Below are 70237 nucleotides of genomic sequence, written 5' to 3'. Positions count from 1 at the left end.
TATATTTTTATTCCATCACATCTTATGCACTTTGCTTGGAGCGTCTGTTTATTTTTGTTTTTGTTTTGTTTGAATAAAATGGATCCTAGCATTCATTGTGTGGGAGAGAGACACGCTCCGCTGTTGCATATGGACAAATATGTCCTTAGGCTTTACTCATAATGTTCATGGCAAAGGTTGAATCTTCTTCGTTAAATTGTTATATGGTTGGAATCGGGAAATGCTACATGTAGTAATTGCTAAAATGTCTTGGATAATGTGATACTTGGCAATTGATGTGCTCATATTTAAGCTCTTGCATCATATACTTTGCACCCATTAATGAAGAAATACATAGAGCTTGCTAAAATTTGGTTTGCATAATTGGTCTCTCTAAGGTCTAGATAATTTCTAGTAAAGAGTTTGAACAACAAGGAAGATGGTGTAGAGTCTTATAATGTTTACAATATGTCTTTTATGTGAGTTTTGCTGCACCGGTTCATCCTTGTGTTTGTTTCAAATAGCCTTGCTAGCCTAAAACTTTGTATCGAGAGGGAATACTTCTCATGCATCCAAAATCCTTGAGCCAACCACTATGCCATTTGTGTCCACCATACCTACCTACTACATGGTATTTCTCCGCCATTCCAAAGTAAATTGCTTGAGTGCTACCTTTAAACAATTCAAAATTTATTACCTCTGATTTGTGTCAATGTTTTATAGCTCATGAGGAAGTATGTGGTGTTTATCTTTCAATCTTGTTGGGCAACTTTCACCAATGGACTAGTGGCTTCATCCGCTTATCCAATAATTTTGCAAAAAGAGCTGGCAATGGGATTCCCAGTCCCAAATTAATTAACAAAAATAGACACTCCTCCATGGTATGTGATTGTTGGACGGCACCCGAAGGATTCGGTTAGCCATGGCTTGAGAAAGCAAAGGTGGGGAGGAGTGTCATCATAATAAAACTAAAATAAAAAGGCACTCCTTCATGGTATGAGATTGTTGGCAGGCACTGTCGTGGTATCGTCACGGCATATGCCATAGGGTGGCTAACGAAGGTGGTTCCTAGGGGATCTCACGGTGGTATCCGGATACGGGTATGGGGACGAGCGACACGGCGACGTACCCAGGTTCGAGGCCCTCCGATGGAGGTAACACCTCTACTCCTGCTAGAGTGTATATGATGATCACACAATACAAGGTTGCTCCTTCAGCTGTGTCCGGCTGCTCCTGGGAGGCTAAGGAAGACAAGAGTCTCTCTCACAGGACAGCGCTAGGGGTGGAAGTGAGGTGAGAATGATCGATCCCCCGCACGAGAGGGGGTAGTGCGGCTTATATAGGCACCGGCACTTTACATATAAGACCCTATAGTCTACTGGCCGGCTTGGCCGGCTCCATCTTCCGCTCCTTCCCGAGGTAATGACGTCAGGAGCCGTTGAGGCCTCATGGCCTGTCCCATCCGGCTGCCAAGGTCAGCGGTATGGAGAGGTGTCCCTGTCGCCATCAGCCACTGTAGCCAGTACGGATCAACGTAGACCATGATGGCCTGTCCGACGCGTGGCACTATTGCTCCACAGTGCCCCGCGCTTTACGGAAGATGAAGTCAGCGTGGACTTTGGGAACCCGGATCACCAACCCGGTTCCTTCTAGTGCAAGACTCGCCAGCCTCAAGTCGGTCTGAGGTACAAACCCCCAGTCGGATATGGCTTGTAGAAGCCGGCCTAGCTACAGCATTGGCGGCCGTAGCCAGACCGACTAGGACCTAGAGCCAGCCGGCTTCCGGACCAGCCGGCCACGGCGCCAGCCGGCTGCTCCTCAGCCGACCTTTGCCGCGAGCCGGCCAGTGGCCAGCCGGCTGCTCCGCGTCCATTGCCCTACCCGGGGTCTTCCCCCCGACATTAGCCCCCGAAGCTGGCAAGGTCCTGCGTTTAGAAGGACCTAGGCAGGTTTTCCTGGCCTTTGATTTCCTAAATATATTTGACGGTACTTGGAGGGGCCGACTGAGAATTTCCATTCAGCCGGCTGCGCCCTCATCCGGCTCGTTCCGGCCAGCTGCTCCTAGCCGGCCACTATTTACACTTATGCAGCTTTTGCTTTCTCGCAAGTTTTGGTGATGTCTCCGCCTTGCTGGATAAATTTTGGGCCGAGGTGAACTTAATGTCCGGCTCCGGCTTGCGGCGCGCCGGAGTCTCCGCCGCCTCGGGTCCTGCACCCGACTTGACCGGTCTGACGTCTGGGCTCTGCCGCCGGTTCGTCTGGTCACATCAATGTCTCCTCCGAATCCGGTGCGGTCGTGGGCAACGTGGTGTGGCAGTTTCCGGTAACCGCAGCGATCGTGGGGGGAGTTATTGCGCAGAAGATCCGGCGACGTGGCCACGTACGCCACTTGGAGCCCAACCGTCCGCCCCGGGCGGCTATAAATGCCGCGCGGGGGGGGGGGATCGAGGCGGCACTTCCACGCACACGCGCTCTGCTTCGCTCCTTCTTCTTCCTCGCGCCCGCGCTCTGCTTCGCTCCGCTCGAGCTCTTCGCCGTTCTTCCTCGCACTCTTGTTGCTCCGGCGGAAGCTCCTCACTGGCGAACTCCAGCGAGAACATCTCCGTCAAGCCGCCGCCGCCACTCCGTCGAGCCGGCTCCACGGGGCCCCGCGTTTCAACCGTGCGCCCTTCGCCGCCGCCGCCGCCGTCGCCGCCGGCCTCGCGAGGTTCTTCTTCTCCATTTCACCTCTCGTGGTCCTCTTCTTCCTCTTCTTCGTCAATGGCCTCCGCCAGCGGATCTTGGAGGGGGTCGTACATGAGGGACGACGATATCGAGCGCTTGGTGCGTCTCCGCCGGATCCCGTCGACGGTGGTCACGAGGGCGCCCGGCACGGAGATGGAGCCTAAGCCGGAGCCCGGTGAGCGCGTCGTCTTCGGCGCGCACCTCGACCGTGGGTTGGACCTGCCGGCGTCCGACTTCTTCCGCCGCTTCCTCAACTATTTCGGCTTGCAGCCGCACCACCTGCCGGCCAACGCCTGCGTCCTCCTCAGCTGCTACGTGGCTTTCATGGAGGCGTACGCCGGCTTGTGGCCAGATATAGATTTCTGGAGCCGGCTCTTCTACCTCAAGGCGCAGACCACTGACGGCCACCTGCGGACCTGCGGCGCCGCCTCGATCTACACTCGGCCGGGTACGCCCTTCCCCAAGATTCCAACCGTTGACTCGGTGAAGAATTGGCAGATGTCATTCTTTTACGTGCGCAACGAGGGCGGGCTCGTCGACCGGATCAATCTGCCGGAGTTCGACCCGGCTCCGCCAGTCAGCCGGACCAACTGGGGTTACAACGCCCGCACGACGGACCCGGATGCAGAGGTGAGCCAACTCTGGGATTTCCTGGGGGCGGCCGTCGAGAACGGGCTGACCGCCGAGGATCTCCTCTGCACCATCGCCGAGCGCCGGGTGCTGCCGCTCCAAATGCGCATCCACAAGATCGGGCACATGTCCGGCCGGTTCGACCCGACCCGGACGTCCAGGGCGCCGCTCTCCAAGGCCCAAGTGGCCCGCCGGGTGAATAACATCACCAAGGCGAACATGCCGGACGAGTGGAACTACGGGCTGGCGCCCCACAGCAGGGATCTGCCGCCCGAGCTGGTAAGCTTTACTGTTTAGGCCGACTTCTCTTTCTTTCTGCCGACTTCCGGCTTGCTGTTTGCTCATGTCTTCTGTTTTTCTAGCTCTTCAACCGCCAGAACGTCGAGGACGGCGACCTGGCGACAAGGAGGTGGACGCCGGATCACGCCGATCTGGCTGACCAAGCCGGCGACCAGGCCGGCGACGACGACCTGCTGCAGGCGCCTGATCTAGGCGGCCAGGGGGAGCACAATCCGCCCCCTTCACCGGCAGGAGGACGAGGAGCCAGCGACGTCCGCCACGGGGCCAATCCCCGCCGTGCCTCTGCGCGCGAGGCCGCCAAGCACCACGGCGACTTCGGTGCCCAAGGGGAAGAAACGGGTCGGCGACCCCCGCTCCACCGTCGCCTTGGAGGCGAAGGCGAAGAAGCTCCGCCGGCAGCAACCAAAGAAGGTTCCGGAGCAGGCCGGGTGAGTTCTCTTTTTCTCTTGTTTGATTCCTTTTCTTTCCTTACTCTTTATGCTTATCTTTTTTTTCTTGTTTGTTCGGCTAGGGCCCCCATCAAGTTCGCTCAGGGTGGCGGCTCCCGGCAAGCCCCGCGTGTCGTGTCGCCGCTTCCGCGACAAAGGAGGGAGTCGACGCCACAGCCTCCATCGCGCGCGCCTACGCCGCCGCCGCCTGCGGGTACTCCGCCTCCCGCAGGGGCGCCTTCTTTCGCCGTGCCACTGGCCTCAGCGCCTGGCCGCGGCACGCGGGCCGAGCCGACGTGCCAGCCGACGCTGGACGACATGTTCCCGCGCCGCGCTCGTCTTCTGGACCCGGCCGATGGGGCCGGCCGGGGCATGCCGCCTTCGACCGGAACCGGAGCCGGCAGGGCTGCGCCGCTGCGACCGGGCCGGAGCCGGGCCGAGCGTGGTGGTGTTGGTGGAGAGCCCGGAGGAGCCGGCTGCGCCGACGGGGCCAACTGCTTCGCCCGGAGCGCCGCCGCCGCCGGAGCCGACGAGGGAGGAGCCGGCAAGGGATGAGCCGGCGCGCATGGAGGACGCCGACTCGCGCGCGCTGGTGAGGACGAAAACCCCGTCGGCGCCGTTGGGGAGCCTGCATGTGGCCAAGGGCGTCCGGCTGCTGCACGTGCCGTCCGCCTCCGACTCCAGCCTTGGCTCGGCTGGCACTATGGAGCAAGCGTGGCTCAGCGCTGACTCCTACGAGGTGACCAGCCGGGAGGGGAACCCAGGCCAAGCGTCGGTGGAGATGTTCTTCCCCGGCTTGCAGGCCAACCTCAAGGCCAGGGCTGCCGAGACCGCGGCCAACGTCGCCAAGGTGGAGGAAGCCAGCAAGGTAAGCGCTTCATCTGTTTTTTTTAGTTTGGTTATTATCCTGGTAGCCCTCCGAGGCATGGGCCGGCTGCTCGAAGCCGGTCCGGGTTTCATCTAGTTGACTGATTTTCTTTCTTCTTAGGCTGTGGCGGAGCGGCGCACCGACTTGTACAACCGCGCCGTGACCCACTACCACAAGGCCAAGCTGGATCGGGCCGACTTGGCTCGCGAGCTGGAGGCCGTCAAGGGTAAGATCTTTTTCTTTTCGACCCGATGTCTTCTTCCTTTAGTCCTGGTTGGCTGACGCTTCTTTCTGGCTGTCTTGCAGCTGAAGCCGCCAAGGTCCCGCGGCTGGAGGCGGATCTTCGGGCTGCTCGCGCTCAGTGCGCCGAGAGCGAGGAGGCGGGCCGATCTGCAGCCGCCAAGCTCAAGGTGGCTGAGCTGGAGCTAACGCGGCTGCGCCGGCTTGAGGCGAACCACCTCAATGAGCTTGCCCTCCTCAGGACGGCTGCGAAGGAGAAGGTGGCGGATCTGAGCCGGCGGCTGACCGAGGTGGAGAAGCAGCGGCTTGCGCTTCAGGAGGAGGTCACCACCAAGACCACGGAGCTGTCGGCCACTGCCAAGCGCTGGGTGGACGAGATTGGCGCGCTCGACCGCGGCTTGTCGGGTGAGTGCATTTCTTCTTTGTTCCTTTCCCTATGCCGGCTTTCGGCTGTCGGCTGCCGGCTTAGGTTGGCAGCCGGCGGCAGAAACTCTGATTTTTTCGCTATCTCCATCTTCGGGCTGGGGGCAGTCGGTTCTTGCCGGCTGCCGCCAGGCTTTTCTTTTTATCCTTCGGAATTTCCATCTACGGACCGGGGGCAGTCGGCTCTTGCCGGCTGCCGCCTGGCCTACTTTAGGACTTCGAAAATTTGCATTTTTCAGCTTATTTCGGCTTTGATGATTTCTGACGTGCTTTTTCTTGCAGCGGCCTTCCCGGAAACGCAGGATGCGGCATTAGCAGCCGTTGGCGTTGCGCGCGAGACTAGGAGGCGGGCGACTGGCGAGGGCAGCTCGGAGTACTTCACCATGGAGGATTATATGGCATCCATGGCTGCCCGCGTCGAGCCCATCACCAAGCTTGGCTGGGAGCTCCGGAAGGCGGCTGAGGAGCTGGTCCTGATGTTGTGGCCCGCGGAGGCGGTGCCGCAAGATATCTCCAACCTCATCTCCTTGATGGAGCGGGCGCCGGATCGCTTCCTCGACTGGAAGGAGTCTGCCATGCGCGCTGGAGCCGACATGGCGCTGTCCTTTGTCCTCTCCTGGTACAACGAGGTGGACCTTGGGCAGCTCGAGTACCGGCGAGCCGGCATGGAGGGCAAGCTCCCGGCCGAATACAAGACTGCCCGGCTTGCCCGAGCCAGCGCCATCGCTGACTTCGTCGACAAGAGCCTCTTTGTTGCGGACCCGAACCCTCCGTCTGACGACGAGGATGAGGAGATGCAAGACGAGGAGGCGGAAGATGCGCCTGAGGACGACCCGGCAGCTGGCTCCGCTGATGCTCCTCCGGCTGGTCCTCCTCCAACCGGTGCTTAATTTACCTGTCTTTCAGTTGTTGCTTTTGCCAAGACAATTTGTTAAATCCCCGGGATGCCGGGTGCATATGTATGAATATTATCGTCCCTTTTATTATGTCACACTTTAATGTGTTTGTTAATCACTTGTGTGCCGACTTGCTTTCTTTCGACTTGCTCGCTTTTTCCCATCCGCCCCACTCTTTGGCTTTGCTCTTGTCGGTCGTACGTCCGACTTGCGATCCGTCGCCGGATCAAGAGCGGGCCGCTGGGTGAGGCTGACAGTATTTCAGCCGAACGAGCCGAATTCGGCAATCCGGCACTTTTATGAAAAGTTGCAAGTCAACTCGCTTTTACTCTTTCCCTTAGCCGTCTTTCGCGTGCCGGCTTCCTAGGCCTTACTCCCGCCAGCCGGACAGCCGGGTTGCGGACTGTAGCTGGATCGGAAGCCGGCTGTTGGAAACCGGATTACGTTACTGAGCCGGCCGCGTGAGAGGGTTTAAGCCAATTGGCCGCGTGAGAGGGCCATCCGGATCCCCATTTCCCCGCAATAGCGAGAGAAGATGCCTTGGGAGAAGTTGCTGCCGTTGTCGGTGATGATGCTGTGGGGGTAGCCGAACCTCACGATGATGTCCTTGAGGAATGTGACGGCTGTGGAGCCGTCCAGCTTCTTGATTGGCTTGGCTTCGATCCACTTAGTGAATTTGTCAATCATCACCAAGAGATGTGTCATGCCGCCTCGCGCTGTTCTGAACGGCCCCACCATATCCAAGCCCCATACGGCAAACGGCCATGTGATGGGGATGGTTTTCAAGGCGGAAGCCGGCTGGTGTCTCTTCTTCGCGAAGCGCTGACAGCCGTTGCATTTCTTCACCAACTCTTCTGCGTCTCTGAGCGCAGTCGGCCAGTAAAAACCGTGCCGGAAAACTTTGCCCACTATGGCTCTGGATGAGGCGTGATGTCCGCACTCCCCTTGGTGGATTTCCCGTAGGAGTTCAATCCATTCAGCCGGCTCGACGCACCGCTGGAACACCCCACTTACGCTGCGTTTGTACAGCTGGTGGTTGATGATTGTATAGGCCTTGGCCCTTCTCTCAATCTGCCTGGCCTGGACTCTATCATCAGGCAGCACACCGTCGGTGAGGTAGGAGAGGAATTCTTGTGCCCATGCAGGTACGCATCTTATCTCGACTACGCTGACCAACAGGGCCTCCTGCGTGGGAGCTTCCGGATTTGACTGCATGGTCGCCGGGTTCGGCTTGCTAGCCGGCGGGTTCGGCTTGCTAGCCCCCGAGTTTGGCGATGAAGCCCCCGGGTTGGACTGAGAAGTCCCCGGGTACGGCATGGTAGCCGGCGGGTTCGGCTTGTTAGCCCCCGACTTGGGCGATGAAGCCCCCGGGTTTGGCTGAGCAGCCCCCGGGTCAGCCGGCACGAATATTGAATCCGAGTCCGGTGACGGTATGATGGACGGCTTCTTGAGAACCGTCAAGGCGACACCCGGCGGAATGGCTTGCCGGGTTGAGCCAATCTTGGATAAGGCGTCAGCCGCTTCGTTGTTTGCTCGTGGCACATGGTGGAATTCGCAGCCGTCGAAGAAGCCGGATAGCTGCTGGACGTGGAAGCGGTACGAGGCCATGTTGGCGTCCTTCGCGTCCCAGTCGCCCGATGCTTGTTGTACAACCAAGTCGGAGTCGCCGAAGCAGAGTATGCGGCGCACGCCAATCTCCTTGGCCAGCTTCAGCCCATGAATGAGCGCTTCATACTCCGCCACATTGTTGGATGCGGCGAAGTGGATCTGTAGGACGTAGTCCAGCCGGTCTCCCTTGGGAGAGGTGATGACGATGCCGGCTCCCAAGCCGTTGCGCATCTTCGAACCGTCAAAGTGCATCTTCCAATGTGTGGAATCCGGCACAGGCGGCAGGTACTGCATCTCGGCCCAGTCGACGAAGAAGTCCGCGAGGATCTGCGACTTGATGGCTGTGCGCGGCTCGTAGAGGATGGTGTGGGCGGCTAGCTCCAAAGCCCACTTGGCAACCCGGCCGTTGGCGTCTTTGCTGCCAATGATTTCCGCCAAGGGCGCTGTGGCAACCACCTTGATGGGGTGCTCTTGGAAGTAATGCTTGAGCTTCTTGGCCGCCATGTATACGCCGTAGGTGACCTTCTGGTAGTGGGGGTAGTTTTGCTTCGACTGGGAGAGCACTTCGCTGAGGTAGTAGACTGGGCGCTGGACCAGCTGCTCCCTGCCGGCTTCTTTGCGCTCCACCACCAGGACAACACTAACCACTCGATTGGTGGCTGCGATGTACAACAGCATCGGCTCCATTGAAGCCGGCGTTGCAAGGATTGGCGCGGTTGAGAGCACGCGCTTCAAGTCACGGAAGGCTTCATCCGCCTGTGGTGACCAGACGAACTTGTCCGCCTTCTTCATCAATTGATACAGGGGCAGTGCCTTCTCCCCCAGCCCGGGCGGCGAAGCGGCTCAAGGAGGCCGGGCAGCCGGCGAACTTCGGACGTCCTTGAGGCACGCTGCGGCAGTTCCATCTTCTCCAGGGCACCGATCTTCTCCGGTTGGCTTCGATCCCTCGCTGAGAGACGAGGTAGCCAAGGAGCTGGCCAGACGGCACGCCGAATGTGCACTTGGCCGGGTTGAGCTTCATCCGAAATCTTCTCAGATTGGTGAAGGTTTCTCTCAGGTCATCAAGGAGGGTAGTCGTCTCCTTGGTCTTTACAATGACATCATCCACATATGCGTGAACGTTTCTGCCGATTTGATCCTGCAAACATTTTTGCATGCACCTTTGGTAGGTGGCGCCTGCGTTTTTCAAGCCGAACGGCATAGTCGTGTAGCAATAAGCCCCGTACGGGGTAATGAACGAAGTCTTTATTTGATCATCCGGATTCAAAGGAATCTGGTGGTAGCCTGAATAGGCATCTAGAAAAGACAACAGTTCACAGCCGGCAGTCGAGTCTATGACTTGATCTATGCGCGGCAGGGGGAAGGGGTCCTTCGGGCACGCCTTGTTCAGGCTGGTGTAGTCGATACACATGCGCCAGGAGCCGTTCTTCTTCAAAACCAGGACCGGGTTCGCCAACCAGTCCGGGTGCAGCACTTCCATGATGAAGCCGGCTGCGAGCAGCCGGGCGATTTCTTCACCGATGGCCTTCCTTCTTTCCTCGGCGAAGCGCCTGAGAGGCTGCTTCACCGGCTTGGCTTCAGGCCGGACGTGGAGGTGGTGCTCAGCCAACTCCCTCGGCACACCCGGCATGTCTTTTGGAGTCTATGCGAAGATGTCCCGATTCTCACGGAGGAAGCTGGTGAGCTCGCTTTCCTATTTCCTGCTCAAGCCGGCACCAATGGTGACGTACTTGTCCGGCTGCGCCGGGTCCAGCAGGATCTTCTTGGTGTTGTTGGCCGGCTGGAAGTGAGTCGTCCCAGCCGGGTTGCCTGCAGCCGGCATGTCTGTCTGCGCGGCCTTGGCGAGGGCGACGGCGTCGTGGATGAGCTGCTTCTCGGTGGCGATGACCAACGTCTGGGCCATCTTGGAGCTCTGCGTGGCGCAGTCCATGGAGCGGCAATAGTCGCCGGCTATGGTGATGGCCCCCTTGGGGCCGGGCAGCTTCATCTTCAGGTACCCATAGTGGGGCACCGCCATGAACTTGGTCAGGGCCGGCCTGCCCAGGAGCGCGTGGTAGGGACTGACGAGGTCCACCACCTCGAACTCGATCTTCTCGGTGCGGAAATGATCCGGCTTCCCGAACATCACCTCCAGCGTGATTCGGCCAATCGGCTGGCAGCAGTGGCCCGGCACGATGCCATGGAAGACGGTGGGGGTGGGGCGCAGCTCGGCTTCCTGGATGCCTAGCTTGCGGGCGGTGTCGCGGTAGAGGATGTTGATGCTGCTGCCGCCGTCGATGAGGACGCGCAAAAAACGCACGCTGCGCCGAGTTGTGCCAATGGTGGGGTCGAGGACCATGGCATAGCTGCCCGGCTTCGGCAGGACAGCCGGTGTGTCGCGGCGATCAAAAGTGATGGACTGCTCTGACCAGTTTAGGTACTGGGGGACCGGCGGTATGACCGCGTTGACCTCGAGGGAACGGCTCTGCTGGCTCATCTTGTCCTCGGGCTCGGAAGTGAAGATGATGTAGGCGGCGTCCTGGGCCAAGTATCGGCCGCCATGGTGCACTTGGTTAGCCTCGTGGTGCTCGAGGTTGGCGTTCTCCGCGCCGGCTGCGTCACCCGGCCCGCCGGCTGGAGGCGGCGGGGGTGGAGGCGGGAGAGGTTCACCGCTTGTCAGCCGCTTCATGAAGTGGCAATCGCGGGTGGTGTGGTTGGAGGGGTTCTTGCCGCTGTGATACTTGCACGGCGAGTCGAGCATCTGCTCGAAGGTGTACTTCGGCTTCCACTGCCGGTCTTGCTTCTGGCGGCGGCTGCCGCCTGCCGCGTTGTCTGCTACGGCGGCTACATGGGCGGAGCCGTACCGGCGGTCCGGCTGGTCGCTGTGACGCTTGCCGCGGTAGTTGTCCCGCCGGCTGCCGTGAGAGGCGCCGTCTGCCGGCTTGTGCTCAGCCGACTTGTGGTGGTCCCGCCTGGAGGGAGCCGGCGCTGGGTCAGCCGTCGCCTTGCCGGCTTCTTCAGCCAGAGCGTACTTGTCGGCAATGGCCATGAGGGCGGCCATGGACTTGGGCTCACTACGGCGCAGCTTGTGCCACAACATGGTGTTGGGCCGGCAGCCGCCCATAAAGAAACTGATGGCCTGGATCTCGTGCACACCCTCGCAGGAGTTGCGCATCTCGCACCAGCGCGTCAGGTACGCGCGATCCGTCTCGTCCGGGCCCTGCTTGCACATCTCGAGCTGCTGGGGGCGACCCGGCCGGCGATAGGTGCCGGTGAAGTTGCTGATGAAGGCCTCCTCGAAATCAAGCCAGCCGTTGATGCTGCCGGCTGGCAAGTTGTTGAGCCAGTGCGGGCGGAGCCGACCAGCATCAGGGGGGAGTAGCGCACCGCCCAGCGCTTGTTGCCTCGAGAGATGCCGACTGCGGTGGAGTAGTCCTGCAGCCAGTCCTCCGGCTTGGCGGTGCCGTCGTACTTGGGCGTGTCGCGGGGGAGCTGGAAGCCGTCGAGCACGGGCTCGTTGGCGATGCGGGGCCCGAAGCACTTGGGGCAAGCCGGCGCCTCCTCTTCCGCGATGCGGGATTCGACCAGCCGATCGAGGCGGTCTCTGGCGTCGACGGGCTCGATGCGGGGGCCCAACCGGGAACGTGCCGGCTGGCGGGTGCCGGTTCGCTCTGGAGCCGGCCTGCGCTGGCGCCTTGGCGCCGCCAGCTCGGAGTCGTACTCCTCGTTCCGGTTTGGTGGTGGGCGGCTGCGGCCGCTGTGGCCGCCGTCCAGCCGGCTTGTCCGGCTTGAACCCGCACGGGTGTCACGGGAGTCTCTGTGCCGGCTTGGTGCGGGCGAGGCGGATTGCGCCGTGTCCCTGTGGGGGTCCTTGCTGGTGCCTGCAGCAGCGCGGACGGGAGGAGCTTTCGAAGCACCATACCTGGGGTCCTTGGTCTGCTCAGCTGCCGCCCGGCACAGGTCAGCTACGCGCTGCGTTTGGCGGCGCAGCTCTTCTCCTTCGAGGAGGGCTAGCTCCTTCGAAGCCGCTTCGGCTGCGAGGATGTTCTTGTCGGGGGTGTTGTAGATGGGCAGCTCCGCGGACGGAGCCGGCGCTTCCACGCCGTCGCGCTCGATCTCAGCGCCTAAGCCGCCTCCGCGCTTGCGGATCATGCCGGCTCGGCTGGGGTTGTTGCCGCCTGGCGTGAAGCCATGGGCGTACTCGAACTCACGCTGGGTGATGGCCAGCTGGCGCTTGGCTGCAGCCAGCTCTTCGGCCTGTTGGAGGAGGAGCTGGCGATGTGCTTCCAGGTCCGCCTCGACGGTGGCGGCGTCGCCGCCTGCGGTGAGCGGGGAGCTCAACTTCGTCCGGACTTCGTCCAGTCGGGATGGAGGTGGGGGCGCCTTTGGGCCCGAGCCGGAGGCGTTGGGGTCGACGTTGCGCTCCAGGTTGGGGCCGCGGTTGCGCAGGTTCTTGGTGGGGAGCTCCTCGCCAGCCATCATGACTTGCACGACGGCGGGGCTGGCGGGAGCGCTGCTGCCGGCTCGCGGAGGAGGGCTTGCGCAGCGCAGCACCTGCCGCGGGTAGCGTGGCGGTGCGTCGGTGGCGACGTAGACGTTGTGGCCGCCGAAGGAGATGACGCTGCCGCCGGCTGGGAAGGGCCGGTCGGCGAAGCAGCCAGCGTTGTCGCTGACGCAGTCGAGGGAGCCGAATCTCCAGATCAAGCCTGAAGCGACTCGCTCGCCGGTGGTGATGGTGAGGCCCGTCCGGATGAAGACACCGGCCGAGGATGCTGAAGGCCCCACGGTGGGCGCCAAATGTCGTGGTATCGTCACGGCATATGCCATAGGGTGGCTAACGAAGGTGGTTCCTAGGGGATCTCACGGCGGTATCCAGATGCGGGTATGGGGACGAGCGACACGGCGACGTACCCAGGTTCGAGGCCCTCCGATGGAGGTAACACCTCTACTCCTGCTAGAGTGTATATGATGATCACACAATACAAGGTTGCTCCTTCAGCTGTGTCCGGCTGCTCCTGGGAGGCTAAGGAAGACAAGAGTCTCTCTCACAGGGCAGCGCTAGGGGTGGAAGTGAGGTGAGAATGATCGATCCCCCGCACGAGAGGGGGTAGTGCGGCTTATATAGGCACCGGCACTTTACATATAAGACCCTATAGTCTACTGGCCAGCTTGGCCGGCTCCGTCTTCCGCTCCTTCCCGAGGTAATGACGTCAGGAGCCGTTGAGGCCTCATGGCCTGTCCCATCCGGCTGCCAAGGTCAGCGGTATGGAGAGGTGTCCCTGTCGCCATCAGCCACTGTAGCCAGTACGGATCAACGTAGACCATGGTGGCCTGTCCGGCGCGTGGCACTATTGCTCCACAGTGCCCCGCGCTTTACGGAAGATGAAGTCAGCGTGGACTTTGGGAACCCGGATCACCAACCCGGTTCCTTCTAGTGCAAGACTCGCCAGCCTCAAGTCGGTCTGAGGTACAAACCCCCAGTCCGATATGATATGGCTTGTAGAAGCCGGCCCAGCTACAGCATTGGCGGCCGTAGCCAGGCCGACTAGGACCTAGAGCCAGCCGGCTTCCGGACCAGCCGGCCACGGCGCCAGCCGGCTGCTCCTCAGCCGGCCTTTGCCGCGAGGCGGCCAGTGGCCAGCCGGCTGCTCCGCGTCCATTGCCCTACCCGGGGTCTTCCCCCCGACAGGCACCCGAGGATTCGGTTAGCCATGGTTTGTGAAAGAAAGGTTGGAAGGAGTGCCACCCAAAAATAAAAATAAAATGGGAGCCGCTCTTTGAAGGTTTGTCTGGCAAGGGGGTTAGAGTGCCCGCTACCATTCGTTGACAACAACAAACACCTCTCAAAATTTTACTTTTATATTCTCTATATGTTTTCAAAATCAAAGCTCTAGCACAAATATAGCAATCAATGCTTCCCTCTGCGAAGGGCCTTTCTTTTACTTTTATGTTGAGTCAGTTCACCTATCTTTCTCCACCTCAAGAAGCAAACACTTGTGTGAACTGTGCATTGATTCCTACATACTTGCATATTGCACTTGTTATATTACTCTATGTTGACAATATCCATGAGATATACATGTTACAAGTTGAAAGCAACCGCTGAAACTTAATCTTCCTTTGTGTTGCTTCGATACCTTTACTTTGAATTATTGCCTTATGAGTTAACTCTTATGCAAGACTTATTGATGCTTATCTTGAAGTACTATTCATGAAAAGTCTTTGCTTTATGATTCATTTGTTTACTCATGTCATTTACCATTGTCTTTGATCGCTGCATTCATTACATGTGCTTACAATAGTATGATCAAGGTTATGATGGCATGTCACTCCAGAAATTATCTTTATTATCGTTTACCTGCTCGGGACGAGCAGGAACTAAGCTTGGGGATGCTGATACGTCTCCGACGTATCGATAATTTCTTATGTTCCATGCCACATTATTAATGATATCTACATGTTTTATGCATACTTTATGTCATATTTATGCATTTTCCGGCACTAACCTATTAACGAGATGCCGAAGAGCCAGTTGTTGTTTTCTGCTGTTTTTGGTTTCAGAAATCCTAGTAAGGAAATATTCTCGGAATTGGACGAAATCAACACCCAGGGGCCTATTTTCACACGAAGCTTCCAGAAGACCGAAGAGGATACGAAGCGGGGCCACGAGGTGGCCAGACACCAGGGCGGCGCGGCCTGGGCCTTGGCCGCGCCGGCCTGGCGTGTGGGGCCCTCGTGTGGCCCCCTGACCTATCTCCTCCGTCTACTTAAAGCCTTCATCGCGAAACCCCCAGTACCGAGAGCCACGATACGGAAAACCTTCCAGAGACGCCGCCGCCGCCAATCCCATCTCGGGGGATTCAGGAGATCGCCTCCGGCACCCTGCCGGAGAGGGGAATCATCTCCTGGAGGATTCTTCACCGCCATGGTCGCCTCCGGAGTGATGAGTGAGTAGTTCACCCCTAGACTATGGGTCCATAGCAGTAGCTAGATGGTCGTCTTCTCCTAATTGTGCTTCATTGTCGGGTCTTGTGAGCTGCCTAACATGATCAAGATCATCTATCTGTAATGCTACATGTTGTGTTTGTTGGGATCCGATGGATAGAGAATACTATGCTATGTTGATTATCAATCTATTACCTATGTGTTGTTTATGATCTTGCATGCTCTCCGTTATTAGTAGAGGCTCTGGCCAAGTTTTTGCTAGTAACTCCAAGAGGGAGTATTTATGCTCGATAGTGGGTTCATGTCTCCATTAAATCTGGGACAGTGACAGAAAGTTCTAAGGTTGTGGATGTGCTGTTGCCACTAGGGATAAAACATCGATGCTATGTCCGAGGATGTAGTTGTTGATTACATTACGCACCATACTTAATGCAATTGTCTGTTGTTTTCAACTTAATACTGGAAGGGGTTCGGATGATAACCTGAAGGTGTACTTTTTAGGCATAGATGCATGCTGGATAGCGGTCTATGTACTTTGTCGTAATGCCCAATTAAATCTCACAATACTCATCTTATCATGTATGTGCATGGTCATGCCCTCTTTATTTGTCAATTGCCCAACTGTAATTTGTTCACCCAACATGATATTTATCTTATGGGAGAGACACCTCTAGTGAACTGTGGATCCCGGTCCATTTTTAACATCGAATACAATCTACTGCAATACTTGTTCTACTGTTTTCTGCAAACAATCATCATCCACACTATACATCTAATCCTTTGTTACAGCAAGCCGGTGAGATTGACAACCTCACTGTTACGTTGGGACAAAGTACTTTGGTTGTGTTGTGCAGGTTCCACGTTGGCGCCGGAATCCCTGGTGTTGCGCCGCACTACATCTCGCCGCCATCAACCTTCAACGTGCTTCTTGGCTTCTACTGGTTCGATAAACCTTGGTTTCTTACTGAGGGAAAACTTGCCGATGTACGCATCACACCTTCCTCTTGGGGTTCCCAACGGTCGCGTGTTGTACGCGTATCACACCGCCGGCTCGTCGTCAGCAGGCGCCGACGCGTCGTCAGCAGGCGCGGACGCGACTTCAGCAGACGCAGCACAATGACGCCGACGACCGCGAGGACGACGACGACGACGAAGCCTACGCCGTGTACGACGACGACGATGACGACTACGCCGAGATGCTCGCGTACCATAGCGAGGAGGTGAAGGACGACAGCGACGACTACGTCGCTGTCGTCTTCCACGAATGGCAGCAGGCCTTGGCGGAGGGCCGGAACTTCGACTTCCCGGACAACATGACGGACGACGAGATGGCGAAGGTCGCTGTCCGCGTCTCCGAGTACGACGCGCCTGTGCAGCCGCCGCTGCCCCGCTACGCCACCGCTGTCATGCCGTCGGGCCTGTCGGCGGATGAAGCACTTCGCCAGGCGCTCCTGGAGTCGGTTGCGCCTCCGCCACGCCCGCAGACTGGCGCCTCAACCGCCGCCACGGCGCGCAGCACAGGCGCTTCCACCGCCGCCACGCGCAAAGACCGGGCGCCTCCACCGCCGCCACAGCCGCAGCACTGGGCGCCTCCACCGCCGCCACAGCCGCAGCCTCCTCAACCTCGAGCACCGGCGGCGGCGCGCCCGGCGTACGCTCCCCGGGATGGCAACTGGCCTTGGGTCATACCGGAGCTCATCGTGCTCGACAGCGACGAGGAGCAGCACAACAACGAGGAGCAGTAGGTGTTTAGGTTTATTTTTTATATTTTAAGTATGTAAATTATGTTTCATGTTTAAGCCACCCCCGACGCAAACGGACACGCGGTCGATTTCGACTAAAAGGATCGACGCAAACGGACCGGGCCCGGATGCTAAAATGCGTCCCCGCTGGAGATGCCCTTAACTCCTTTTCGCTCCCACTGTTGCGGACTTGAAACGTCGTCAAGTCCGGTTGCAACGCGCGACACGATCAGATCCGCTGCGGAACTGACGTATGTAACCATCCGTGCGGCTCACGTCACAAGATGACACGTGTCCAACCTGCCACAAACCTTGTTTCTTCTGAGCCAGTCGCTCACCATCTACCCGCCTCACCCGATCCTCCCGCTAACCTCCTCTGCCCGGCTGCGTGCACCGGCTATTGAACCCAAAGGTCGCTGACTTATGGGACCAACGCTGTCTAGTGTAAAAAGCCTCGAGAGCTTCCCTCCTAAACATCTCGAAGCAGCATCAGAGCAGGCCAGCGACTGCAGCTCAGGGGAGCGTCCGTTTCTCCGGAGCTGGAGATCTCGAGCTAGCGCTCGTCCCTGCAGCTGGTATGTGTGCTTCCGAGCGACGAATTTCAGAATTATGCTGTTGCGAGCTGCGAAATTCTGCGTGTTGTTGTCTTTGCTTCGTGAGCTGAAGAATGGGGAATCGGAATCCATGGGCACAGAGCAAGAGCTAGCTAGCTAGATGAGATTTTACTAGCTCTGTGGGAGTACTGGCCTGCTGCACTCGTTGCTGCCTGTGCCGTTTCTAGCCTCAATTCTGGCTCTTGCTTTGCTTGCTTCTCATGGCCAGCTAGCTAGGTCAGCTCTTCAAGCTTTTCCCCATTCTCTCTGCCTGGTTCTGCCTCCAGTTTCCTAGCGTCTCCGCCCCTGGAATGGTGCTCGCGTGCTTCCGGTGGCGCTTCACCACGAGTGTGGATCTGGGGCTGTGCTCGCTCGCATTTCTGTAGCCGGAATTCTAGCTGTGTACTGGTAGCATGTAACGGGAAATCTGACAGTTGGACGTGGGAGATAGAGCAGGCTAATTCCCGAGAAATTCAGACAGACACAAAAAAAAACTGGTTATCAACGAATTCTTTTAGAAGAAAAGGGCCTCGCCCCGATTCCATTCTTGCAAATGAAACCACCATACAGCATTCAGTTTTAACAAGTACGCACCAGGAACACTAACTGCAGTGCCCAGGAGGCCCAAGGCCTAACAGAAAAACATAGAAGTATACAGACTGTTTGTGTTTTTCACTCACTCTCACAGGAAACATACATCTAGCCACAGGCCCAAACATATACACTGTCAGCAAAGGAACGAACCTAAACTACAGTCTCGGAGAGCTCCAATCTGAAACAGCGTCAGTGCACCCTTGAGTCCGTTGCCTGAACAGTAGCTGTAAACTTGAGCTCATTTTTTCTCATCATCCAGCTGAGACCCATCCTCATTTTTTATCAACGAATTCTATCTACAACGTGCACCTTATCACACCATCCAAGACTGCAGTAACTAAGCAATTCCACAATCTTTCCATGACAGGGAGCAAGCAGAGAATGGATGCAGGTGGCACCTCCAACAGAGACCGTCGTCCTACCAAGGTGGGTTCTGCAAACTGTGCTTCTTTAAGCTGTCTGTCAGCGAGTTGCCAAGATTACTGTTGTACTGATAGGTGCTTTCTTGTTCTCGGTAGCCACGGAAGCTCAGGTTCAAACCAAAAGTGCCACGGCAGAAGCCGAAGAAGTCAACTGCACAAAAGTACAATTCTCCTTGAATTGAGCTGCTAGTAATATCTCTCACCCTAGCATGTCAAACTTTACACAAGCAAACAATGCTCTGCTCTTTCAGGCCACAAGTGGAAGAGACAAACCCAGTTGATGCAGAGTTAATCAAGACACTGAGGGTAATTGATTATTCATGCGTTTTATATATCTTGGGATTGGGGTCATATGGAGTATAATAATCTATAAAGTGGTTGTTTACTCAGGAGGAAGTTGTTCCTTCCTGTCTAGCCGTCTAGTACTGACCGTCTGTTTGTTCTTTACCTCTTTTCAGGCAGGCCGAGGGGATGCAAAAACTTTGCGAGTTATTAAAGGTTGTTCTTGGTTTCTTTACTGCCACATGTATATTTAGATCTAATTATAAAGCAGTAATTATGAATTAAGGGTGATAAGTCTTTCGATCAATACAGCACAATTCACATGACATCAAGCATGACAAAGCTTATAATACTCTCTGTATTGTTTGCAGATGAGCAATCGGCACTGGATTCCAACTCAACAGTTCCTTCTGCAGCCAAAGTTAGCTTACCACCGGTGCAACCAGGAGGGCAGAAGCGAGCTCAACCAGTGAGTTCACCAAAATTCTCTCAGGGTTCAGCATCACTCTGTTAGAAAAAATGTAGAGTCTCCTTGTCATGACAGTTACATGATTTATATTCCTCTTTTGGTCTGTACTTCCTTTAACAGAAGAGGGCACTTCAAATCCCTAGAGCCCCTCCTGTTGCTGCCAATACAGGTAATTTGAGACTTCATTGGGTCCAAACATTTGAAATGAACATTCCACTAGGAATTGTAATGGGAATGTTTTAATGGTTAACAGAAAGGTTCTACGGTTATGAAGATGACGATGATGAGGATGAAGATGACTATAATGCTGAGTTACCGGAGCCTCTCCCAAGCTCAACTGAATGTGAATCTTCCATCCATCCAGCAAAAGAGCTCAATCTGCTCGTAGGCTTCTCTGAGCCCTAGACCATTTCCCTGATACTATCTTGCATTTGTGTAATTTGTTCACTCTTTGGAACGACAGGAACGTGACGATAAAACTAGAATGTTCTTATTCCAGTTGCCGAAATCTCTTCCTTTGCTAAGAACATCAACCACTGTAGTTGAAAGGAATGGAAGGTCCATAGTGAAGGAGGTGAAAGAAGGATACAGTCTGAATGATTTGCCAGGAGGGTATATGGGCAAGATGCTGGTGTACAAGAGTGGCAAGGTCAAGATGAAGTTGGGAGATGCCTTGTTTGATGTTAGTTTCTGTCTTCTACATTATTCTTTTAACATCTACAGTAGGATCTAGCAACATATCCATGTGTATGGTTCTTACTGCTTAGGTTCTTCCATTGCAGGTGAACCCGGGTACTGAATGTGGGATGACACAACACGCAGTAGCCGTGAACACTAAAAAGAAACATTGCTGCCAGCTTGGGGACATCGAGAAACGGCATCTCGTCGTGACCCCGGATGTCAACTCTCTGTTGAATGACAATAGGATTTAGTTATGTATGTTGATTGACCAGGCTGTGAGCTACTGCAGTAGCTTGGCAAATATGGTGTGCATATGGTAAAAGTATGAGTGTTAACTGCATGACATAACCTGAACTTGTAGCTGTAGCTGTAGTAGCACTTGTCCAGCAGTAGCATAGATGCTGCTTTCACCTGATGAATGCTCGGAGAAATGTTGTATATTTATCTCATTAGAGTAAGAGGTGCATGAATCTACGTATCATCTGAACCTCATTTTACTATTGTACGTGCTTGAGACCATGAATTTCGTTTGTGCTTGCACCCAAAGGTTTCCCAGATCAAGAACTGTTGCTAGAGATGAAACTTGCGTAGCTGTTCATTCATATGGTTAGTGCTGGGCATGGGAAAAAGAGCATACTAGCGATTTCTGTTCACAAAGATGCTCCAAAATAAGCCTTTTATTTTGGCAGAGTGGAGAGCACTTGAAGGTTCTGATTTCGTGACTTGCATGTGAAACAAATCACTGCCCTGGTATTAACAATGTTTTTAGGATTTAGGGTATTTGGTTTTGGGGGAGCATTCAACCAAAAATGTTCAACCATATATGTCATAGCTAGTCTCAACAAAATTTGCAACAGTCTAGACTCAGGTCACCATAAAGATGATTCTAAAAGCACAGCAGAGGGCAATCCAATGCAAATAACACACAAAAAAAGATGCAAGTCAACACACTAAATGGACAATGTATTTTTTGTATTGTTATGCTGTGACAAGAAATTTGACACCTATCTCCTCGATTTTTTATTCTGGGACTTGTTGCCCTTCGGTGGTTCTGGAGCCTTTGCTGAGGTGGTGGATTGGCTTGCTTTCGAAGAGGCACCACCAGCATTGGCAGCAGCTGCATCATGCTTACTAACAGAACCCTGGGCACCTCTGACCTGGACCCTCTTATTCCTCTTTGGACGGTAACTCGGCCTCTCCCTCTTGGGCAGCCATCTCTCAGGATCTGGGGGTGGCCCTGGGTTCGCTGGATCAAAGTTGGATATTTAGGCTTCCTCTTCCTCTTCTTAGCCTTTTGCTTTTTCACTTCCTCAGGAGCATCCACCTTCACGGCTTGGTCTACATGTCTTGCACCAGATGTCTTCTCCAGGCTCTCGACGTTAATTCCCTTAAGACCAGGCAATGGTTTTGCTTTCTCAAGGTCTGTGCAAGCTGAAGTTGCGACTAACCCAGCCAACGCTTCCGTGCTCCCATAGCTCTTCACAAGTTCCTCATACAGTTGACAAGCCTCTTCATCACGCCCAATTGAGCTTAAATGAAGCAGCCTCCCGCATGAACACATCTAACTTGTTATCCTCTGCAATGGCATTCTTCCACCAATGGATAGCAGAATCAAGTACAGAAGTAACACCATTAGAGTCACTTAGATGCTATTTTAGAGCTACTAGTGTACCAACTGTAGCAGGCATGTTGTGGATGCAGACATTTTAGACAGCAAGTCAGCGGCAATTTGAAAATCGTTTGCACTAGCAGCAATCTGGGCAAGTGCAATGAGGGACTTCTTTAGAATTATCAGGATGCTTCCCAGTATAACGGGTAAGAACTCCTTCAGCTTTGGGGACCTTCTTTTCTCTCACATGAACTGCAGCTTGAAGTAAAATAGGGAATATACTTTGGCCCCTGTGGACGGCTAGGATCTCCCGATACCCCTTCGTGGGCTAACTTTCAACTTTGATGGTGGATGGGGGGTGGGACAACAGAGCACACCTCCTTGAAACATACCAAGCAGTCCACTGACCAAACTCATGTGCCTGAAATTATACAATGCAGATTCACTATATGTTACTCGGAATGAAGCAAAAAAAAAAAAAAGCAATAGAACATGGATAAGCTAGGAAATAGTAGTGTTTAACGCTTAAAACTGCCAATAAAATTAGCTACAGCATAATGCCAAGTGAATGTATGTTGCCCAAATATAGTTAAATGAAAAGGATCATAGAGGTCACAATTTCTCTGCGAATGGACTGATTAGTTTGTTAACTGAATCAATGAACCTTTTTGTAAGGAAATCATGCAAATAAAAGGAGAACATATGAAATACTAAGAAGATTGAAGCACTGTAGGGCATATTCTTGCAAACAGTTAGTGAGAGCCAGGATGCCTATGTTACCAATCAAGCAGATATTTATATCAGCTTCCAATCACATGGTTATCTATACTTAATATAAAAAAAGAAGTAACGCTTCTTGCGGTATGTCATTTTTATTTCCAATTCTACCGTTAGGAATTATTATGCTGTTTTTTTTTCGATAAAGAGAATATATTAATATCAAAACGATACCAATTACATCCAGCCTCTGCAACAACGCACCACCCTAATGGCACTACGGATGCACACAGCCAAAAAAGGAAAATAAAACTAAGAAACAAAAATCCCGCTACAGTATCTCGGGCCTAACAACAGCAATACATCCACTGCCAAGACAACACCTGAAGTACAGACTCTCCAAAAACGACGCCTCCAAGAAGGAAACAGTGCGCTAACACCATCGTCGCCCGATCAAAAGATCTTAGGTTTTCACCCTGAAGATAGTCCCCGCTCTCAAAACAATGCCTCCAACAAGGTCATTGCCAGGCACAACCAGTTAAGGCCAGACCTTGGATTTTCACCCTGAAAGGTAGGACGCCCCCACTTTCATACCGCTGCTGTGAAGGCCGAAACACCAAGCAAATCCCTCAACAACGCGGAGATTTGAACCTCCCTTAGCTAGTCCTCCCCTCCGGCCTTCATGAAATTCCCTTCTTCCGACTTTCGTCATGGATCCATAGTCACTTGATGTCAACACAGAAAAAGAGCTTCGCGTCGCTCCCTCCAGAACCAATCGGTCGGAATAAAAGTATGGGTGCGCACGACCGAATACCACCGATCTAGCAAACTCCAGGCAAAAAACACTGTTACATTCGCCGGCGGAGCCTTCCGGAACTCAACACTCCGGCTAGATCACGAGTCCAGGCCTCCACTAGGTCTTCCTCTTCACGCAAGAGAGACCCTAGGACCACCACCTTTATTCAAGTCGGACCCCCACGTTGGCGACCGTCCCGGGCTGGCCATGCCAACCCTCCACCGGCGACTCCGTCGCCGGCTTCCAAGCATCTCCATCTCGCCACCGGAACACGGTGATAGATCGATAGATCCACCACCACCAACAGCAGGCCGACCCTCTCTGGCGAGGAAGAGAGTCACCTCCACCATCGTACCCAAGGCTGTTGCCCCGGGCGACCTCGTGTCGCGGGTGAAACCCGAGATCGCCTCCACTCACCGGCAAGAGGCGGGGGGGGGGGGGGGGGAATGGCGCAGGCCATGAGCCTGGCCCCGCCCACCACCAACCCCTGCCGGAGTGCTGCGGAGCCGACGGGAGGAGGGAGGCCGCAGCTCTGGCCGCCGCCGCCCATCCCACGCGCCGGCCGCCAGGGGAGCCGACGGGAGAAGGGGCGGTCCGACTCATACGCCCGCCCACCATGCATCGAGGAGGGAGATCCGGCCGCCGTCACCAGGCGTCGACGAGGAGGAGCCCCCGCCGCCGCCAAGCCCCATGGGACTTTGCCCCGGCGGCAGCGGCGGCGGCGGCGGTTAGGCTGGGGTGCGGGAGAAGGGTTAGGGCTGGGGTGCCGCGATAGTCTTTTTCTCTTCGGAGAATTGTTGGCAGTTTGGGTGTTGGGCGCCCGGCGGCGACCATCTGAATCTGATCCCACCGCGTCCGGCCCAGTTTCCAGATCAGGTGGCTCTGATTCGACAGTTTCCGGCTCGGATCTGAGGTCAGGTACGCAATTTGCCTCCGAATTCGATTACAACTCGCCCAAGCACCAACCACAATAAAGACCCAGTATTTAGAGAGGCCTTATACTCTCTGCTTACAAACAGTCGTCGGAGGAAGCAACAAATCGAAGCAGGGATATGGCTAAGCGGGCGCAGGGACAGGAGAAGAAGCAGGAAAACAAAAGGTCACGGCCTGATCACAAACACCACCTCTATCTGGTGCTGGATGACTGGGACAGCGGGTTCAGCATCCACAAGATTGACACCGACCAAGACACTGCTGACCTCCGCCAGCCACCCGTCCTCCGCCTAGTGTCACCTGTACCTGGTAACCCAATGTGCTTCGATGTCCTGGGCAGAAACATCCTCATCGCCACAAACCCACGTTGTGGCACGGCTCCCACCCTTGTCTATGACACGGAAAGGGCAGGACTGGCCGTCGGCCCTCCTCTCCCAGCTCCACTGCTCGGCGATTTTCACATCTCGGTGGCTGCTGCCGACATGCTATATGCCTTGACATACTACCACAGGAACTCCCTTGAGGTGATGTCATGGGCACCCACTGGTGTTGGCAAGGAGCAGGATCCATGGTCTCCAAGACCAACCATGGACTGGTCCTGGACAAGTGTGCCCACGCCACCGCCATTCAAGGAGGATGAATGGATCACCTCCTACGCCATGCACCCAGATGGACGCACCATCTTCATGTCCGCGCTCAACAGGTCCAATCTGCGATGCCGGACCTTCTCCTTTGACACCAGGCAATGTGAGTGGAGGTTCCATGGGGGATGGGCCTTGCCTTTCCAGGGCCAAGGCTACTATGACAGCACGCTGGACGCATGGGTTGGCCTCCACAAGGATGGTTACATTTGCTCCTGCCAAGTCGCCTCCCGCAGCGGTACCGAGCAGCCAGACTGGAAAATTGTCAAGGAGAAGAAGTTGTTCCGCAGCGTCCCCGTCAGAAAACAAGCAGCCCAAGATGCCACTCTCACCTACATGGGCAACGCCAAGTTTTGCATTGTGGAGTGTGTGGTGCGTGAGGAAGTGGAGTATGAGGATGCTTTTGGTGATTGTGATGGCTGCATGCTCCTCATAACCAAGTTTGGCCTCAAGTACAGTCATAAGGGAGAACTGCAAACCACCAGCAATCCCACCACCAACTCCTATCGAGTGTCAAAGTATATCACCTCTTTTTCTCCTACAGCATTCTGGATGTAGGACTAGCTGGTTAGTTTGGTTCCCTGATACTATGTATCTTCCAGTTTTTTGGATGTAAAATATGGTTTGCATCAATAAAAAGTTTACCTCTTGGCTTGTTGATCTATTCTTTTTACATGTCTGTCCTGGGAAACTTTTAGATGCTGACAGGTTTCACGGCCTAAAATACATGCAATATATCATACGGTACTAAATGTGGAATTGTGGATGACAGGTTCGAATATTTCCCCGAGATAAACAGTAAAAGCATTTTGTCACTGTAACTTGACCGGTAATTTCGTAGGTCTCCTCAGCTTAGCAGTTTTTCTCATTCTAGCATAAAAACAATACATGACTAAAGTAGTGGGCCTGTGGTCATAGCTTTCTCAATGAAAGATACAACAACATAAGGTGATCTTGTATCTATTGCCTGGATTGATCAATTTGGCAACTAGGTGCCCTAGATCCATGTGTTATTTCAGAATTAGCAGGATCGAACGATCTAATAATCTGCCATTTTACCTTCATCATAAGATAATATGGATAGATTTGAACCATTATGCCTATAACACAAGCCATCTGCTCTCCTGTGCAACGACACTCTTGTCAGGTTAGCACCGATACATAGGTTCACTGAGACCTTTATCTGCTACCTTTTCTGCCCAGGCATATGTATTTTACATCTTGATGGAACCCTACATTTCAACTGGCTTTGCTAAGGACAAGAATACCACCCATTAAAATGCAGAGCATAACATGTATACTGCCAAGAGTGCCAAGTATGTGGTACCCTTTTGCTCTTGGAGCTGCCTTTTAGGTAAAGAAAAGCAATTAGAACTGCCATAATATCCAGTTATTCACATGCCATAAGTTCGGGGAAAAAAAGGTTGTTCATATGATGTGGCAGGTTAATTTGCAAAACATCTGCTACTTTGCAATGGACTGAAGCATAAAGTAATTCCAAGAGAAGCATGCTGTCTTGAAATTGCGACAATGTAGCCTAACAGGTACATGCTTTTGCTGATTTGGAAATAATAACTTCTGTCTATGTCTTCTTTGGTATTCTTTTCATGATTGCATACGCAGGTTCATATCTTAGCGCACTGTGTCATTTATTTTAGACCAAAAGCTTCATATTTTTAGTCTCTTGAATGCAGTTACATGAAGAAAATAGAACAACATCAATGTATAGAACCAGAGTTGATGAATGCTCGCAAACAGACAAGATACTGAATTTCCACATAGTAAAAGTGAGGTTAATGCCAGAAACTTGTAAAGCTGTTTCCGAAGCAGAAGGGAAGAAAGTGTTATGTGAATGCTACAGTAGGTTATGTGAATGTGAGCAGTCATTCACATCCTCAGATGCTTCAGGTAACCAGCGCGTGAGATATCAGATATGAGCTCTGGGTGGGTAAGGATACAATATTTTCTGGTAAATTGTGGTGAAAGATGAGGCATTCACATTCATAAATGCTTCAGGTCACCTGTGAGCCTTTTGTACATCAGGGAGAAGGTCTGGGTGGGACTGAGCATGCAAATCTACTGAATTGTGGTGAAAAGAGCAGTTCACATCCTCAGATGCTTCAGGTAACCTGCATCAGAAAGAGCTTTTTGCACATCAGGTAGCAGGTCTGGGGCAAGATGCTTTGCCAGGAGGGTATATGGGCAAGATGCTGGTGTACAACTGTACAAGAGTGGCAAGGTCAAGATGAAGTTGGGAGATGCCTTGTTTGATGTTAGTTTCTGTCTTCTACATTATTCTTTTAACATTTACAGTAGGATCTAGCAAAATATCCATATGTATGGCCCTTACTGCTTAGGTTCTCCATTGCAGGTGAACCCGGGTACTGAATGTGGGATGACACAACACGCCGTAGCCATGAACACTAAAAAGAAACATTGCTGCCAGGTGCCAGCTCGGGGACATCGAGAAACGGCATCTCGTCGTGACCCCGAATGTCAACTCTCTGTTGAATGACAGTAGGATTTAGTTATGTCCAGGCTGTGAGCTACTAAGCTGTAGCAACTGCAGTAGCTTGGCAAATATGATGTGCATATGGTAAACGTACGAGTGCTAACTGCATGACATAACGTGAACTTGTAGCTGTAGTTGTAGTAGCACTTGTCCAGCAGTAGTATAATAGATGCTGCTTTCAGCTGATGAGTGCTCGGAAAGATGTTGTATATTTATCTCATTAGAGTAGGTAGGAGGTGAATTCGCAAAAAAAAAAAAAAAGAGTAGGTAGGAGGTGCATGAATCTGCGTATCATCTGAACCTCATTTTACTATTGTACGCGCTGGAGACCATCAATTTCGTTTATGTTTGCACCCAAAGGTTTTCCAGATCAAAAAGTGTTGCTAGAGAAGAAACTAGCGTACCTGTTCATTCATGTCGAAAGCATATGGTTAGTGCTGGTCATGGGGAAAAGAGCGTACTGGCGATTTCTGTTCACAAAGATGCTCGAAAATAAGCCTTTTATTTTGGCAGAGTGGAGAGCACTTGCATGGTTCTGATTTCGTGACTTGCATGTGCAACAAATCACTGCCCTGGTACTAACAATGTTTTTAAGATTCAGGGTATTTGGTTTTGGGGGAGCATTCAACCAAAAATGTTCAACCATATATGCCATAGCTAGTCTCAACAAAATTTGCAACAGTCTAGACTCAGGTCGCCATAAAGATGATTCTAAAAGCACAGCAGAGGGCAATCCAATGCAAACAACAACAAAAAAAGATGCAAGTCAACATACTAAATGGACAATGTCATTTTTGTATTGTTATATTGTGCCAAGAAATTTGACACCTATCTCCTCGATTTTTTATTCCGGGACTTGTTGCCCTTCGGTGGTTCTGGAGCCTTTGCTGAGGTGGTGGATTGGCTTGCTTTCGAAGAGGCACCACCAGCATTGGCAGCAGCTGCATCATGCTTACTCACAGAACCCTGTGCACCTCTGACCTGGACCCTCTTATTCCTCTTTGGACGGTAACTCGACCTCTCCCTCTTGGGCAGCCATCTCTCAGGATCTGGGGGTGGCCCTGGGTTCGCTGGATCAAAGTTCTTTGGATATTTAGGCTTCCTCTTCCTCTTCTTAGCCTTCTGCTTCTTCACTTCCTCAGGAGCATCCACCTTCACGGCTTGGTCTACATGTCTTGCACCAGATGTCTTCTCCAGGCTCTCAACGTTAATTCCCTTAAGACCAGGCAATGGTTTCAGCTTCTTCTCATATAGCTCTGCTTTCTCAAGGTCTGTGCGAGCTGAAGTTGCGACTAACCCAGCCAACGCTTCCGTGCTCCCATAGCTCTTCACAAGTTCCTCATACAGCTGACAAGCCTCTTCATCCCGCCCATGATTGAGCTTAAATGAAGCAGCCTCCCGCATGAACACATCCAGCTTGTTATCCTCTGTCATGGCATTCTTCCACCACTGGATAGCAGAATCAAGCACATTAGCAGCACCATTAGAGTCACTTAGACGCTCTTTTAGAGCTACTAGGGTAGCAACTGTAGCTGGCATGTGCTGGATGTCAGATATTTTAGACAGCGAGTCAGCAGCAATTTGAAAATGGTTTGCAGTAGCAGCAATCTGGGCAAGCGCAAGGAGGACTTCTTTCGAATTATTAGGATGCTTCTCAGCATAACGGCTAAGAACTTCCTCAGCTTTCGGGACCTTCTTTTCTCTCACATGAACTGCAGCTTGAAGTAAAATAGGGAATATACTGTCTTGAAACATACCAAGCAGTCCACTGACCAACTCATGTGCCTGAAATATACAATACAGATTCACTATATGTTAGTTATGTTAGTTTTAGTTAAGCAAAAGATCAAGAAAATAGAACATAGAAGCTAGGAAATAGTAGTGACTAACGCTTAAAACTGCCAATGAAACTAACTATAGCATAATGCCAAGTAAATGTATGTTGCAAAAATATGGGTGATTATTTTGTTAACTGAATCAATGACACTTCTTAAGAGGAACACGCAAATAAATGAGAACATATGGGGGTGGCGTTTTGACACTACCGAGCTCAACTGCTCCGGATATCTGGTCCGTGTACATGGGCTTGGGATCTGTTCCAAATTGAATATTCTGCTCAGATACGGTCCTATGGAAATCGCGTAGAAAATGCGAGATGTCCAGTGCATGTGGGCCAGCTGCAGGTGTCAATACTCGTAGCTGATGACGGAGGGCACCACGGCAACGTACTGGCCAACGGCCCTGGGACTCCACGTTTTCACGTTCCATGGTACAGAAACACAGCGTGATTTTTTTAAGCAGGCCACTGTTAGTGGATTAGTTCTAAATTTACTGCTCAATTTTCACTCAATCAACACATGTTGCAAATTTACTGCCCATTTTTCACCCAATCAGTACATGTTGCAAGAACAAAATCTTTGAACAAGATGAATAAAGTATTTGAATCAATAAAAGATGCTTTTGCACACAACTTAACACCTCGCTTTTGCAGCAAAAAAAGAAGCTCAATTATAATTGGAAGAAAGAATTCTAATCAAGAAATCACTCTCCCATCACTGCCTTGTATGAACAAACACAAAATCAATGATACACTGATACATGAACAGATCTGGGTGAATGAGGAATTTTGATGCATGGACAAACAAGTCAGATTTCAACAAAGAAAATCAGTTAAAAGTGAAGTATTGCAGAGATCTTATTTTCTCACAGGTAGAGCAAGATACGTCAGAGTAGACTGAAAGTACTAGAAAATTAGTGCACGAAACTTTCAGAAAGTGATCAAAATAATGACCAGTGTGAATGCCATTTCTTGGTCGGCACCACCTAACAGTAGCCACTGCCGACGGCAACAACAGGTTGATGTCTTGATGCCCAGGGAGCGGACGAGGATGATTGCCAGAACTGACGACGAGCATGATGGTTAACGAGGGAAGGCACAACGACGGCGGCGAGCCTCATGGTATCGCTGAGAGGCGCTCATGGCCAGAAGTGTCACAGCTCTGGGCAGAATTGGAGAGGTGTATAGCAGTTCGTATGTACAAGATAACAAGAACAGCCGAGATATGCTACCTTTTTTTGAACAAGAGATATGCTAACTAGAGCTGCATAGAGGACGCGTCCTTCACCCAAACATCGTCGGCGGAGAGCCGGGGAAGGTAAGGTGCCCGCAGAAGACATGGAGGGAGGAATACAAGGATCTGGATTGGGGGAAGTTTAGACAAGAACGTTCGTCGGTGAAACAGTCGAGGATATTATGGATATTGTTCCAGAACGTCAAGGGACTTTTGTTGTGGTAGATGAACTCCATTAACTAGGGGTACAGATATGGGCCATGCAGCAGTAAAAAAGAACAACAAAATTATCTATACAAAGTGGAATACATGTTCCAGCGTGAATCTCCATAGTAGTTCATAGTCTGGATTATGGGTTCATCTGAGCCTGAGAGCCGAAGCTGATTTCCCAGAACATATGAAATACTAAGAACACTGAAAAACGCTGTAGGGCGTATTCTTGCAAACAGTTAATGAGAGCCAGGATGCCTACGTAACCAATCAAGCAGATACTTTATATCAGTTTTAAATCAAATGGTTATTACTCATTGAGTGACCAACAACCAACTGTTGTGACTCTTGACTCATGCTAGTGATAAGTTCACTATAAAAGAAGATACTTTACAAAAGTTCCACAAGTACAACAAACAAAAAGTTCAGCAACAGTATGATCACAGATGAGTAATAGATCAAAACAAATAAAAGAAACAGGTAAATGGGAGATGGATCGATAATGCAAGGCAAACCTGGTCAATTTTATTTGCATGGAGGAGTAAAAGAACGCGCGCAGAATACAGGGCTTCTTTTTTCCTTGGGGGTAACTTGAATTCAAGGCTCTCAATAAGTTGCAACTGGTTTGGAGCTGTAGACTTCTCAACAAGCCGGTCAAGCTTCCTTAAGCTATCGGCAGCATCCTTTGTACCTTTCAGTGATATAAGGTTAGTTGTTGCCACGGCAAGTGATGAGGGATCTCCTGATTTCTTGTTTGTCATATTAACATAGGTTTCCATTGCTTCTTGAGTCTGTCCTTGTAACTGAAAATGCAGATAGAAAATTTAATTGCATGTAGCTAAATATAGGTAACAGGGTCCAATAAAGATTGGGCTACAAGAGAATCGACCAAATTTAGGTACCTGCTGTACATAAGCAAGCTGAGCAGATACAGGAGCTAATTCATATTCAATCTCATCTTCTGCATAATCTTCCACCATAAGCTCCTCCTTCCCGATTCTACAGACAAAATAAGAAATTGAAATCTAGCTAACTGTAGGAACTTAATAGACTTGCCAATGGTGTGACTTATCCAGAATTAGATACACAGAATTATGGGAAAGAGTGGAAGTGTGAAACTACTGGACCAACGAACTAATCAAACTTTTACTGGCCACCAAGCCTCTAATCTTACAAGAGAAACAGTATTGATTGGATTATCGGTTCAATAAGCCAGGAGTATGCATTCATTTGAGATATAAGTTTGCCAGCAAAATCACCTTTTCGCCAAGTCCAGCTGCTCTTCAGCTTCTGGATACTTCTTATTTTCTATCAAGGTGCAAGCAGAATTATATGCAAGCTCAAAGCTCCTAGCATCTCTGAGCGCTCTAGTGGTAAGATCAACCTTTTGCGCCTTCATGGCTGCCTGTACTTCAGAAGCCCTTCCGGCTGCAATCAGAGCAGCGATGGTATTTATCTTAAGATCCATTGAGTCAATCTTAAATTTTTGAAGCTTCTCATAGCTATTCAAGCAATCAGTCATTCTTGCTAGTCGGTAATAGATCTGGGATTCTAACTGGAGAACAGCAGCTGTTTCTTCTTGGCCATTCAATATTTCCAAAGCTTCTTGCAATTTGTTCTGCCTGTAGTAGCAGTATGCCTGAATATAGATAAAAATAATACTATTCAGCGGATTTGCACATCCTAGTCCTTTTATACCAGCAAATAAATGTCCTAGTATTCAAGATTTATAAAAACTACAATGAAAAAACTACTATTAGTCTATGGGAAAGTAGAGATCCTAAAGAAATGTCGAAGATCTACACTTAAGTGACAATGGAATCCAATCTTAGTTCATCAGCCTTTGTACTGCTACCCAACATGAAAGTAAATCCTCGTTATGTTTTAGTATTAGCTATCAACTAGGCTGCCGGCATTGCTGAGCAAAACCTTGTCACCTAATGCTTCGTATAAGTAAAAAAGTAAATCATACAGGCATACAAAAAAAATCAAAAGAGATCAGCATATTGATATTTTCAACTGGATGATAATCATCAATTAAGGAGTAAAATGACCATGTTCACCCCATAACAGTCTGATCTAAAAAAACAGTTGCAGCTGCTCAGTACCAGAACATACAAAGAAACGTCTAATAAAAATGTACAAATCTCATGCGATTATGGACTCTTTGCGCTCATTTGAACCTCAAAATTTAAATTTAAGTTAGACAAGCATAATAATTGAAAATGCCATCAGAAGTATTTAAGTTGCCGGGCCACAGCTTCTTGCCAGGCTGCAAACAACTCTTCAGTGTGCATTGGAAGTTTATGATTGCACATGGAATTCATCAGTGTGCATTACAAAACCCAATAGCAAGCTTTGTTAAACAATGTTGTTCTCTATAACAAAACTTTATATGCAGTGTTGCCAGCATCATGCCTAGCAATCTATCGGACATTAAACAACTTTTGATATTCAAAGGTAAACTTTTTGCTCATCATCACCCAGATCGCCAAAATTTTACCTTCATCAGGTATAAAAAAAGTCAAAGAAGAGGAAACCTATTTGTCTATGGGAAACTAGAGATCCTAAAGAAATGTCAAAGATCAAGTGATCAACGCTTAGGTGAGATCGGAATGCAATCTTAGTTCATCACCCATTATGCTGCTATCCGGCATGATAGTGAATTCTGGCTATGTTTTCATAGTAGCTATCAACTAGGCTGCCTGCATTGCTGAACAAAACATTGTCACCTAATGCTTCATATCAGCACAGTAGATCATACAGGCAAAGAGAGAATAAAAAGATCTCTTCATATTAAGAATTTTGAACTGGGTGTGAATTATCAATTAAGGAGTAAAAAGCCTATGTTCACCCGTAACAACCTGATCAAGACAGACAGAGAACGTAAGAGGAAAATGTGCAAAATTCCATGCAATGATGGACTCTTTGCCCTCACTAGAACCTCAGAATTATAAATTTAAGTTAGACAAGCATAATAAAATAATACTTCACCACAAGTATTCAGCTTGCAGGGCTATATGTTATTGCCAGACCGCAAACACCTCTTGCGGTGTGCATTGCAAGTGAGTGCACATGGATTTTGTAAGTACGCAACGAGCCAGCAATCAACTGTATTACAATTCTCAATAGCCAAATGTTGTTATGCAATGTTGCTCTCTAGTAGATAAAATGATACACGGTGGTGCCAGAATCGTGGCTAGCAATCTACCGAACATTAAACTGTTTTTGATATTCGAAGCTTCAAAGATGGTTCAGAGACTTTCCGCTTGGTCATCACCAAGCGGGTCTGACTGCTCCCAGATCCCAAAACCGCAGCCTACCGATCCACGCAGTAGCGACAGCAAGCGAGCACAGACAGATCCAGCGCGCAGTAGCAAGGGGTGGGAGGATGAAGGTGCGTCACCTTATAGTAGCTGAGGTCGATGGGGAGGCGGTCGGCGGCGCGGATGGCCGCGAGCGCCTTGTCGGTGGCGTCGGACTTGATGTGCGCCACCACCTTGCACCGCACCGCGTCCTCGTCGCCCGGCGCCGCCGCGAGAACTGCAGGATTAGCCGCGGGGGGTCAGGGTTTAGGGCATCATGGCACCGGAAGCACGTCGGGGGGAGAGGAGGAGGGAGGAGGGAGGATGTGCGGTGCCTGACCTTGGTCGGCGACCTTGACGGCCTGGGGGAACTCGCCGGCCTCGATGTGGCGGTGGAGCGCCGAGAAGAGGTCCTCCACGGCGGCTGGCTCCGCGGCGGCCGCCGCCGCCGCCGCGGCCTTGGATTTGGGCGGCATCGTGATGTGGTTCGGTCGGGGAGGAGACGGCGAGACGTGGGCGGATTGTGCGAGGAAAAACCAGGCGGTTCACTGGGTGCGTTTGGTTAGACCGAACCGGGCCGCTCCCCTATTTGACGCTTGAAGCGAAGGGTGTGCAGCTTTCGCGTCGAGGCTCCTGGGTGGGCCGGCCCAATTCCAGCGCCGCTCCGCTCTAGCTCTGGCCGTTCGACTCTTCGGAATTCATGGTCGTACTTTTCAAACTGCTGGACACCCAAAGCAACTGGCATTCATCAAACTAAAAAACTTCAAAAGAAGAAAAAAAATCAGATTTTAATTTTTTAAAATTTTAAATATTCGAAAATTGTTCAAATCCGTAAATTTTTCAAAAATTGAAAAGTTCAAATTCGAAAATTGTTCAAATCCGAAAATGTTTGAAATTTTAAAAATGGTTAAAATTCCAAAATATTCAAATCCGAAAATATTCAAAATGTTAAAAATTTCAGGTTCAAAAATTATTCATATCCAAAAAAAATTCAAAATTTAAAAAATGTTCAAAATTTGAATAAAAGTTAACAAATTTTCGAAATATATGAAAAAATCAGATTTTAAAAATAAAAAGGAAACAAAAACAAAAATAAGAAAAAAATTAAAACAAAAAGGAAAAAACTGTTCAAAAGTTGGTCTCGCGTCCGTTTGCTTTGCCCCATTGGAGATGCCCATTTCTCTCTCACGGAGCACTAGGACAGCTCGCAACCCGGCGGCGCAACAAGGGCGGCTTTCGAACCACCGGTCAATGTTGATCGTCTTCTGGACAGTGGAGACCAGACCAGAAATTCTCTTCAAATTAGCACCTTTGAACGACAACGAGTCCTTCAAGTTCAACCATTGTGCAACCAACGAATCCAAACTTTCTCTAGATTTCTAAACCTTTTTTTCATAGCGGATCGTCACGAAATCAACGAAAATTGGGACCGATGAAAATAAAAACTTCAAGATAGCCGGCTTCTCGCTTTAGGTGGCCGGTCTAACGTGCCAGCTCGTCAATAGGAGCATCAACAATGTGTAGATTATGGGAGGCGCGTCAACCATGAGAATAACATGCGCTTTTCATTTACAGGCAGAAGCGTCAACCGAAGATCTCGATCAGTTAGATGGGTGGCAAACATCCCCTTGAATTGTCGAGGGTAACCAAGCAGCTTCGTGACCGATGATACAGTGAGGCTGCTACTAACTCGGCGGTATCTGGATGTGTTCGTTGGATGCATCACTGTCAGTTCTGTCTTAATTAAGAGTCCAGACTAGTAAACGCTATCCAAACTTACAGCCGATGAAGGTTGGTATTTTGCAAGTTGCACAGATTAGTCCCAAAAAAGCAAATCTAGTGTGTTGATCTAAAGGGAAAATGATGCACACTAATACCTACAACACCCCGCCAAAAAATAAAGATGACCAGAGAGGATGATCTCGCTCTGTTAGCATCACTCAGAACAGTTAACTGATGGAAACCATACGGTGGCTTTCCACCTTGACCTGTTCCTGGAGAAAGAAGCAGTCGTCATGATCCCAGGATAGAGTTTGTGTTTGATGATGGAAGCGCTCTAATCTAGTCTCTCGGAAAAAAAATGCGTTAGGTAAGCTGTCAGGTCAAGTTATCTCTGACGGAAGCGCGACAGGCTAGTTGACAACGAATGTAACCATGAGGACAGGCTTCTGGATGAAGAAGTGACAGAATAATCCGCTATCTATATCTGCTTGCACACAAAAAATAAATCTTCTTGAGGATAATGTGACAAACGTTGGGAGGCATGAATATGACCAAACTGAAGTTTTACATGCTGCACATATGATGTACTTCAGCTTCAGTTATGGCTAACGGTATAGACATGGAGCAAATCGAGTATAGCTGAAGAAAGGATCGTCTCGGCCGGAGAACTTCAGCAGAACTATTGAGTTATGAGATACAGTGCATGTATGCCTTTCGAATGAAGCTTTAATTTCTTTGTTCAAGCAAGTCCTAATCCCGTCTGTTACTGTTAAACCGTCATGGTGTGGCCGTGCCAGCTTCAGAAACTTGCCGTGGCGAACCAAGCTTGCCTTCAGCTCCAGCACGGCAGCACGTCACCGGTTTTCCCCAGATAAGAACCGCAGGGGCCAATATTCGCATGATTCTCTGCAGACTAATAGCCAATTGACCAATTACTAAACCTTATCGAGTGTCCCCCATCTGATGGTCATCCAACAGCATGGTCGTACTTTTCTTATGTTTATAAGTCTCTAGACCGTAGCAGCATCTCTTAGTAAATTAACATGTTGATCAATTCGTGCGGTTTTCGCGTGATTGTTGCGGCATCAATGACTAATTAAGTGACAATTCTTAAACGGAACCATGCGTATGTTAGGTGTTCGTGTTGCTAATTAACAAGTCTCTTCTGCTGCTGGCATGTTGATGTACAACGAATAGCTGGACAACTAGTTAACAATTCGACGTCCATAGATGCCACATGCCAGTATCAGCAATTACGCGCGTGTATAAAAGGAAAGAGTCTTGAAATGATTTTGGTCTATTTTAGTGAATAAAATCACCTCCTGATTCTATGATTTTTTGTATCCATCTGAAATTTGGACGGCAAAGGTTATTGGACAGGTAAAATTACTGAATAAATCATCATTGTGCCTTGTGACCTTGTGTTACTGAAAGATACAGGTCAAACTTGTCCATAGACATGAATTTTTCGTTGGTTAGTGCCAATCTGGAGAACAGGCCTACCTCAAATGTACCCGTATAGAGCTCTAGAAATACTAACGAATTTGTGCAACGTACGTTGAGCTGCTGACTTTTCGACGTTATCTCGGCTCGCCATACATGAAAACTGACTTCACAAGCAAGAGGACACACAAAATTTCCTGTCACTAACTTAAAACTGAAACTACTACCGCGACATCCTTTTCCTTGTAGTAGTTTCCTCCATCCTCTTCTTTTAGGACATGGTAATGAAAGTTGGTTAGTTTTTCCAAGAAAGAAAGGTGAGGAAACGGTTGCCTAAATCTGGAGAAACCGAATCTTCAGAAACAAGATGTGTCTCGGTTGATTGCAGCAGAAACAGACATTACCTACCGGCAAATGCGTGCTTGACATGAGCAACGACCTAACTAGGGAAAAAGCAAACCAGCCATCCATCCATCCAAAACCATCAGCCAGACAACTGCAGCTTCACCGATTGACACAATCATGTGCTGTTGAAAATTAGACAGAACCGTCAACGTCGTTGGTTTTTCAGGCACAACTCACAAGCAACCAAAGCCCAATTGCAACACCACCGCACGCGAGGAAAACCCCTCGTGCCTCCAGAGACCAACAAGAAGCCATTGGTGGGCGCCAAGCTGCGCCCTATAAGACAAGGTCTCCCTCTCCCTCTCTGTCCCAAGCTGGCAAGCTCGGTTACTCCAAAGCGCTACGACCATTTCTTGCAGCCACGACCAAAGCTAATGGAGGGGCTCATCCCGTTCATCTACAAGGCCATCAAGGAGAGGAAGACCCGGAGCTACTCAAGGTGCAGCTCCACCGGCTCGGCCCGCGGGTTCGGCGCCGGCGGCGTGGAAGACGGCGACGTGTGGGAGCAGAAGCAGTGGAAGGATGGTGGCGTGGGGAGGGACCAGATGACGCACCGGCGTCATCGGTCGCTGGAGGAGCTCGCCGGCGAGGTGGGAGGGGCGGCGCCGGAGTGGCGCGCGGACGGCCGGATGAGGAGGGGCAAAAGCTCCAGGATCTTCTCCTGCATCGGCGGCATGTGATTCGCTGCCTGGTGCGTCGGTACGTGCAAGTGCAAGCGTAGCGTACCGCGCGCGCAGGATTGTGTGTTTTGAATTGATTAGCTCTACTTTGCCCCTTTCAAGAAAAAATCTGTAATTATGAAGGTATAAGATGCAGGGTACTAGGGTAGAGTAGAAGAGTTCATGTTGTTGTGTGTACTCCAATCTCAAGTGTATATACATGGGTTTTATGAAGATGTAAATGATGGTGTGTGTTTTTCAATCTGTCCATCTGATGGTACTCTATGGATTATGGAGTTCCCCTTTTCTCTGCAAGAAACTGAAGATGGTAGTAGTACTACTAGAGTTTGCACAACTTCTCAACATAAATTACTCTGTTTTGATCTTCTCAGAACAAATGTTTAAAACCGGATATACCGACGTATCTTGCGAAAAGTGTATTTGGCACATGAGCACCAGTGCTCCTGATTTCTAAAAATCATATTTTTTGGATTTTAAAAAATATGAAATTAAATATCCACATACATACAAACATTCTGAAGGTACGGTAAAAAAATTGGAGAAAAATATCTTATATTTTAAGCTATACAAAAAAGACAAATTTCTGACAAATATATACCGCTATACGTAGCCACAAATTTGTTTTTTTTCTGTAGCTCAAACTACAATGTAATTTCTACCGAAACTTTGCATGAATATTCAGAACAAGTGTATGTATTTATGGAATAAATGTGATGATTTTTTGAAACACAGAAATATAGTTTTTAAATATTTTAAAAACTGAGAGCACTGGTGCTCATGTGCACCAAATTTGCTTCCCGTATCTTGCTCCAACACTTCACTCCAGCATGTGGGCTTCTCAAAGGAGGAGGGCAGCCTCGGCGTTCGTGCCCTAGGCGTGCAGAACGCATGCTTCCTCGTCAATCTCCTGCAACGGCTCCACGTCCAATCCAACACGTCATGGGAAACCTGGTGTTGGCCGCAGATCAGCTCCGGCTCGATCACTCCGAGCCCCGGTCGGCCACCTCTGGCGGCCGTTGGATCTCATTGCGCAAGCTCGTCCTGCTCTACCGCTCCCTCACACTCGTTTTCGTCGGGGACGGACACCGCACGTCTTTCTGGCATGACGCATGGCTCCTTGGCGGCCCGCTCTCGATGTCCGGCGCTGCGCTCTACTCGCACATGACCTGCCCCGAGGCTATTGTCGTGCACGCCCTTGGGCACTGGTGTCATGGGCATCCTAGTTCCTTGTATTACTTGTGTTGTTGCAAGGGAATTGGCTTCGCTCCACACCTCCCTAGCCACGGTGACGCTCAGCGACGAGGCTTCCCTCTCTGTCGCTTCGGCAGAGAGGTTGCCGCCCACGCTCTGTTCATCTGGGGGAGCCGAGCGCCATCCAGGCTGATGTTCTTCGGCTGGCTTCTCGTCCAGGCACGCGTCCACATGCTCAATGTTCTCCTAAAAAAAAACTACCGTCAACGCCGCCCGGGGCTAGGTATCCCATGTGCGGCGACCCCTGGAAACGGCAAGCCGCTCGATTGTGGGCCGCCGTTGGCAACGTTGTGCCTCCGGATGCCCATATGTGTGACCTTGACCTCCTTGCCGACCTCTGTTGCTCCTAGCACTGCGCCGCCCATTCCCCTCTATTACTTGCAACTCTGGAAATAAAGGAACACCATCATGTTTAGGGAGGCCACACCTTCCCTCCCCTCCTCCTCAAACTTTGTCATAATGATGCGACCTTGTGGCGAGGACGCTTCCCTGCTGAGCTTCGAACCTCGGTTGATGGATGGCAAATGTGCATGAGAAGCACCTACCTGTAATCCCTCTCTATCCCGATGCTACAAAACTATCTAGGGTCTGCCTCTTTTTTCAATATATTTAGGTGGGGAACCTCCTCCCCCTCCCCCCAGCGGTGAAAACTCGAACTAAAAGAATGGGGGTTTCTGTTATAGACTTCTAATCTACTGATAGTTTTGGTGGAATGTGTGTTAAATTGGGAAAAGGAAGAGGACTTCACATGGTGAACCCCCACAATTCTCTTACCTAGAGTCCTGAAAGTTGAGATCAGTTCTGAGTCACTCTTGTGCCAAAAAAAGATAATGCTGAGACAGTCCATGATTTCAGACCAATTTCCTTGTTAAATTGTACTTTGAAGCTTCTGACAAAGTTGATGGCTAATAGGCTTCAGAATGTTATCCAAAGTATCATTCATGAGAATCAATATGGGTTTATTAAATCTAGAACAATACATGATCGTCTAGCTTGGGCTTATGAGTATTTGCATCACTGTAGCGAATACAAAAAGGAAGTGGCGGCCCTGAAATTGGATTTTGAAAAATATTTTGATAAGGTAGATCACTCCTTTATTCTGGATATTCTGCAACCAAAGGGTTTTGGACCTCTGTGGTGCAAGTGGATTAAAAAATTATTGGCTTCTGCTACCTCCTCAGTGCTGCTCAATGAAATTCCTCGTTCCACCTTCCTTTGCAAGAAAGGGGTTGGGCATGAAGATCCACTCTCTCCATTGTTGTTTGTCCTAGCTGCTGTCGCAATCTCTTATTAATGAGGCAATGAACAATGGCTTCCTTTCTAGGCTGATTCCACTCCAATGCTCTCTATTGTTCCCTATATTGCAATATGCAGGCAGATGAGCAGCATCTGACTCACCTACAGAGGATTATGTAGGATTTTGGCAATGTCTCTGGCTTAAGAGTTAACTATGCAAAATCAAATCTCATCCCAATCAATATTGCTCCTAAGAAAGTAGCTATTTTTATTGCCGCATTGCAGTATCAACTGGGGAGTTTTCCTTTTTCTTACTTATGACTACCACTAAGTACCACTAAACCCAGGAAAGAATTCATTATATCATTGATTCAAACGGTTCAAAGGAGATTACCAGCATGTACCATGTACCTCAATTATGGAAGCAAGATGAGTACCAGCATGTACCATGTACCTCAATTATGGAAGCAAGATGAGAATGGTAAACTCTATTCTATCTTCTCTGCACATGTTCTTTCATTGCTCCTTGAAGGTTACCAGTGGGTAATTCATGAAGTGGATAAATATAGGAGAAACTATCTTTGGAGAGCCAAGAATTTACAGAAGAAAACCCTCCCTTGTCTGCATGGGACCTAGTTTGCAGGCCAAAAGATCAAGGTGGCTTGGGAGTACTCAATCTCTTTGTTCAGAATAATTGTTTGCTAATGAAACATTTGCATAAATTCTATAACAAATATGATATGCCTTAGGTTAAGATGGCTTGGGAAATGTACTACTCCTTTGCCCTCCCACCTGCAAGAACCAGAGAGGTATCATTTTGGTGGCGAGTTTGTTTAGCAGTGCTTCCTACATTTAAGCAGGTTGCTCAGTGTGACTTCTAGCAAGGAAACTCTATTCTTTTATGGTAAGATACTTGGTCCCATACCCCCCCCCCCCCCCCCCGCCGAAGGATACCTAGCCACATCTTCTTTTTCTTTCTGCAAGAATGAAGCAATATCAATTAAGAAAGCCCTACTCATAACGGATTTGGCAGATCTTTTCCACTTGCCACTTCTAGAGGAAGCACTGCCACAGTTCCATCTCTTCCAAGCCTTGCTTCTAGACTTGGAGCCATTTGAGAATGTGGATTGTTGGTCTATTATGGGAAAATCTGATAGTACCAAGGTTTCATCTGTCTACAAATCTCTTATGAATCATTCTCAGTTCTTAAATGGATGTGGAAAGGCTGTTGCCAACATCACAAGGTGTTTTTTTGCCTCCTAGTTCATAACAGACTGAATACAAGAGCAATGCTTCAGAGAAAGAACTTCTTCATGGATGATTATTCATGCATCATGTGTGGCGCAAATGAGTTGGAAACTAGGAATCATCTCTTCTTCCCATTCCCTTTTGCACACATATGTTGGCGGTATCTTTGTCCCTCCTGGACACCCCCGCATCAAACTGATATTCAGAGCATTACGGATAGTCTGAAAGTTTCTCTCAAGGAGTCTTTTTTCATGGAGCCAATCTATCCTGACTACCTGGTCTATATGGAATACAAGAAATGATTTCATCTTCAAAGGAATTCCCCCAGCCTATACAGATGCAAGAAAAAGTTTAAGGATGAGATAACTCTCCTTTTGCGTAAGACCACGAAGAAAGTCTTATGGTGGCCTCCAAAATTGCGTTGAGATTTCGATAAATTTATTTCCTCCTCCTTTTCTTTTTGGGCTTAGGGCATGTAGATAGCTCCATGTTGCTAATCGCTAGCTTAAAAAAAAGAAAGATCAGTTCTGAGTTTTCTTCTAAGAAGCATAATGAAGATGTTGGTCCTCATGGAATGCCATATGAATACTATCGTTGGTGCCTTCTACTATTTTTTATTTTGGTCTCGCAAAGCGGATGATTAGCCTGGCGTTCGTAGCTGCCGTCGAGAACAAGTTAAAATAACAAGTTGGCACCTGAGAATTCTCGGTGGTTTAAGACTCTGAAAAACATCCGCAAAGTATTGGATGTATCTATACACTAAAAAGTGTCTAGATGCATCTAAATTTTGACAAACCTTAGACGTCTTTTTTTTTGACAGAGGTAATACTTTTTACTTAACCCAACGGGAGTGTCTTTTTATTTTTGAGGTAACCCAACGGGAGTGTTGTTGTTTTACTTGAACGGAATTGCTAATTGTGATTGGGAGGGCTGTTGATTTACATCGGTGTGACTGAGAGGCCCAGCAGGCAACGCGCGCAAACACGGGGCACTGCTCGGGAGCACAAGGACGTGCAAATGGGCAAACAGGAGTACGCGAATCGCGGCGCGTCCGTGCATGGCCACGCCAGCAGCGTCGCACGGAGAGCAGACCAGCGCCCCCGTAGTGGAGAGACGCACGCAACAAGGACACGGGCGAGCGCGAGTGCTCTGTGCCGCTGCCGCGCGAGCTTTGCCGGGACGGCAGGCGGCAGCCGCTCGCCGCGCCCAAGAGCCACGAGAGCGGGACGACGCATGCATGCATGCACAGCCAGACCGGCCCCCCACCACACGCTCCACGGGCAAAGCCCACCGGACGGTGGTCGGTCCGCCCCGCCCGTCCTTCCGACGAGCATGCAAAGGTACCGCCCAGCATCCCACGGACCACGGACTGGTACCGGTACGACGAGCGCTCCGACCCGATCGAGGCGGCGATGGCATAGACGAGTCACACGCTCACTTCTCTCTGTTTTCAGCAGGGCCGGGGCACGCTGAGATCTCATCAGCATCAACGTAGTGGTACGAGTACGACCGTGTTAGAGCATCTCCACCGGCAGCCTCCAAATACCGTTTGAGATGCCGGCACTGTATTCTTTATTTGGGGGAGCTGTGCCCACACCAGCGTTCCCAAAACGATGACCCCGATAGATATTTTGAATTAAAATCATAAATATATGCATAGAAAATTAAATAAGAAATATTTTATTCCACAAATTAATAGATAATTGGGAACGTGGTTTACATGAAGATATAGTTTGGAACATGGTTTTCCACAAATTAATACATAGTTTGAACCATGGACACAAATATAAAATATTGCAAAAAAATTAAACCTAACTAAGCCGATCATCGCAGGTTTCGTGTGTTCGCTGCCAAGAAAGAACACTCGAGGGCACACCCAGTCACCCAAACTGGAAAATCTAGCTGGTGAGGGTGCCCCTGTTGGTTCTATCGAGGAAGAACATCCAAAAACATGCGTGCCGATATTCGCTACGAAGAAACAACACTCAGTCGTTGTCCTCCTCGGCGTTGCTGCCGTGGTAGTGACGGCGACTACGCGTCTCGTCGAACACCTTGACGCTCATGTCTCTGTCTCCAAAGTAGGAGAACACGAGCACGAAGCCGGCTTGGAGGCGGTGGTGGCGCGCGAACTTCTCCCAGCCGATGTGGAGGTACATCTTGCCGCGCGCATCGTAGATCACGTCCACGATCCACCGGTAGTAGCCGCACTCAGCCTCCCGCAGATGCAGCATGCCCGGACGGTCCTCGTTGGCGACGAAGTCGGCGAAGGTATCGGGCAGCCTCTGGATGCCGCGTGAGTCGCCCTTGAGGATGAGGACGAACTCGAACAACATGTGCCCCTCCTCGTCCATGTCCGATGATGAAGACGATGGCGTCGCAGGCGACTGCGTGCGTGCACCTCTGCCGCGGCCACGTCCACGACCATGGCCGCGACCTCGGCCTCGACCAGACATGGCGTCGTCTTCTCAGATGGTGGCGGCTAGGGTTGGGGAGAGAGGCGCTAGGGTTTGTGTGTGAGAGGAACGATGAGAGGCGGCCCTTTTTATAGGCCGGAGGGAGGAAGGGAGCGGGGGAGCGGTGGCGCTTATTAACGGCGGCACGAAGAGCAAGGCACGCGCGACAGGACGGTTCGTTGCGCGTCTGCAGAAACTGCACCGCCGCTACGTCCCAATAACTCCCGTCGCGAGGTACGCGACGGTTAGGTTAAAATTGAATGAGCCGCTGACGCGTCGGCCCCCGCCACTCCCCGCTAGCGTCGACTTTTGGGATGTGTGGCTGACAGATGGCTCCCACGCCCAAAATTGTCAGCCTCGCGAGGCACCAGCGCGCCCGATTCACGCCCTTGGCGAAGGGGCCGGCACGGGCTTGCCGGCGATTCTATTGGACTCGAAAATTAGTCGGCGCCGTTTGGGGCGCGCCGGTGCGAGCCTCCTGACCCCAAGAAGCTATCGGGCCGATATCGGTGGCGTCGGTGGAGATGCTCTTACTACTCCTCCTAGCTTTGCCCGTGTTTGCGCATGCATGAATGCAGGTGGAGGATACAAAAGTCCATTTTAAATCTTAAACTGGTAGATGTTGGAAACAAAATCCATTTAAAACCTTAAACTGGTAGAGGTTTGGTGAATGAATCATGTATCTCTGTCCTTTGTATTCTGAACCTGGAACAATTTCCCACCAAAGAAAAAAATATGGATAACCTGCTACTCTCATTAACTAAGACGACCCACATGTCATATCTGTTCTCTACCTTCGGATGTGCGTCCTCGACAAAATGCTCCCACCGGGGCACTCCAAACACCGTCGGCGTGAACTGCAGCCCGATAGTTGGACCGGCACCCCCATGCCGGCCCCGTAGCATGGAGGTCAAACGGGGGGTGCCAGCAAACGCACGACACATGGAAAATCCTGGTAGGACTGTCGTGGCAGCGAGACCACGCCATTCTAGCTGCCCACTCTCTCCCCAAACCTAGCAGTTGTGGTACACCTCGAAAATCACATCCTCCAAATCACAGTCGCTTCCATCCACATCACCGCCTCGAATCGACCCGATGGAAGCTAGGTGGCTACAAGGCCCCAACGCTTCACGTATATGGTTGTTCGAGCCGCTACATCACTCGTGCGTCCCGTTGTAGCAACCCTCGCCGTCGCTGGACCGAAGCCACCGACGTCGCTAGAAGAATGACAAGCTAGAACGACGGCGAGACCTCAAGCGACTCTTGGCACGGTGATGTGAGTCATCCCTTCCCTCCACCCCCTCCTATATCGATGATGCGATTTAGGTTTAGGGTTTCGGCGTGGTTGCCGATTTAGGGGAAAATGTGTTCATACCTAAACTTGTGTAGCACCCCGACATGGACTATGCGCCAAAGACCATCGCCGACCGGGCGTAGACAGGGCTTGCTGATCCCGAATTGGCCCAACGTTGTCACATGCACGACCTTTTTGCCCAGGAAGGCCGTTGCCTTCGAAGGGACTAATAGGACGCCGGTTATATATGTGTATTCAAAGAAAACATTAAGTAGTTGTGTGCTACATTGTTTCAATTTAGTACGGAGAAAAAATAGCTTAAATTAGTTCGTGATTCATATTTGTAGGATGGTATCAATTGTGGGTTTGTTGGTTGGGTTGATCCGTAGTGGCTTTTGCCATGCCAACATGTATTGACCTATTTCTGGGTCATGTACGAGAATGTGGTTGAAGGAAAAGGCAAGGTGGAAGAAAAACATTATATTGTTTAAATAGAGAAGTGAATCAATGGATAGATGCCAGTATGCCACCGCATACTCTACTAGAAAAAGGGCTATGGATTTATAACTTAGCCGTGGCGTGCATTTTTTTGAGCACCGCGACTATTACCCATGGCACGTCAAAAACAGATAGGCCATAACTGTGATCTTGCCCGTCCGTGGTGCACCCAATAAATCCGTGCACCACAGGTATGTGAATCCATAGGCGGCCGGTACGTGCTCCATAGTCGTAGCTTGGTGGGCTACGGTGTCAAAATTTGGACGACAAACACCCGTGGAGCGCCTCATTTGTCGCCTTTTCTGTTTTAGAAAAAATAAAAGAAAATAATAGAAATTTCAAAAAATAAAATCCTTGGCTTATGCTATCTAGTTGTAAGGAAAATTAAGAAACATGAATTTCGATTTTTTTTTTGCAAAATATCACTGTTGTTCGGTAAAACGGGATTTCTGGTTGCATACGACCTCGAATAAAAAAGTTTTTTATATGAAAATATATCTACGCAAAATTTTACATCCGATTTCGACCACCTACGACCATTTTTTTTTTGTATTAGTCAAATTCAAAATAGAAACATGAGTTTTTTCAGCTTTTAGAAAAAAGTCCGAAAGAGGAAAAAACTGCTAACTTTCCCTCCTTTGAAATTTGAACAACCATCTACCTTTATCCTCCTCCCTCCTCCCCTCCAGCACACATTCTCTCCTCCTACTCTCCTTTCCTACTTCCTAATCCATCATCTCCTCCTTCCTCTTCTCCTTTCAATCCATGCTCTCCTCCTTCCTCCAGAGACGACAGTGCCTTGCCTCTGCCCCTGCCATGGACGATGACGCCCGAATCCGCCCTTGCCATGGACGATGGCGCCCTGCTCCTCCCCTACCATGGACGAAGACGCCCTACTCCTCCCCTGCCATGGACGATGGCGCCCTGCTCCGCCCCTGCCATGGACGAAGATGCCCTGCTCCACCCCTTCCATGTACGATGGCGCCCTGCTCCGCCCTGCCATGGACGACGGTGCCCTGCTCCGCCCCTGCCATGGACGATGGTGCCCTACTCTGCTCGTCTTCAAACAACCATGCCATGCTCCGCGCTTGGTGAGGACCCGATGGCAAAAACGTCCGGTGGCACAGGGGGGCCAATCGCAAAACTTCCATCAAATCTAGATCTAGATCAAGGGTTTAAAAACATATTTAAAACAATGAAAAATACCCCGTGGTGCACTTTGCATAGTTACCGTGGCGCACCAACCCGTGCGTCATGTGTAGTTCATATACCTGTGGCGCACCAGCCCACGCGGCACAGTGAGGGGATATTAGTGGCCTGATATGCGTGACGCACGGCCCTGTGCCACGAGTGGACCATTTTGGTGCGCCACGGGTAGGTCTTTTCCTACTAGTGATACAATGGAGCAAAACTATGCAAACTTGAAGAAGGGTGCGAGCAATTCTTAAAATGAGTTATGCAAAATGAAGAAGAAGAGAAATTTCCTATTAGAAGAGAAGGAGATATGGGAGGATGAAAACAAAAACTAAAAGATGAGAAGAAGTTGGAATATACCTTGTTTGATGTTCTAGAAGCTGGGAATGGAAACAAGGATAAGTTGAAACAGATTCATCAAATTTGTGATGTGTGAGATTTATGTATCAAGTGTGTGTGCTTAATAAACAATTAGTTTTAAAATATTTCTATGCGAGACTATGTGCTATGAAAACTATTATGCGAAACTATTAGTTGTCGTTGCAAACACATTTGTGAATAATTCTAATAATTGAAATGTCATGCCAACTTGTCTTGCAAATAGATTTAAAATATGATGTCCTCGTGTGAGCCATTACATTATAAAAGTTGTTTCCAACACAAGAAGCCATCACATTTTATGCATAATTATAACAAATAAATTGCCAGACCAACCCGTGCTGCAAGCATATTTAAAATACGGTCTTCGTGTCATGTGTTGGACAGTGACGAGACATTACTTTATGTGACAACTTGTCACATTGTGAGAAATTGTCACGTAAAGTAATGTCACATCTCTCGATGACACAATATGGGGAGACGTGCATTTTAAAATATGTTCCAACACAAGAGAACATCGCATTTTATTTCTCTACTTTGAATTAAAATTATTATGTTTGGGGGGCTCAATTTGGTGGGGCCGGTGCAGGTGCAATTGCCAGGCGGCGTTGGAGGGGGTATGTAGGTACTGATGAGGATTCTCTAAGGGGAGCAAGGAGACCCGTGGCCCGGATGGCGAGCTTACGCTCATCTGCAGCACGGGCGGTACTGGGACAGTGTAATGGGCAGACCACCTTGGCAGGGAAGCGGCAAATGCGGCATAGGTCGGTTCCTCGCAGTATCCCGCACCGGCCATCGTCTCCATCTCCTGTGGAGCAGCGGCAACCGTCACCAAACGTGAGCTAGAATCAGGATAGGGAGTGAGGCGAGGGAGGAGGAAGTTTGGGGAAGAAGGGTCTTACAAGTAGGATCCAGATGTAGTGACAGGGGTGTGCAATGCCGCTTAGGCTCTTCACAACCCTTATTGTGGTATTGGAGTTAAAGAACAAATATCTACTGAGTAAATGTCTGTTTAAACTTCTTTCAGAGGAGAGTATGTGGCAGCAGCTCTTATGTAACAAGTACCTTAAAAATAAAATACTAGCACATGTCGAGGTCAAACCGACTGATTCACCTTTCTGTAAGGGTCTCATGCATGTTAAAGATGACTTCTTCAAGAGGGGTTATTTTAGAGTGGGGGATGGAACATCTGTTAGGTTCTGGGAGGATGTGTGGTTGGGAGATACTCCTTTATCTCATCAATATCCAGCACTTTATAATATTGTTCAACATAAGAATGTGTTAATTTCAACTGTGCTTGCTAGTGAATCTATCAATATTTCTTTTAGAAGAGGTTTGGATGATAATAAGTGGGTGCAATGGTTACATCTATACTAACGATTAATTAAAATTAACTTAACAGCTGAATCAGATAAGTTTATTTGGAAGCTTACTGATCCGGGTATTTTTTTAGTCAAGTCTATGTACCTTGATTGGATGAATGGATATACTATTTATCTTAGTAAGTACCTATGGAAGTTAAAGATCCCTTTGAAAATTAAAAATTTTATGTGGTTTCTTAGCAATAAGGTGCTTTTAACGAAGGATGATTTAGCTAAACGGAAGTAGAAGGGATGTCAAAAGTGTTATTTTTGTTATTCCACGGAAAACCGCTAATCATTTGTTTATTCATTTCCCTTTTACGAAGATAATATGGCGTATGATGTACCTCACTTATAATATTCCGCCACCAGCTAATATTACTAATATGTTTGCTAGATGGTTGAATGGTGTGAGAAAAGATGACAAACAAAAGATTAGAATTGGTGTTTTGGCCATTTGTTGGGCCATTTGGAGGACTAGACAAATAAAGTGGGACTAATTTTTTGCAAGTTATCCGACGAGCTGCTCATTCAATCCAGCAATGAGTTTTCCTTCTCCCGGTGGAGCAGCGGGAGGATATGGTTATTGGATGCAACCGGATGCTAGTGGTTGCTCAGGACTTCTTTTTCCAGGCTAGGTGGCGGCATCTTAATAGAATAGCACATGCATAGCTTTTCTGTTAGCCGTATTTTCAGTTGGTTGATTCATGTACCGACCTTAGCGTTTCCATGATTGTAATAAGTGATGATGGATCTGTTGTGATTTGATACTTTGTTTTTAATAAAGCAAGCCGTCTGCATCTATTGATGCAGGGACTGGGATATGCTCCTTTATCGAAAAAAAAAACATATCTGTGGATCGATTTGGACAAGGATTGCATATAGTAGTATTAGGGTATAACCGACGGAGATTTTAAATCAAGAGTTTATTTCGAGCAACCTCTACAAATTCAGTGTTTGGAATAGACCTTTTCGGCGGGAGGGAGAGTGCTACTAGTCATCAGCTACTCGTCGTCCATAGCTAAGCTAGGTCGACAGTCGACAGCTCCTGCGGCTGCACGGCGGGTGGTCAAGGCGCCACTGCCCTGACAGGCGTCCCTGTCGAGGATCTCGCGTATCCCGAGGCCTATCTCGCCGCTAATCAATACCACTGCCCGCTGTTCCGCTCGTCGCCGTCCTGAGAAAATGCTGCGCGCGGTACGTGATGAAGCCATTGATGCCCGTCCACCACCCACCAGCTGTGGTTTGCGGAGAGCGATTACTCCAGCTAGCTATACATAACAGGACACTAGTACAAACGCTGGTGAATGCCGCTAGCTGCTGCTTAACGGTACGAACCGTGAGACACTCGAGGCCGTGCGGCGCATCCAAAAGTTGTCACCGTCGAGCCAAAACTGGTGGTGACCTTTTGCACGACATGCAGGAGTCGAGCCCCTGACCCCTGAGCTTAAATGTTGCCTTCAGGGAGTGAAGTGAAGTGAAGTGAGCTCTTTTTCGTTTCTTCCTCCGGGCGAAGCTCCTTCCTTCCTTCCCCTTGCTCTCACTAGCTCGTCGCTACTCACGGCCCTGCCCTGAAGAGTGAAGAACACAATCTTGCACTCCGGCAATGTCGGGCTTTGTGCCCCCGCAGGCATTTCCGCCGCCGCAGAGAATGGTGCCAGCGGCGTATAGCGGGGCCGAGGGGGCTGCAGCGGCGAAGGGCGGCTCGTACGGCCCGGTGATCGCCATGCTTGCCGTCCTCGCCGTGCTCGCGGCGGTGGCCATCGCCGTTGGGCGGCTCTGCTTCGGGCGGCGCGCGCTCGGCCAGGCCGGCGGCCAAGACCTGGAGGCCTGGGTGGAGCGGACGTGCGCGCCGTGCGTCGGCGCCCGCGAGCGCTCCTCCAGCCCAACCGCCGGTAGGGACCTGGCGAAGGAGGAGGAAGTCGGTGGCACGGCGGCGGAGCAGCTGCCCGAAGGAATGGAGCGAGGGGAGGGCAGTGGTGGTGGGTCATGAGACCAGCGGGTCTAGCTTGCTGCGCCACTGTAAATTTCTTCCTCGTAACCTCATTGTTCTCTTTGATGATTTCTTGTTGCAATTTTTTGGAATGTGGTAGTAGGAAAATCTTTAGCAACTAGCTAGGTCCCGAGTTGGAGCCCTTTTGAATTCCGTGGGGCTCGCGACAAGGTCTGTGTGTGATGACTGATGAGCTGATTATCCAGTTGCAAAATGGCATTGCAAAACGGAACTGATTTGATGTTTGATTGATATTCCACTTGCCATGACATACCATACTATGCATGATCGTTACCACAGACACACTCTCACTGACTAATTAAACACACATCTAATCTCGTTCTTCTTTTTTACTCTCGATCGACAACTCGCCAGTCACCTGCAACTGCAAGGCAGGCAGGGACTGGGAGGCTGGAGGCTGTATCGGCATCGCGTCGCTACCTGTATGGCCTGTGCGTGCTGAGTGCTGACACCGCGTGAAGGCCAAGATTAATTGGCGCTAGCTAGTGTATTTGTTTGCAGCAGCTACCACATGAGGGCGGTCAGAGTTGACTGTCCTGATCGGTGGCGAGGAACAGAAATTGGCCTGCCAAATTACCCCACACACATTTCCATGCATGCGCTCCCTGTGGACTCGCGTACGGCAGTTAAAAAGCGTCAGAGACTGCTGGGACCGGACCACTATACATGAATGAAGTTTCAAAGAAGCGCTTCAGATTGCAAAAACGCCGTACACTGTAGTACAGCACAATGTATAGATGAGCGTATAGTACTAACTGGTACTTTAATTCGATAATACTTTCTCGACTGTCCTCGCGTCCTGATCATTGAACACTATGTAGTATGTGGAGTACACCTTAGTGTTGGAAATATAAGCTATTTTTCACATAAATAAACCAAAAATAACAGCAGATAAAACATGGCTAGAACTAAAGGAAGCAAACTAGACATACCATCTAGAATAAGAGAAAGCCAATTCTACACAAGATACTAGGACTAGAAAAAAGCATCATGATCTCAACTAGGAGAATGAGAACACATACGAGACATCGAAAGAAGACTGGTTCGCGTTGCCGATGTTATCGCCCACGTTATCGTAGAGGCTACTGATTTCATGCAAGAAGTTCTCGTTCGGGAAGAACTCCTCCGAGTCCGTGATGACGATGAAGCCCGTGGTCACGCAGAGCGCTCCCCAAAAACCTTATCACCGCTCTCCTGTATAGGATAAGAAGAGGCGGGGTTTCGAAGGCCTACTGTACCAACTCGTAGTGCGGGCCGCAAGATGGCATGGGAAAGATCTTAAGTGGCTCAAAGCTTTGGAATCAGAAGGTTGTGGCGTATGCATTTTCGGGTGTGTATTTCTGAAGAGGAGCGACCTCTCTCTTTATAGGCACATAGGAGGAGGCGAACGCGATGCGTTGAAAGAGGAAACGAAGTGACAGAAGATGAACTGAACATGCATCAATATATATTGTTCTAGCAAAAATGAGAGAAGTCGCGGCTCGAGGTATTTCCGCAAACTGCGGCCCGTGCACGTGGCAATGAGACGAGCGGCGGTGGCGGCGGAGGAGGAGGAGGAGGAGGAGGACAACTGTAAGAGCTCTCTTCTCAGGCTCATATCACAAGTGAAGCAACACCCTTATAAGAAGGTTCAATTCTTTTTAAACTAGTAAGATGAGATTAAACTTTTGCCCCACTGCATGCCTTGCATAACTGGGCTATTGGGCCTATGAAATTCTAGTAATTATGAAACAGATTAAATAGGCTGGGCAAAAATATTGAGCATAATTACAACACTTAGCTCATGGGCGGATTTTTTGAAAGGAGAACAAACTTTCTGCCTCGATTCATTAATTAAGGAGAAGAGTTTGACAAGAAACCAAAAAACATGGTAAAGACTAGGGCTTACTCTCCCAACATTACAAAACTCAACTGGTCTCGTTCTTAATGACCTCGAGCCTAGGTAAAAAAAAAACTCGACTAGGTGTTGCGGAGGACTCTTGCATTTATCACTGTTCAAACCGTCCAACTAATTAGCCCTTGTGATTCAGAGTGTCCTTGAATGACATCTTTGTCCACCACAATTTTTTGGCAGAAATGACCACCTCCATGAGTGAATTGTTAAAAAGGACCACCTCCGAATGAAATTGACAAAAAGATCACTTACGTCGTGGCGGCAAGGTCCCACGTGGCACCTGCCGCCACAGCTTATGGCGGCACATACTGTTCACGCACCGAAAAGCGACACGTGGCACCTGCCGCCACCACCCGTGGCGGCTGTTCACAGGCTATGAGTGAATAGTACGTGCCGCCACCACCCGTGGCGGCAGGCACTGTTCACGGGCTATGAGTGAACAATACGTGCCGCCACAGCCTGTGGCGGCAGGTGCCACGTGTCGCTTAGGGAAGCTTGCTGCCAAGGCAGAGGCGGTCTTTTTGTCAATTTCACTCGGAGGTGATCTTTTTTGGCAATTCACTCGTGGAGGTGATCTTTTTTGCCAAAAATTCTGTCCACCACTACTTGGGGACTAGGGAAGCCTCTTGGTTAGCCTGCACAGGGCGAACACTACAGGTTCCAAGTACTAGAGTCTTCAATCTCCTGACGAAGTTGGATGCGCCATTGAATTACACCATGGAGCAGAATCACGAACGACGATTCGAGTAGGTCGTATAGGATTGTTCTCCCAGGTCATGCTATCAATAGTAGGGTCAAAACGCACAACTGTGAAGCCTGTACATTCCATATCGGATCGATGCATGCATGTACTAGTATTATTCTGAAGCTGTTGGTAGGAATATAAGCTTGAAGCAGCAGACATCACGTTGCGTGCAAAACGCCATCAGCATGGAGACAAGTTAATCAGTTAGTTGTACGTTTGGGAACTCGTAAAGGAATACGTACGTGCTCCCCGGCCCGCTCCTCTGAGCCCCGATATATTAGTTTATCCCGGCGGCGGTACGGACCAGCTAGCATCTTTACCGTTGCCGGCCGCCGGCGAGACGAGCGACGCCTGCCATGGCCATGGCCCAGCCGCACAGGAAACAACACATGATGATACGTTACATCGCACGCAACAATGCCATTCCCTGTGCTCAACAAACTGTTGGCACTGCTTGTGGTCGTGGGCAATGGGACATGGTGGCGAACCGTATGGGATGGAGCAGATCGATCGATGAATGGAATCAAAGACGACCGGAAGGCCTGATGCTCCACTGTTGCCTATTGAAATCCATGTCGATCTTCGCCGAGCCACTGGCGATCGATCTGCCATGCACTTGCCTTCGCATTTGGTTGCATGCCACCGTGCATCGATCCCCGTACTGCTCAGGACTAATGGCATGCACCAAATGCTATACGAACTACTGTAGTACTGTTCCGGCGTTCGAACACGGAACCTAGTACTGTATGATCCAGATTGAAATAGAAGAAGCAGTGACACTGAAGACCCTCGACACACAGGGCTGCAATTTATCTCCTTTTTTATAGAACCATGTAGGAGAGCTGCATGCGTATATTAAGAAGTAGAAAAAACCATCAAGATGATAAAGTACATGGACTCAAACCCGAATGGGTTGGCTGCGCACTCCAAGCCTTGTCATTGAACTAGTACTCAGTTCTCAAACCTTGACCAAGACAACCTAGCCCAAAACAATTTATCTCTTTTTCTGGTTGAGAATCCTACCTCCCGAAAAGAGAAAAAGATTGACAAACCTGGATGCAAAAGAGCATGGAGGAATATTCCTCAATTTGTTTGGTGCATTTTAAGAACTATTACCTCCATTCTAGAATATATGTTTCTTGTTAGCAAGCTAGTTTTAGAAAGTTAAACTAGCTTTTTTAAAAGGCTTATATTTTGAAACAGAGGTAGTACATTTTAGTGGCATGCTGCTATCTTTGGTTGTCTAGATGATTATTTTAGTACAGAGTGTAGGGGAGGAAAAATAAGAAATATAAATCAACAAGAAAAAAATCCATTTGTTCCATAATTCATGTCGCAAATTTAGATGCATCAAGACATATTTTGTTAACAGATACACCAAATTCGTGATAAAAATTATGGAACTGAGGGAGTATAGATCATGGTCTTAGCAGGAGCTTGCTGGGTTTGTCTTATCCGCAGCGAGATGGTAAGAAATGCAGAACAAATTTCCTTTTTTTTTTGTAGAGAGAGAGTTCTGTAAAATAAGGTTCTGAACCGTGAGGTTATCTGTGGAGTGCTGGGCCATGAAGGCAACAAGGGCCCCGGCCGGTGCAGTTTGGGCTTGATCCCAAAATGGTCTAGCCGATCGTATCGTAGATTCCTGGACCGCCCGCCCGCACGCCACCGCCTTTCGCCGACCAGGTCGGCGCCGGGAGGGCCTATTCTCCGCTTTAAGCGGGAGGGAGGGTGGCTCCGTCTAAAAGAATTCAAACTGGGCTAGGCCCATTTATTCTGTCGCTTCTCCGTGTCTGTTTCGTATGTGAGTTGCATAGTTCAAAACAAAAACAAAATTCAAAATCTATATAAATACTAAACAAAAAATTCAAAACCAAACGATTTTCTAGCGAACAATTTTCAAAGTTTGAAAAAGTTCAAATATAAAAATAGTTCAAACTAGAAAAAATGTTCAGATTTGCAAATATTTAAAATAAAAAATGCTCAAATTTAAGATTTTAAAAAATTTCAAGTTTATAAAATGTTCAAATATGAAAATAGTTCAAACTGGAAAAATGTTCAGAATTGAAAATGTTTAAAATAAAAATTGTTCAAACATAAAAATCGTTCAATTTCGAAAAAAGTTCAAATCTAAAAAATTTCAAATTCAAAAAAATTCAAAATTTGAAAAGTTCAGAAAAAACCGAACGATAAAAACAGAGACGAAAAAACCAACAAAACCAAACGAAAAAATAGAAGGAAACAAAAAAAACTAAAGAAAAAACGAAGGAAAACCTCTGCCCTCGCTAATGGGCCGGCCCATGCCTATCCCGCTCTAAGCGGAGAGCCAGATAGCGCCCGCTATGAGCGGGGAATAGGTTTCACCGTCGGCGCCTGCACCGCGCCGCACCCCGCGCGGTGTGAGCCGGCCCGGTTAGGCGATTTTTCCTATTTCTCTTTTTTTCCTTTTCCGTTTTCTGTTTTCCTTTTTCATTTTTCTGTTTTTTCTGTTTTGTTTTTTTCTCTCGTTTTATTTTTCTGTTTAAAAATAATTTTCGAAATTTTTTTAAATTTGAAAAATGTTCAAGTTTGACAAAAATTGAACGAATTTTGACTTTGAACAAATTTTCATTCTTGAACGAATTTTTAAATTTGAACGAATTTTAAAATTTGATAAAAATTTAAATTTTGAACGAATTTTAAATTTGAACGAATTTCGATATTAAAACAAAAACTTAATATTGAATGAATTTCCAAATTTTGGATGAATTTCGAAATTTGAACAAATTTAAATTTTGTACGTTTTTTGAATTTTGAACTATCTTTACATTTTGGAAGATTTTCAAATTTTGAACGAATTTAAAATGGAACATTTTTAAAATCTGTAGACAGAAAAAACCCCCTAAAATGTTAGTTTTTAAAAACAAAACTATAAACAGAAAAAGGAAAAAAAATAAGAAAACAAAAAAGAAAAGGAGATTACCTAATGGGCCGTGGCCCAGTTACAGCCGCCGGGTCGGAAGGGTGTGCGGTGCCCCGTACCTACCGACCCGGTCGGCATATAGCAGCTCCCCACGCCACGGCTGATCCGCGCAGCAGTTCGGGAAATATGTCCAGACCCATCCGAGCAATCACTATTCTTTTCTTTTCCTTTGCCGCAAAATCATGGTTATTCATTTGGTGTACATCCATCTCAATAAGAAAAATGATGTACCTAAGAGCTTTAACCAACAAGAATCATGGAGAGTTCAAATCCATTATTATACAAAGCCTTGATGTTTAAAAATTATACTCATTCCACCGCACGGTTTAGGATTTTTTTCATCACGGTACAACATGTGTCACTACACCACAGCGCTAGATTCCCAACTGATGTCAGTCGGCAAAAGTTAGTATCGTCAACAAAATGTTGGTCGGTAAAGCTCTTGTCGAACAGTCGGTCGGGAAAACACGCACAATGTGACCGATTGTTGGTCGGGAATATGTAGCCATCGGATGATCGGTCGGTAAAACAATGCTGACCAACCATGGGTCGTTAAGTGGAGCAACCCGCTAACATTTGGCCCAATACCCGTGGGGCGAAAAATATTTGCGCCAACATTTGGCCGAACGCGCGCACAATTTTCATTTCCCACACAGTAAAGTCTCCACAACCCCGCCTCTCAACCCTAAATCCTCAAATCCACAGGCGCTTGGAGCTCTCCCATCCGCCTCTCCACCGCACGAGCCAGCGGCGGCGCTATCTCTTCCGGTCACTCCGCTGCCAGCCACCACCGGCACGACCTCTCCCGCACCGCCATCTCCTTTCTTCCGCACCAGATCCAACAACCCCAACCAAATCCCTAACCGCACTTTTACTGAGAGGCAGAAAAATGGTGGCGGCGCGGCTGGGCTTGCTAGCTGGAGAGCATGTGCATCAACGCGCGCTGTTCCTTCGATCTCGCCTGCCGGTGTCGCGCCATGCTGCTCCACGCCGGCCACCACCGCCCGCCACGCACAGCTCCAAGTTGCCGTCGAGCTTCCTCATCTATTCCAGTCGGCCCAAACATTATAGGGCTGCTACTATGGAAAACAACCTACATGCTCTGTTATGAATTGGGCCGAGTAACTACGAAAACCTCAATTATTTGATGGCCCGGTTCACATCTCTCACGTACCTTCCGTTCCGTTGCGGCCCCGTCCCAGCATTCTTCTAACCGCAGCTTCTCTATTCGTCAGCGGAATCAAGCGAGGGAGCTCGGCCATCTGTCCCCTCCATGACTGTCTTAATGGTGCGTTGCCATGAGTTGATATGCGTTAATCCTCCTTTACCTCCTTCGTTCCTAGGCTTATTACCCATATATGGTGTGTGCCCTTTCCCCTCTAGGTTTCTTTATCTTCCATCCAGTCTCAAGTCTCAAGTTATCTGCCCATTCAGTTGTCGGTTTCTCGCCCAGGGTTGGGTTTGCACTTAAACTATGGTTTTTCGTCAACGACATGATGTTAGAGGATCTCCAACAGCCGCTGCAAATTTTAGTGCGCTAAAATTGTTTTACAGTGCCAAATTAGCAGTTTGAAGCGCGCGTGGTCACGACAAGTTTTCCGTGCGCTTGAAACTTTAGCGCGCTCGAGGTCGCATTTTTCCAGCGGCTGTAAAATGCAGCGCGTGCTGTGTCATAAACACGAAACACACACAAATATAGAACAACAAAGATCAAATACACGTAAAATAAATCAAAATAAAATAGTTTAAATACTGTTACAACACAATAAAATAGTTCACAATATTACAAAAATAGTTCTTCAATAATAGAACAAATAGTTCACAACAATAATACAACAAACATGCAATAAAACTAAATGTTTTGTAGGCCATTCCAATTCCACCACTCATCCATGAGATCGTTTCGAAGATCCGTATGCGCCTCGGTTCGATGAATTGCATGGTAGGAGGAAATAAAACGGGCCACCCTCTCTTCTCTCCTCCGCACTTGCACCAGTCGTCCCATCAATTTATAGGCGGTGGATTCTAAATCTTCTTGCCCACGCTCATTTTCTATGATTATTTTCTATGATTATGTTATGCATGATCACACAAGCGGTCATGATGTACCATAGGATCTCTTAATCCCAAAATCTAACCGGTCCTCGCACAATAGAAAATTGGGCTTGCAAATCCTAAATGCTCTCTCAGCATCTTTACTAGCCGCCACTTATGCATTATGAAAACCAACTTGTTTCTTACCTTTTTGTTGTCATTTGGTTTTACAACCGGCTTCACAAATGTTTGCCACTTTGGATAAATACCATCAACAAGTAAATAGCTATAGTTGTATGTGCGGCCATTTGCTACACACTAGTAGAAAACCTCTCATCCATCTAAGCCTTTAGTACCGGTTCCCTTACGAACCGGTACTAAAGGGGGCATTAATACCGGTTCCGTGCGTGGGACATCAATACCGGTTCGTTATGGACCTTTAATACCGGTTCGTAACACGAACCGGTATTAAAGGGTTTAGGCCCGATTTCCAGGCGGTGGTGGGGCCAGGGTTGCACCTTTAGTACCGGTTCGTGTAAGGAACCGGTACTAAAGGGTCTGTGCCATATATGAGCGCGCGGCAGCGCGCCCGAGCTCCCTGCATATCTCATTCTCACTTCTCCTCTCACATTTCCAAATATTTTGCACCTCTCACACTCCAATAATCTTTATTTTTCTCCACCATTTTAACAAGATTAACGGCATACATCTATCCAAGGGTTAGCAAATATCATCCTTCCTTCCGGCGTTCCTAATTTAGCTCAGTTCTTTGGTAGTTTTAACTCGTACTATTTTTGTAGTGCAAGCAAGGTGTTCGATGAAATGCCTAAGTTAGTGATTTTATTTTTTTATATGCAATTTGAGCTGAAATTATGGTATGTTTTGTAGGTTTTAATTAGTATCATCCCCGTCCTTACCGCTGTCGATCGCCAAACGTCGTCCCCTAGCTTCAAGACGGTACCACCTCGGTGAGCCCCTCTTCTTTTTTATAAAAAACAATTAGTTTTATGTGATGAACTTGAATATTAATTAAGTTGGTCACTCATATATCCATGATGTTGTGTATTTAATGATTTTTGATATACATATAAAATGCAGATGAGTCGACAATGGATGTACGGTGACCGGTGCCATCCCGAGTTCATTACTGGCATGCATTATTTTCTCAACGTGGCTGAGGCAAACAAAGTGGTCGAATGGTTTCATGTATTGTCCATGTAGTTCCTGTAAGAATATGAAGGATTACTCTACCTCGAAGACCCTTCACGTCCACCTGCTGCAGAACGGTTTCATGCCCAGCTATAATTGTTGGACCAAGCACGGAGAAAGAGGGGTTATATTGGAAGACAACGAAGAAGAAGAGGATAGTGACAACTATCCCTTATTCACTGAAGACGGTGGTAGTAGAATGGGGGAAGACGAAGCTGAAGAAGAGCCCATTTTCGATGAGCCGATTTTTGATGACCCGGATGACGATTTGGGTCGGGCCATTCTTGATGCGAAGATGAACTGCGGAAATGAAAATGAGAGGTTGAAGTTGGAGAAAATGTTAGAGGATCACAACAAATTGTTGTACCCAAATTGCGAAAATGGTCAGAAAAAGCTGGGTACCACACTGGAATTGTTTGCGGTGGAAGGCAGAGAATGGTACTTCGACAAGGGATTTGAAAAGTTGCTGAAAATAATAAAGAAGATGCTTCCGGGGAGAACGTGTTGCCCTCTAGCACGTACGAAGCAAAGAAGGTTGTCTGCCCTCTAGGATTAGAGGTGCGAGAAGATACATGCATGCATCAATGACTGCATCCTCTCTGAGGGAGTACGATAATTTGAATGCATGCCCGGTATGTAGTGCATTGAGGTATAAGATCGGGCGAGATGACCACAGCGATGTTGAGGGTGAGTCCACCCCCAGGAAGAGGGTTCCTGCGAAGGTGATGTGGTATGCTCCTATAATACCACGGTTGAAACGTTTGTTCCAGAACAAAGAGCATGCCAAGTTGTTGCGATGGCACAAAGAGGACCGTAAGAAAGATGTGATGCTGAGACACCCCGCTGATGGGTCGCAGTGGAGAAAAATCGACAGAGAGTTCAAGTCATTTTCAGATGACGCAAGGAACTTAAGATTTGGTCTAAGTATAGATGGCTTTAATCCTTTCGGGGAGCAGAGCTCCAGTCATAGCACTGCCGGTGACTCTATGTATCTATAACCTTCCTCCTTGGTTGTGCATGAAGCGGAAGTTCATTATGATGCCAGTGCTCATCCAGGGCCCGAAGCAACCCGGCAACGACATTGATGTGTACCTGAGGCCATTGGTTGAAGAACTTTTAGAGTTGTGGCGTGACGAAGGTGTACCTGTGTGGGATGAGCACGACCAAAAGGAATTTAACCTACGAGCGTTGTTATTTGTAACCATCAATGATTGGCCTGCTCTTGGTAACATTTCGGGCGATCAAACAAGGGATACAATGCATGCACACACCGTCTAGGTGAGACTGACAGTAATTATTTGGGAAACAAGAATGTGTACACAGGGCATCGTCGATTTCTTCCAAAACAACATCACGTACGAAAGAGAGGAAAGCATTTCGGAGGTGAGGCGGATAACCGAACGAAGCCTACCCGCCCTCTTGGGAAGTTATATATGATATGGTCAAGGATTTAAAAGTGATCTTTGGAAAGGGTCCCGGTGGACAATCTGTTCCGCATGATGTTGACGGACACGTACCCATGTGGAAGAAGAAGTCGATATTTTGGGAGCTACCCTACTGGAAATTCTTAGAGGTTCACTCTGCAATCGACGTGATGCACGTGACGAAAAATCTTTGCGTGAACCTGCTAAACTTCTTGGGTGTGTATGGGAAGACAAAAGATACACCGGATGCACGGCAGGACCAGCAGAGTATCCACGAAGGAAACAACCTGAATCCAGAGAAGTATCAAGGTCCTGCCAGCTACGCTCTTACCAAAGAGGAGAAGGAGATCTTTTGAAGTCCTGAGTAGCATCAAGGTCCCGTCGGCTTCTCGTCGAATATAAAGGGAATAATAAACATGTCGGAGAAAAAGTTTCAAAACCTAAAGTCTCATGACTGCCACGTGATTATGACACAATTACTTCCGGTTGCATTGAGGGGCTTCTGCCGGAAAATGTTCGAGTACCCATTGTGAAGCTATGTGCGTTCCTCAATGCAATTTCTCAGAAGGTGATCAATCCACTTACTCTACAAAATTTACAGAAGGATGTGGTCCAATGTCTAGTCAGCTTCGAGTTGGTGTTCCCACCATCCTTCTTCAATATTATGACACATCTCCTAGTTCACCTAGTCGAAGAGATTGGCGTTCTCGGTCCTGTATTTCTACACAACATGTTCCCCTTTGAGAGATTCATGGGAGTCTTAAAGAAGTACGTTCATAACCGTGCTAGGCCAGAAGGAAGCATCTCCAAGGGCTATGGAACAGAGGAGGTCATTGAGTTTTGTGTTGACTTTATTCCTGACCTTAAGCCGATCGGTGTTCCTGAATCGCGCTATGAGGGGAGACTGCGTGGAAAAGGCACGCTAGGAAAGAAATCAGCAACGTGTATGGACGGACATTCTTTCACTCAAGCACACTACACAGTTCTACATAATTCCATCTTGGTGGCTCCGTACAAAGAGGAACACAAGGAGATCTTACGCTCTAAATACCCGGAGCAACGTGAAGATTGGATTGATGGAGAACACATGAAGACTTTCGGCGGTTGGTTGCAAACACGTCTCATGAATGTCACCGATGACGAGCAGCTATACTTGTTGGCCAAGCAACCATCTTCTACTATATTGAATTTTCAAGGGTACGAGATTAATGGGAACACATTTTACACTTTCGCCCAAGACAAAAAGAGCACCAACCAAAACAGTGGTGTCCGCTTTGATGCAGAAGATGGCAATGGGAACAAGGTCACATATTATGGGTACATAGAGGAGATATGGGAACTTGACTATGGACCTAATTTCAAGGTCCCTTTGTTCCGGTGCAAATGGTTCAACTTTGAAAGATGGGGTACAGTAGACCCGATGCGGAATGACTACAGTGGATTTCAAGAATCTAGGGTACGACACCGAACCATTCGTCCTAACCAGTGAAGTGGCTCAGGTTTTTTATGTGAAGGACATGTCTAGCAAACCGAAAAAAAGAAAAGAAAGGCAAGAGGACACATCATACAATGAGCCAAAGCGGCACATAGTTCTTTCAGGAAAAAGAAACATCGTGGGAGTAGAGGACAAGACAGACATGTCAGAAGATTATAATAAGTTTGATGATATTCCACCCTTCAAGGTAAAAATTGACCCAAGCATCATCTTAAATAATGAAGATTGTCCATGGTTGCGTTGATCGGAAGAAAGGGAAACAGACGAAGAAAACTCAGAAGACTAGCTAGATATAGGGATCATAACTTGTGTATCTCAATATGGAAATCACTTTTGTGCAATGATGTTACTGTATGTAAGATATTAACAATGGAGATGGTTGGCTTGCAGGAAAAAAATTCCGAGGCTTCCGAGCGGGACTTGCGGGAAGAGTTACTCGGGCGGAGCTTCCGAAGATGTCTAAGACGGCCGTCCATCTAAGACATCTTCGAGAAACTCCGCCGGAGAGGCTCTTTCCTTCGAGGTCGCTGTCGTCGGGTTATATACCAGCTCCGTGGAAGCTCTCTATGCTCTCCCCTAGCTCCTTACCATGAGCTTCTGTTTGTTGGGTGTATACTAGCAGCTTGCGAGCGGGACTCCTAGCTTGCTTGCGGGAAGAGTTCTCGGGCGAAGCTTCCGAAGATGTCTAAGACGGCCGGCCATCTAAGACATCTTCGAGAAACTTCGCCGGAGAGGCTCTTTCCTTCTTGGTCGTTGCATCTTCTCTCTTTGTTCTCTCTACTCTCGCCGGAGGGGCTATATATAGCGGTGTGTGTCTCCAGATAATCCCCTCCCCCACATGAAACCACCCCAGATAAGGCAAACACCAGATAAGCCTCCCCCAGATTTAGCCCCCCCATCTCTAGCACCGGTTCGAGCAGGGCGTCCTTATCCTGCCGACAGCTTTAGTACCGGTTGCACCCACCAGCCGGTACTAAATGTTTCCCACGCGTCCTTATCCCACCGACAGTTTTGTTACATGACAGAAAAACCACCTTTAGTACCGGTTGCACCCACCAGCTGGTACTAAAGGTTTCCCACGCGTCCTTATCCCACCGACAGTTTTGTTACATGACAGAAAAACCACCTTTAGTACCGGTTGCACCCACCAGCCGGTACTAAAGGTTTCCCTCCTATTTTCTTCCCGCGCTTTCCACCGGTTCCCGCCTCTGTCTTCCCGCCATTTTTTCACTATATATCCCACCGACAATTTTGTTACATGACATAAAAACCACCTTTATTACCGGTTGCACCCACCAGCCGGTACTAAAGGTTTCCCGCCTATTTTCTTCCCGCGCTTTCCACCGGTTCCCGCCTCTGTCTTCCCGCCATTTTTTCACTATATATATGCAGGCTTGGCCTCCATTTACATATCACATCTAGACTCATATCTGCAAACCTCATCATTCTCTCCCATGGCTTCCATCGTATCTCTAACCCCCCGGGAGGCGGAGGCGCTTTGCGCCTCGAACTACCCCTGCCCGCCGGGCTACCGCATCCCGACCGGCTGGTTGCTAAGCGTCGGAGGCGTACCGGTCCCTCCAGTCCCTCTAGGTGTGGCGCGCGAGATGGCCATCACGAACCACTACTACTTCGAGCTCACGCCAGAGCAGCGGAGGAATCCCCAGTGGCATCCCGACTACAACCCGACTTGGGAAAGCTTCTTCATCAATCGGCGTGAGAGGGCGCTTGCCAGGCAGGAGGAGGGCGGCCCGCCTCCTTCGAACTTCAACGAGGCCGGCCGTCGGCTGTGGTGGCGCGGCCGGACTCTCCAGGGCGTCATGGCCTACCGTGGCCCCAGCCTGCGCTACCCTCAGTCCCAGCCCACGCGTGCTCTCCCGCCGAGGTTCGACTACCGCGACCCCGATGCCAGCGACGATGATGACGGTGACTACGACGACTATAGTGGCGAGTACTATAGGGCTAGGCACGAGTATGACTGAATGACTCCAACAGTCAAATCTGGCCCTGTATCTTAATTTTCAGTTTAGCTATGTACTTTTAATTCCAGTTCAATCGTAATAAAATTTTATTGCCGTCCTTTCTTTCGTAATAAAAGAAACAGAAAAGAAAAAAGAAACAGAAACATAAATGAAAAGAAAAAAAGAAAAGAAAAAGAAACAAAATAGTAAAAAGAAATAGAAAAGAAACAACAAAAGAAAAGGAACATAAAAAGGAAAAAGAAAAGAAACATACAAGAAAAAGAAAAGAAACAGCAAAAGAAAAGAAGAAAAGAAATAGAAAAGAGAAATAGAAAAGAAACAGAAAAGAAATAGAAAAGAAATAGAAAAAAAGAAGTAGAAAAGAAAACAAACAGAAAAGATAAAGAAATAGAAATAGAAAAGAAACATAGAAGAAAAGAAAAAGAAATAGAAAACAAATAGAAAAGAAAAGAAATAGAAAATAAAAATAAATAGAAAATAAAAAGAAAAGAAAAGAAACACAAAAGAAAAGAAAAAAAACAGAAAAGAAAGAAGAAACAGAAAAGAAAAAATAAATAGAAAAGAAATATAAAAGAAAAGAAATATAAAAGAAATGAAATAGAAAATGAAAAGAAAAGAAATAGAAAATGAAAAGAAAAGAAAAGAAATAGAAAATGAAAAGAAAAGAAATAGAAAATGAAAAGAAAAGAAAAGAAAAGAAAAGAAACCAGTAAAAGAAAAAAGAAACAGCAAAAGAAAAGAAAACAGTAAAAGAAAAAAGAAAAAAAAACCTTTAGTACCGGTTGGTACCACCAACCGGTACGAAAGGTCTTCTAAAGGCCCGTCCCCCTCGTTTTAACTTAGCCGCGACCGAAAAATCCCCAAATCCCACGCCGCGCGCGACGAAGCGACGAAGCAGAGCCGCCCGACGCCGCGCTGACGCACCCACGCCGCCGACGGACCCACGCCGCCGCCGACGCAGCCGCCGCCACGACGCAGCCCCCGCCGCCGACGCAGTACCTCCTCCTTCTTTCCCTCCCTACCGCTGCCCATCGCCCGCAAGGTGTTCGACGAGATGTCGAGCGAGGCCCAGCGCCGCCGCGCGCGTCGCGGTCACCTCTGCGTCGCCTTCCCGCTCCTCCTCGGCTACGCCGCCGTTCTCGCCGCCGTCGCCGGTCTTGCGAGCGAGCGACTCGCCGGTGGCGGCGTCCCGGCAGCGGCGCGTGACCCTGCTGCTGCTGCTATTGTAGCGGCGTTGCCGGCTGCGCGCTGGCGGCCGACGCGAGGAGCGCGCAGGCCAGAAGCGCGGCGAGCAGCGGGAGTTCGTGTAGGCGGGGCGCGTCCATCTTGGAAGCTCGGCTATGATGAAATGAAATGATGAAATAGAAAATTCTTTAGTAATAGCAAATTCTTTAGCAAGTTCTTTAGTAATAGCAAATTCTTTAGCAAGTTAGCAAATGAAATGATGAAATGCAGTAGCAAATTCTTTAGTAATAGCAAATTCTTTAGCAAGTTAGCAAATGAAATGATGAAATGCAGTAGCAAATTCTATCAATTTTTGCTCCGTTGTGTTAAATAAATATGCATTCATACATTTGCTTTGTGTTCTTGAAACAGTAATGCATTCATACATTTAGTTGTATGCTTGTCAGTGTATCATTCTCTGGACACTAGGCAGTATGACATTAAATTCATTCTCTGGTTATGTAATTTGAGATGGGAATTGTTCATTTAAAACAATTGTTGCTGCTACTATTGTCTCTGGTTATATAACTTGAGTCATGTAATTTGAGATGGGAGGTTGGACAAAATTTCTAGATGTATCAGGAAATCAGTATGATTGATGGTTGTGGTTACAGGTTGATTTTTTTTAGCAAATATATGATTTGTTTTTGCAAATATATGATGTGCTGTTGCAAATATATGATATTTGTCTCTGGTTATAAGTGCTGGTTATAGTTGCAGGGATTGAGTAGCGAGAGGAGGAGGGGGAACACCGAGTAGTGTTAGGGTCGAGAAGAGCGAGAGGAGGAGGGGGAACGCCGAGTAGTGTTAGGGTCGAGAAGAGCGAGAGGAGGAGGGGGAACGCCGAGTAGTGTTAGGGTCGAGAAGAGCGAGAGGAGGAGGGGGAACGCCGAGTAGTGTTAGGGTCGAGAAGAGCGAGAGGAGGAGGGGGAACGCCGAGTCCGTGACCGTGGCGCCGCGACATCGAGTCAATTGTTATCCATCTAGCAATCTGTTATATGATCATGACATGATGAATGAAATACAATTGCTTTCTTAATTTTGCAGTGACATTGAGGTATGGAGGACGGCACCTTCATCCGAGATGAGGAGGGGGAAGAAGCGGTGCAGAAATTGATCTATGAGAGTGCCCGTGGTCCGGAACCCGACGATGGAGATGACAACGAGTTCCAAGACTTTCTGAATGATTTTGGCGAGGGACTTGAGTCTGAACAAGTTAGAAAAGACAATGAAGTGTCCATCACAAACTCCGGCGAGGTGTATATCTATGTATCAATTAGTCTGTGTTCATCCCTAGATGCATTCATTTATTTGTATTGCACTTATTAACGAATAATTTTTTCTTTTAGCCTTCTGGATCATCGAGCAAGTCTGTTAGAACAAAACGAGGCCCGACGCGGGTGCTAAAGGGCGAGGGCAGGTTAGCCCTCACGGCATTCAAGGATAATGGTGAACCAGTTCATCCCAAGGAGTTTTGCCGCAAATTTACAAGTCAATCCGGAGTTATTGCTAGGGACCATGTACCGATCAGCATTCAAGAGTGGCATAAGCCGAAGAACCAGGAGAGTGGTGCTAGTTATGTCAACGACACGATGAAAAAATTTATTTGGGACACGCTACTGACAAAGTTCAGCCTACCGGAAGACATGACGGAAGGCCAGAAGAATAAAGTCAAGGAATGGACATTGAAGAAGATGGCCATACAATTCCAGAGCTTCAAGAAAAATTTATGGGACAAATATAAGAATGAAGATCCAGTATTCGATGATAATCTAGTGAAGATAAAAGATCAACGGCCGCATTTAAGGAGTATAAGAAATCATCTACTTTTGTGTCCCGATCGAAGAAAAATACCGAAAATGCTTCAAAGAAGAAACTTCCGCATCATTTGGGGTCAGGTGGCTACAAGAGTGCCATTCCGAAGTGGACAGCGTTTGAGAATAAACTGATGGATCATGGAATCACTCCACAGACATGGGACTGGCCCGAACGGTCCAAGTTCTGGTTGTTCGCTCATGGGGCAGGGTTGGACCCAAAGACAGGGTTGATCGTTGCGAAGGGAAAATGGAAGGAAAAAATTGAGGCAAATGTACCGAACCTTGTAGATGCAATTGAAAAGGTCAGAAAGGGAGAGTACATTCCCGATCGAGAGAATGACGAGCTGACACTCGCTACGGGAACCCCGAACATGTTGGACGGTACGAGCTCGCCCAGGTCTCACCATGAAGGAAGCGTGGCCGGACAACGCTGACACTTATGGAAGCCGTTCGCGAAAGAAGAAGAAGGACGCCGACATTGTAACGGAATTGTTAACTAGGGTGGAGGCTCTTGAGAGAAATCAGAGGGCACCTGATCAGCCGCTGTTTCTACAGGATCCACAAGCCGATGCTGCCCCATCTCAGCGAAGAAGCAGTGTCGGTTCCTCGCATCTTGACGGATGTGGAGGAAGCTACCCCGTGGATTATGTCACGGAGAAGATAGATTGCGAGCTACATATGTTATTCAGGACCGCGTCCGTTAAGGTGGCGGTCGGCTATGTGTACCCAAGTGAAGATGGAGCAATGCACCATCATATGCCCATTCCACCTGGCTGTGTTCGTGTCGGGGTGGATGAAGTTGTTCCGGCTTTTGAAACAGTGGAGCTTGATATTCCTAGAGGTGAAGATGAGAGGACACTGGCCGATGTCAAGCACGGTTTCGCCCTATGGCCGAAGAAGTACGTCGTCCTTTTGCAAAGGCCACCGACTCCTACACATGAGCAGCAAATGCCATCGACTCCTCCTGGTGGCAGTCCTGGTGAGCAGCCAAGTCCACACCTACCTGAGAGGGACCCCAGCGTGAGTCCACCATCTCGAGATCCTCCACGACGTAAGACAGCGTCCGTTAAGCGGAACGGTACGCCGCCTAGGAAGAAAGCTAGAAAGGAGAAACAACTGCCGCCTACTGAGAAGTTACCTTGGGAAAAAACTCCAGAGGAAAACGCGGAGGCCGTTCAGGCCGAGTTGAAGAAATGGTTTGCACCGAAAGTGCCAGAGATACCTTTCGAGAAGACACTAGATCCGGTGAAATTTGTGCGTACCGTTGGCAATCTATATGACCCTGTACCATCGCCGCCATCTGACTATGCGCGTTCTATTGAAAGGTCGTATGACAAGATGATCGAGGCGACAAAACCCGTTCAATCGGGTATCAGGGAGATAAAAGGGATACACAGTGTCTACCAGCTCGGACAACAACCCGTTCAATCGGTCGCCCCTCTCAAGGTGTTTGACGGGAAGACCGTTCAAAGTTCTCGACAAGACGCAACTGATTACGCCTTCGCTGAACGAGCATATCAGTTTGTTCAAGGGAAAGATTTGGTCGAGAATCTCAGGAAGGTACCAACATGTATGCGTAACTTGCATTCGTGGTACCTTAATGCCTCAAAGGAAGGGATCGAGACTATCATGGTGCGAGTTAGGGAAGAGCACTACTTCCAGGAGTACTGTGTGAACGTTGACTTCAGCGAACTCTTTCAGTTATACAATCTCCGGGCCCTCGACAAATCAATCATCAGTTGCTATCGTCTGTAAGTGATTTATTTATTTAATTCGAGAAGTCTTTAGCTCAGCTCGTTCATTGTCTGCAGATTATAATCTTTTGTGCGCTATATTATGCAGATCGAAGATGCTCGAATGCAAAAGGGACGAAATCACATACATTGGGTTCATTGACCCGCACACAATGCATGTTAAAACCATAGAAGATCCCCTCTATAACAAGGATACACCGGAGAATTTGCTAAGGTTTTTGAAGCGACAACGTGACAAAAAACTAATAATTTGGCCTTACAACTTCGAGTGAGTCTTACTGTCTTATAACACATTATATTTTTGCTCACCGTATGTCAAAAGTTTAACTAATGACTTATATATATGACACTACATATTGAAACATGCGTAGGTTTCACTTTATTCTTCTCGTCATCAATATGGAAATTGGAGAAGTTGAAGTCTTTGACTCACTAAGCAAAAAATCGGAACTATACGTGTCTTGTTATTTAATGCTCAGAAGGTAATTTTAATTCTTATCGGTTTGTTTCGTTAATTTCCTGCTATGAACTAATTGATGACTCTTTTATGCATTTTCTTTTGTCGAGCAGCGTATGGGAAACTTTCATCAAGGAAGATAAGTCCCGTGAACGGGCACCGAAGCTGCGATGGCGTGCGAAAGTAAGTAGTACTACCTAGGTCCACACACCTTTAATTATCATACTTGACTATTGTTTGATTGAATTATATTCTTGTAAAGAAATGCCCGCAACAACCAGAAGGGACTGATCTCTGTGGATTCTTCGTTTGCGAGTACATCCGTAGAATTGTCAGCGAGAGAACGAATAATGAAAGAAATAAAGAGGTACAAAAACAATATTCACAAATTTGTTTTCTTATCATAAGTTGTGCTGAGTTTCAGTAATAGTTGTTGAAAGATCGAGATGTCGCCTAGAGGGGGGGTGAA

At 48.8% G+C, this 70237-nt stretch overlaps 5 protein-coding genes and 1 long non-coding RNA gene across 6 annotated transcripts; 5 read left to right on the top strand and 1 right to left on the bottom strand.

Moving 5' to 3' along the window:
• Positions 1-17198: 17198 nt before the first annotated feature.
• LOC127345122 (uncharacterized) lies at positions 17199-20343 on the top strand. The gene is made up of 10 exons (XM_051371556.1): positions 17199-17337; positions 18317-18375; positions 18468-18532; positions 18623-18677; positions 18830-18869; positions 19025-19122; positions 19243-19291; positions 19376-19506; positions 19586-19804; positions 19905-20343. Exons 2-10 carry the CDS (start codon positions 18331-18333, stop codon positions 20052-20054), a joined length of 852 nt encoding a protein of 283 aa, XP_051227516.1. The 5' UTR covers positions 17199-17337; positions 18317-18330; the 3' UTR covers positions 20055-20343.
• A 3378-nt stretch (positions 20344-23721) lies between these two features.
• On the top strand, positions 23722-25402 carry LOC127345121 (uncharacterized). Its single transcript, XM_051371554.2, has 2 exons — positions 23722-23843; positions 23945-25402. The coding sequence occupies exon 2, from the start codon at positions 23978-23980 to the stop codon at positions 25055-25057; it is 1080 nt and encodes a 359-aa protein (XP_051227514.1). The 5' UTR covers positions 23722-23843; positions 23945-23977; the 3' UTR covers positions 25058-25402.
• A 1726-nt stretch (positions 25403-27128) lies between these two features.
• On the top strand, positions 27129-27329 carry LOC139838611 (uncharacterized). Its single transcript, XR_011756144.1, has 2 exons — positions 27129-27240; positions 27283-27329. It is a non-coding gene; the product is annotated as an uncharacterized lncRNA (long non-coding RNA).
• Positions 27330-27634: 305 nt separating this feature from the next.
• On the bottom strand, positions 27635-34093 carry LOC127345120 (uncharacterized). Its single transcript, XM_051371553.2, has 6 exons — positions 33938-34093; positions 33699-33835; positions 31552-31931; positions 31195-31291; positions 30808-31095; positions 27635-28796 (listed from the first exon to the last, which is right to left on the bottom strand). The coding sequence occupies exons 1-6, from the start codon at positions 34071-34073 to the stop codon at positions 27840-27842; spliced, it is 1995 nt and encodes a 664-aa protein (XP_051227513.1). The 5' UTR covers positions 34074-34093; the 3' UTR covers positions 27635-27839.
• A 3373-nt stretch (positions 34094-37466) lies between these two features.
• LOC127345123 (uncharacterized) lies at positions 37467-38088 on the top strand. The gene has a single exon (XM_051371557.2). The coding sequence runs from the start codon at positions 37542-37544 to the stop codon at positions 37845-37847; it is 306 nt and encodes a 101-aa protein (XP_051227517.1). The 5' UTR covers positions 37467-37541; the 3' UTR covers positions 37848-38088.
• Positions 38089-50083: 11995 nt separating this feature from the next.
• LOC127338797 (uncharacterized) lies at positions 50084-51005 on the top strand. The gene has a single exon (XM_051364773.2). The coding sequence runs from the start codon at positions 50367-50369 to the stop codon at positions 50751-50753; it is 387 nt and encodes a 128-aa protein (XP_051220733.1). The 5' UTR covers positions 50084-50366; the 3' UTR covers positions 50754-51005.
• The last annotated feature ends 19232 nt before the right edge of the window (positions 51006-70237 follow it).

Source organism: Lolium perenne, chromosome 3 (assembly GCF_019359855.2).
Source record: "Lolium perenne isolate Kyuss_39 chromosome 3, Kyuss_2.0, whole genome shotgun sequence".
NCBI lineage: Eukaryota > Viridiplantae > Streptophyta > Magnoliopsida > Poales > Poaceae > Lolium > Lolium perenne.
Note: the sequence above shows the minus strand (reverse complement) of the source record. Positions and strands in the feature narration are given on the sequence as shown.

What these genes read in the sequence shown, in the direction of transcription:
- LOC127345123 (XM_051371557.2), top strand. Translation starts at nt 37,542, where the DNA reads ATGGAGGGGCTCATCCCGTTCATCTACAAGGCCATCAAGGAGAGGAAG.
- LOC127345121 (XM_051371554.2), top strand. Translation starts at nt 23,978, where the DNA reads ATGGCTAAGCGGGCGCAGGGACAGGAGAAGAAGCAGGAAAACAAAAGG.
- LOC127345122 (XM_051371556.1), top strand. Translation starts at nt 18,331, where the DNA reads ATGGATGCAGGTGGCACCTCCAACAGAGACCGTCGTCCTACCAAG. An exon ending in AGTTAATCAAGACACTGAGG is followed by an intron (nt 18,678 to 18,829) that starts GTAATTGATTAT and finishes ACCTCTTTTCAG; the next exon opens with GCAGGCCGAGGGGATGCAAA. An exon ending in TGGGAGATGCCTTGTTTGAT is followed by an intron (nt 19,805 to 19,904) that starts GTTAGTTTCTGT and finishes CTTCCATTGCAG; the next exon opens with GTGAACCCGGGTACTGAATG.
- LOC127338797 (XM_051364773.2), top strand. Translation starts at nt 50,367, where the DNA reads ATGTCGGGCTTTGTGCCCCCGCAGGCATTTCCGCCGCCGCAGAGAATG.
- LOC127345120 (XM_051371553.2), bottom strand. Translation starts at nt 34,073, where the DNA reads ATGCCGCCCAAATCCAAGGCCGCGGCGGCGGCGGCGGCCGCCGCGGAG. An exon ending in TCGACCTCAGCTACTATAAG is followed by an intron (nt 31,932 to 33,698) that starts GTGACGCACCTT and finishes ATCTATATTCAG; the next exon opens with GCATACTGCTACTACAGGCA. An exon ending in AGCTTGCTTATGTACAGCAG is followed by an intron (nt 31,096 to 31,194) that starts GTACCTAAATTT and finishes CTGCATTTTCAG; the next exon opens with TTACAAGGACAGACTCAAGA.